Genomic DNA, 72089 nt, shown 5'->3' with positions numbered 1-72089 from the left:
TTTTTTCATCCCATCGCAGCCATTTAACGCCGGATATTTTCAAAGCTGTTTTCACGGTGGTGTGTTTCGTCCGCATTCTACAGCACGCTGCTTCCTCTGCAAAGCATTTTGGTGTTTTAGAAGGTACTGAGCAGGTTTATGGAGGTAAAGTCTTGTTGGTAATCGATGAATTAAAGGCACAGGCTTTTCGAATTACTGGTGTGATAAAAGGTTTTTATTTTATGAGTAGAAAGCTGTAACACGTGACAAATTTTTGTATTAGTCACTCTGTAATTGATTTTTTCTCTCTTCTTCCACAGGATAGATATTGCCTCACAAATCCCTAAGATAAGTATCCTAAACATCAACAGATTATCAAAATACGAAATAGAAAATTTTGTTTGTTCGTTTGTGCGTCTGCCTGCAAAAGTTGCATTCTTCGTTAACACATTCATGTAACTAAGAATATAAAGGAAATAATGCTTGGAAACGCCAACTGCATAGCTTAATATTGATTAGATACATAACCATAATGTAAACTTTCACTTAATCAAGAATGATACTGTCTCCTTCTGGTTCAAAACCTAATAAACTCTTGAGGGAATTTGTAACTACCATAAAATTTTGTCAAACTGTCCAACACCTGGTTATCACAATGTTGCTAATAAAGGCGAATTTTATATCAATGATGTTACAGTCGTCTGCTGTTTCTGTCTCTAGGCCATATTGTTACACTGACACACTTTACAGTCACTTCAGTTCCCTGTACTGGGACATCAGCACCAATTCCTTATTACTGGTGCTTCATACCAACTCGTTTGTATCGGGACATCAATACCAGTTCCTTAGTACTGGTGCATTCATACCAGCTCGTTTGTTTTGGGACATCCACACCAGTTCCTGGGTGCTGGGACATTGCCACTTAAACAATACCGCCAGACCATCACTGCAGACAACTTAATCTGCACTGTAAACACTGATTATCAGCATCATTATTAATAAAAAGGAGCAACACTCGTTTGGAAGAAGCCTAAACGGCCACTGACTTGCAAAGGACGCGTAAACAGCATTCGTTAAATATAACAATCATAAATTACCAAATGCAATAAATATAAATACACAAATCAGCGAACAGCTGAATATCTAAATATGTGATCAACTACAAAAGTTAGAAATCTGTGTGTGTGTGTGTGTGTGTGTGTGTGTGTGTGTGTGTGTGTGTGTGTGTGTGTGTGTGTGTGTACAATACGTAATGCATGAGAGCTTTTATTCGACTGGTCTGGCTTTTTTTTTTTTTTTTTTTTTTTTTAATTTTCCTATTAAAGACGCGAGTATAGCATTGCGTGAGAAGAATGCCTGAGTTTCCTATCCGTGAAGATCTCATTCCGACGATTCCAGAGATAGAAGTGGGTGCCACGCAACGTTCCAATTCATTAATCACCTCATGACGAAGGGAAAAACGATAACGGGGCGCGTGAACTACGAGGAAACACGATTCAGAGTTGCAACAGTCAAAGACTTGGTCACAAAAAAATACTTAAAAGTTGATCAGAAATTATAGGATGGTACGGAATTGAAGTTGTGAGGTGAAGCTGAGAACTGAAGTTTAGAACTAGGGCTGCGAATTTAAGTTATGAGTTGAAGTTGCCAAATGAAGTTGAGAGTTCTTTCCGAAATCATACGTGATTCAGAGTTGCAATGGTCAAAGAATTGGTCTCATAAAAACTTAAAAGTTGATCAGAAATGAGTATAAGACTGTAAGGAACTGACGTTGAGAGTTGAAGCTGAGAACTGAAGTTGAGGGCTAGAGCCGCGGATTGAAGTTAAAGAGTTGAAGTTGTCAATTGACGTTGAGTTCTTTCCACAAACATACGTGTATTATTCGCTCGAAAATTTATCATTTCTACTTCACTAGTCCCCTTGTGCCTGCTACAAGACCAGTTAAGAGTTGAAGGTTGCGGAGTACTGTTAGCTCTCTACTTTGCGAAAAAAAAGCTTCACTAAATTTTGCAACAAACTCCTTATGAAGTTTGTTGTGAGTGTCAACAGATCACGATGAAGCCCGAAAAGCCAAACGATTCAACTTTAAAAAATTGAAAATGTAATTTAGTATTTAACCCGTATTTCTCTTTGAAATATCAATAGTTGATAAAACAGATAAACTGCTAATAAAATGCACTGGCAAGTAAAGTGAATTCAATCTCTGTTGGTTGGCCAGGGCTGGGGGTCCACATCATACCTCTAACTCCCTTTTACACCTTACCAAACTTTTGGGCCCCATAGGGTAAAGACCCGTGCCGGCATAAGTCATCTTAATCTAAACCAATCAAGAGCTATATTGAATTATGAGGAGGGGAAAGATAAAAAGTTTGTCACTTGCATATTTTTCCAGTCAGTTATTTCTTTCCAGTTAATTATTTCCTGTCACTTATTTTTTCCAATCCTTTATTTGATAAGTCACTTACTTTTTTAAATTTTTTGTTTCTTCGGGTCATTTATTTCCTCAGTCACTTACTGTTTTAAGTCATTTATTTCCTCAGCCTCTTATTTCTTCACTATACTTTTCCCCCAGTTCATATATTTCTTCAGCCACTCATTTCTTCATTCATTTATTTCTCCAGGTCATTTATTTCTTCAATCGCTTATTTCTTCAGCCATTTATTTTTTCATATCAGTTATTCCTCTAGCCACTTATGCTTTCATTTTTTCCCGATCATTTATTCCTTCATTCATTTATTTCATTCACTTTTTCACAGGAACGTATAACATGTGAATAATAATAATAATAATAATAATAATAATAATAATAATAATAATAATAATAATGCGATCTGCAGCTCAAAATGGCATTTCAAACACCTTCAAGACCCCAAGAGCGTTTCGAAGACTCTTGGAACTTGGCCCTTGCCCATAGTAATACAGTTAACCGTGTGTAGTATAGTTCACTCAATAAAGTATTCTTTTCTAAATGGAGAGTCTCCATTTCGTACCACAAAGAATTACTATGTAGCCTCATTAACTGGCATCTAATTTTTTGCATATATTTTTTATTTACTTTTACCTTTCTTCCTATGTTGTTTCCGCTCTACTGCATGTTTTTACCTCCTCTTTTGGCCTATTATTTACAAATTCTTTTTCGCTGTCATAAGGAAAAAATTAAAATTTTTGTTGCAAAATCTTTCTGTTGGGTCGTTAGTGATGCAAATCGCATACGACTACTGTGCATTTCGGAGCCGTGTCTAATTGATTTTCGTCGATAAAATCTTTACAAAGCGTCGGATATGGATCGTATTTTGGAAATAGCTAATTGAAGCCACAGCCTAATTGGCAAAAATATGCAGCGATGTCTAATGTTGATAATTGAGGCACTTAGAGTAAATCAAAGAAATTTAAAAGGAAACTTAGCTAAATCTAGCAGGCTCGTAGATAGAGGCTAGTAAAACGTCATTACTGAAGGGTCTCGCACTCACTGATACTGCAGTATGACGCAAGACCAAGAGAGACAAGGTCTACCCAATTGGGGGGAGTCGCCTCCCACCTGGGGTACCTACGTAGGCGATGACGTATCTTAGCGGTACCTGCTCATTGCTGCAATTCACCTGCTGACGCAATAAGGAGGTAGGCAAAGCCCCGCCTACAAGGGAAATTTGGGGAGAAGTGAGCAGACCTTCTCTTTCTCTTGGCCTTGGTAAGACGTACTTTACTAGACACCCAGCCCATATACTTTATGAATGAACACTCAGATGTTGGTAGTAAGTAGTAGTAGTAGTAGTAGTAGTAGTAATAGTAGTAGTTTCTGGAATTCTTATATTATTTCACACACTCAAACACCTACCCTACATACACTCACTCTCTCTCTCTCTCTCTCTCTCATCTTTTCGACGAGTCATGTCTCTAAGTAGAGTGCAATAAGGGAATGGGCAACAAATGAAAATATTAATTGTGTGATATAGTTCCATGGAGCAATTCACGTTTCCTGTAACTTGAGATATGCACCAAGTCTTACAGTAACACTCTGTGTAAGCAACCATTGTTACCCTGGAGTTTCTATTGCTACATATTGTCTCAAAAGTTCTGGTTCACGTGTACCTGCTTAGTCCTACTAAATAAAGGTAACATAACGCAAGTATTCTAACCTTAACTTCCTTACTGTAATGATCAATCCCATAATAAATCCATAGTGCCTGGTATAACACACTATTCCCCTGTCACTATTTTATTTGTGCCTCTGTGTCAGTTTTGTTGTTTCTACACGCTTGATTTCATTTACTTGAAACTGACGCTAATGTTTGTTGTAGGGTTATTGAGTGGTTATCAGTGAGTCTATGTATTCCGGTTTTATCTATATATTTACTTTTTCATGGATTTGAAGGTACTCATTCTTTCAGTTTTCAGTTATTTCAATACGATTGTATTTCACCATTTCCAAAGGTTTTGTATAACTGATAGTGGTAGGGTAAAGAGAAATTGCGTTATAATTGCTATGTATTCCTATAGTCAACGTAAACTTGTACAATGAAAATAGTAATAATGCCACATGTATAGTTACCAAATTCCTTTGCTATAATATTGTCATATTTGTAGAATCTACTGGTCACTTTTACCAGATACATATGTAATTGTAATAGTCACAATGCCCTCTTAACTTCTCGGATTCTTCGCGCTTTTTTGGATACGCTTGTCACTGCATAGCCTTAAGATCCAAGTGCAAGAAATTGAAGTGGTCGTGATGTCCGGTCGCGGGAAACGAACCCGTGTCACCATAATCACAAGGAGGCCAGGTCGGCAACGTGACCTCCTTGTGATATGGTGAAACGGGTTCGTTTCCCGCGACCGGACATCACAACCACTTCAATTTCTTGCACTTGGATCTTAAAGCTTTGTAGTGACAAGCGTATCCAAAAAACCGCGAAGAATTCGAGAAGTTAAGAGGGCACTGTGACTATTACAAGTACATTGTCATGTGTATATATACCAAATTCTTATTCATTACCCGTGGTATTACCAATGGAAACCGTAATATTATCGTCATTCTCAACAATGATTTGCCTCCTAGCCTTTCCTTTAATGCTGGAATTTGATGCAGTCATGCCTCTGTTTTATCAACGACCTCGGTGCTATGAACGTAATAGTTACTGCTTTCAGTGAATGATAATGACACTTCCTATAGCAAACGTGGTATATATATATATATATATATATATATATATATATATATATATATATATATATATATATATATATATATTTTTTTTTTTCCGTGGTTTTAGGTTGAAATATTTCTGTGAACAGGTAGCAAAATTTAAGTTAATTTAGCCTTGTTTCTGACTTTCAAAACTAAAAAGAGGAAAACAAAGGAGAATTTCATATGAGCATAGGGCTCTGGTTACTGAGGGAAATTTACGTGAAACACGTGGGCACATTTAAAGTAGTGTATTTACAAAATGACATTAGTAGGGAAAGAGGAACTCAGTTTGAATGAAACTGTTCCAGCCACAAATTTTCCAAATGATTTTATACGCCAGTAATGAAAATTAATATTTACTTGAAAGGAGTTAAAGAATTAATACTGCCGATGCAAGATAACATAGACAAGGGAGATTTCTGGCTTTCTCCTTAAGAAAATATTACGAGACAAAAGCGTATGAAATGGGGCTTACAATTTAGGGCGCGTAGCGTGGATGACTTAATTTCCAGGGCGAGTTTCTTCCACGTGGTGAGATGCAATTATAAAGGGGCAAGGCGATGGGGACTCCTAAACTTAAGCAATGGCGTGTGGGCAAATACGGTCGAAGGGCACGAGGAGAAGTATACAAAGGGCCACGTGGTTATGCAAGGGCATCGATGGGGCCAGGTGTTGAGGACGTCTATGGTTCACTCCATATCTTCCAGCCCGCGAACCCTGGGCTTTCATTTTATCCTCCTATGGGACAGGGGTGCGCCCAACACAGATGCTTTGACTCATTGCCTGCTCTCTGGGGGAGGTTTTGGCCTGTAGAAACGCCCAAAGATTACTTTTGCTGAAGTTTTATCAAAAATGGGAGCGCCTTTAATCTTTAACCCTTTTTTAAGTCGATTTCTATCGATCGGCCGGCTGGCAGTTAAACACTGATAATTTGTGCCTTCTTTATCCATATATATATATATATATATATATATTTTTTTTTTTTTTTTTGTTTACTGTATGTGTTTTAACTCAAATCAGTGTTTCATATTTTTTCAACTGCCAATTAGGTGACTGCGCTAAACAAAGAAGTAGTAGTTTCAACTAGCTTTCTTGATTTATTTACCAATAAATATGTTATTTATAGAATATTATCCATAATTATCCGATGCTTATTGTAAAGAGGGTCAAATTTTATGTTCGACGAAAATGCTACTGGGAACCCTTAGTTTACGTCACAACTAGCCTCTCTCTGGGTGCTTACTAAATTTAGCTGAGTTTCCCTTTAAATTCTTTGATTAATTATCCACACTAGACATCACTGCATATTTTTGCCAATTAGGCTGCGGCTTCAAATAGCTATTTCCAAAATATGATCCATATCCGATGCTTTGTAAAGATTTTATCGACGAAAATCGATTAAAACAAAATTTATTTATTCCCACAAACAATCAGAAAACCAATGGCACCTAAACGGGAATAAAAACGTGTCACGCAGAATTCCCGAGAATTCTGGAATGACGCACGCATTTCTTTCTTCTCTCTAAAGCCATAGAACGACCCATTGTTTGTGGAGTTTCCTTTCAAGATGTCTGAATGGATGGAATAGACAACGATAGTTGTCTCGAAGCCAGAATTGACGATTCCTTCTGGTGGGGGCGGGATGGGGGTGGGGGTAATTGATGAGGTGCAATAAAGCTTTCGATCGGTTTACCGTCATCGTTTTCCCGTCATCGATACCCACAAAATACTTCACCTTCTTGACCCCCGATACTACTGATGAGGAGTCTCTCACACGCAGAATGCCGAGGCTCCATTTTGCCTCATCGCTTTCTTCTTCTTCTTCTTCTTGAGTTTTTTTACTCTTGTTCTTGCTCCTACGCATCTTTTCTTTATAACATCATGAGCATTATCATTATCGTAACCATCGCTACTGTTGCTGCTTCTGTTGTTATTCTTGCCTATCTTCTGTATGTTCTCCTTCCTTTTTTTAAGCTCAGTTTCCCTTCTTCTTCTTCTTGAGTTTTTTGACTCCTGTTCTTTCTCCTAAGCTTCTTTTCTTTAAAATATCATTAGCATTATCGCCTATCCTCTGTATCTTCTCCTTCTTCTTACTTTTTAAAACCTAGTTTGCCTTCTTGTTGTTCTTCTTCTTGAGTTTTTTGACGCCTGTTCTTTCTCCCACGCGTCTTTTCTTAATAACAGCATTGGCATTATCATTATCGTAACCATTTTTACTGTTGCTATTTCTGTTATCATTCTTGCCTGTCTTCTGTATCTTCTTTTTCTTCTCCTTTTTCTTCCTTTTTTCAGCTCATTTTGCCTTCTTCTTGTTCTTCTCCTTCTTGAGTTTCTTTGACTCCCGTCCTTTCTCCTATGCTTCTTTTCTTTATAATATCATTAGTTCTAACATCATTATAACCAACGTTACTTTTGCTACTTCTGTTGTTATTCTTGCCTAGCTTCTTCTTCTTACTTTTTTAAGCTCAGTTTACCTTTTTCTTGTCCTTCTTAATTTTTTGGCCCTTTGCCTCCTCCTCCTCCTCCTTCTTCTTCTTCTTCCTCTTCTTCTTCTTCGAGATGTCTCCAGGCCTCGACAGTCATTTGAGACTATAAAACCATTATGCAGTTAAAGGCCACCGCCGATCCCTGACACTTATAGTTTACTGCTTCGCGCCATTCAATAGTGCTTCAAAACCATTTGGTTTTTTCCGATCCGTTTCCTTCATCGTTATTGTTATTTTGTCTCTTGCGATTATCCTTCGGTTAAAAGGATCTAACTACATTTTTTAATAATGATGATTAGTGTTATGTTTTAGTTACAGTTTGCACAAGGTTCACTCAACTCTTCGCCAAGCCTGTGTTGACGAATTTTTCGACAAACTGAGCTTTCCCCTCCGCTTCTCTCTCTCTCTCTCTCTCTCTCTCTCTCTCTCTCTCTCTCTCTCTCTCTCTCTCTCTATAAATCAAGCATCGAAAACGTCCATCAACCAATTTCCCTAAACACTAGGAAAAATAATGAGAAAGTGACTCACTCTCTCTCTCTCTCTCTCGACACAGTTATTTTAGCATCTGAACTGCAGGAGGCACTTGAAATTTACACGTTGGCTTGAAGCCAAAATCCCTCGAAGGCACATGAAGTCAGAACGATCTCGATTATATTGAATTTATAAACGGAAAACTTTGAAATATATAACAATATATTTTTCCTCACTTATTAATTTGAACTTTCCCCGATTGGTGTAAAGTGTCCATTTACTGGAACAGGAAAGTCTGGAGAACACTAAAAAGCTTCAATTAAAATCTCTTTATTCATCCCAATACAAAGGTTTATTAGCCCTTAGAATAATTCCCCCGCCCCAAACAAATCGATCCCGTGACTAACGAATTTTATTATTAAAAATGAAAGGGCTGAGACAAGAAATCCTAACCCGAGAGTCATTACGTCCCACCCCAACTCGGACAAAGGTAGCTTCATTCTGTACACTGATATCAAGTCTGTTTCCTTGCAGGATGACGGCAAGTTTCAACTCTAGAGACAATGAGACCTGGTGTTGCCACACAGCAAAATATATGGATATACAATGCATTTTAAATAAATAAAATTATCAATTTTATTGTTGTTGCTGTTGTATAAACATTTCTACTGAAGAAGCCTAAAAGAGACGAGACTAACAATCAAATAAAGGCTGAACCGCAAAAAGCAAGAATATACAATCATAAACAGGCATGAAGTAAAGGAAATATGGACTCTATAAAAGATAATATTATTTAATAGTGAGGAAGAAACAAAGACAAGCAAAGTAACCACTAGGAAATTTGAGTAGCTGCAACGACAACAAAGACACACTCATTCTGAAGTTATTTAACACAAGCAATGACCGTCTTGCCATATCCTCCATATAATGATGTTATTTTCCCACAGCAGCAGGACTAGGCATTCTCTCCTTCCCTCCGTTTTTCCCGACTCGTAAGTAGGCTACTCTGGCGTGAGACCATAATCTTTTCTCATTCTATAATTACTCTTAATATGGGATGGGTAATGTTCTACGTCCATTAGAACATGTACACACACTCACACATTTACACATACATTATATATATATATATATATATATATATATATATATATATATATATATATATATATATATATATATATATATATATATATATATATAATATATATATATATATATATATATATATATATATATATATATAATGTGTGCACAGTATGGTTATATGTATATACGAATTTACATTCTTTTCTGAGGTTGATTAACCGTAAAAAAATTATTAATCTTTATATGAACTTTCTCTATTATCTCTATGTGCATATGAAGCCTAAATCTAAAAGAATATGTGTTTATATCAGAGAGAGAGAGAGAGAGAGAGAGAGAGAGAGAGAGAGAGAGAGAGAGAGAGAGAGAGAGAGAGAGAGAGAGGCCTCACCTCCATCTACGATACTTTCATCAGAGCTTTTATCAATAAGTGCGGCAGAACTTACGTGAATAGTTTCCGAGGGTCGTTTGCTAAGAACCAACAGTCATCCTTTATCTCCTATCAGTGAGTATATTACTCAAGTCATATGGTACGGAATGCTTCATGAATACTGCTATCAACTCCTTCGGAGGATATCTTTCGAAGAGGGGCGTAGCAAAGCACGTCCACATAGGGGTGCTGCTGCTTCTGCAGGGATCCCTTCGACCAAGCAAAGGATGAGGTCTTAAAAGAGCGTTCGGTAACTTCAGGTAACGTGCGGCCGAGATGGGCTAAAGAGATGCAAAACGAGTGTCTTAACACCGACGCCATATTGAGGCCGAGCGCCTCCGAGTGGGAGCCTTTTCCAATGGTAGCAGAGTAGTAGGGTAATGGTGGCTGGGCTTCCTCAACTGTTTTCCGCTTATTTCCCACGGGAGAGGGAAACAAGGGTAAAGGTGGGAAAATTCGTCATAAAATGCAAATTATTCCACGTCCACCGCGCCCTTTGTCCAAATAAAATGTTATGGCTCAAAGTTGAACGAGCGCCTAGCGACTCAAGGTGGGCCGCTGGCTGGCGCTCATTTCCGGTGCTGTGGTCTCCCTCCATAATGGCGGGAATGGCTAGGCCGCGGGACGGCAGAGGGGTCCCTTTGGCTCCATCCCCTTAACAAGGCCTCTCTCGTTGGTGTCTGGATTAAATGCAGCGCCTTGATGGCCCTAATACTTTAACCTGACACAAATTTTCAAAACAGTAATGTGGCATCGTCAGTCACGGCGTGAATTATCAAATCTACAAAATGGGCTGCTTGGGCGGCTCTTCGGGTCCTCTGGCGCAACCTTCGTGCGTGAGCCAAAGTTTAACGTCTTTTTACGTCTCGGCCAAATTGAATTAGCGCCATCATATACATCTTTAAACGTCTTCCTTTCTTAACTTTATCATAGCTGACGTTAATAATGCATATTCGGCCGAGGAGGAACAATGCAGGCCGGGTCCGCCCGCTTCCCCCCACAGGATGAAAGAGAATGAAACGGGTGAAACATTCTGCGATGCCTCAAGGAAACAAATTTCGGAAAGAGGTGCGGCCATGTCTCACTGTTTAGGAAATTGGATGCAAACCTCACGTCTGGCCGGACATGGAAGCTCAGAAATTCTCGACCTCGCTTCAAGTTGAGTGGCAATCTTGGAACCACCCACCCGGCATTCCAGGGACCCCAAAACAACGCCAGCTTTCACACACACAACTTCTGCTTTTATCTTATTACCGGGAAACCGCCCGGAATGCTTTTCGTTTTATGTACTCTGTCAATTCCGCTCTCCATTTCGCCTCGCGGATTTGACAAAGGGAACTTTAATTTCGGAACGTTTTGCCTTTAGCTTGGGAGGGCGAACGCGATGCTGCGCTTTTGCTTGTTGTTTGAGAGACATTCGGTGGATATAGTCCTTGGCTGTATTAGAGGAACCAATCACTACATATACTGTATATATATTGGTTCCTCTATTACAGACGAGGACTATATATATTGTGCGTATGTATGTGTATGGGTGTATGTACGTTGAGTACTTTCTTTTCTTAATTATATACTCTTTTCCTTTCTCTCTCTCTCTCTCTCTCTCTCTCTCTCTCTCTCTCTCTCTCTCTGTGTGTGTGTGTGTGTGTGTGTGTGTGTGTGTGTGTGTGTGTGTGTGTGTGTGTGTGTGATTTTCACAATCTGAAATGTTGATAATTAAATTCATAAGAAAGCAAATGAAGTGTAAAAACAAATAACTTTTAGTTCATCAGTTTTTGAGTTTGTATCTTAGACAGTGCGATAATTTCTTTTTTTTTTTTTTGTTTTTTTTTAATAGAGAAGAGAATCTGAAAAATAAGGAATGTTTAGACACTTTGATAAACAAGGAATATGGAGACAAAAACTGAAACAGCTGTCTATCATCACGGTTCCTTCAGGAACAGGAATGTTTCTTTACTTCTCTGATGTTATGCCCTTAGTTGATACTTTAATATTTCAGTTAGCATTTCAAATGATGGGTATAATCCGTTTTCAGCAGAGACTGGTCAGCTGCCTGTATGCATACCGTATATGGATACTGTATACATCACATTCATTTTCCTATTTTTCTTTCTGGTTTAGCAGCTGGCTGATAGAAGCCCTCGGGAACAGATATGAAATCTGTGAACTAATTCCCCTTTCGGCTTTAATTTTTATTTTTATTCATGTGGTTACTATTATCTCAGCTCAAGTGAATGACAGATCCATAAAAAGGAGAAATCCTAAGAGGCCTCGGCAACATTAATCACTTTTATGGCATTTTCATTGCCATTAAAGTACGACCTCGGACAGCAAAAACCAGCCAGAAGTGAGGGTCATCTCCTTTTCCATCAGCACTTTTTTTGTCTCTTTTGTATTTTGGTACCAGTTCTATTAGGCCTCTTTGGAGGAAAATTGAGTTCACTCTGTCTCACACAATGATGTGTATGGGTGCATGTGCGTATGTGTGCGTTTGTTTGTTTGTTCGGTGCCTTTTAGAAGACTCAATCGTCATGACATTGTTTCCTCCGACATCGTCGTCGGCAAACAATCCATAGATAGATATAAACTAGGTGTTTCTTCTGACTTCTTGTGGGTTACCTGATGAAATTTGGAGTTTTAATCTTGGCGCGGTAATATATAAAAAGCGACTAATGGAAAATAAACGAGCATAAAACGACGGTCGAAGAAACACAACAGTCTGTTTCTAATGATCAGAATCCATCGACTGTCTGAGTGGGGTCGAGTTACCGTCGGCGTCTTAATGCTCTGTTTGGACCCATATCAATTTCGACGATAAAACTATACAATAAATATTTTTTTGCGTTTTTTTTTCTCTTGATGACACTCCACTGTGTCTTTTGTTTATATTCTTTTTAATATAACTCATAAACAAACGAAGAGGGAAAAAAACCGTCGGCTCGTCTCCCGGAGATTATTCGGCGCCTCAAGATATGACGGACAAAAAACACAGCCAAGTTTATTTTCACGAATTTATCTGTATGTCTGAATCTACAGTCCTTTTTGGATGTAGAATAAATCTTCACCTAACGTCAACAGTTACTTTAAATTTCAAAGTATAATTACTGCCATTTTTAAACTTTACTCAGCATCAACATTTACTTTTTTAGAGTAAATCAACTGTCTTATACTACGTGCAAATTTAGACAGCCTTACAAAAAAAAAAAAAAACGATTCCTCTGCGTGTTTTGGTGTACATCAGTCGCTTATTCCAATTTTGAAAGATGACATCACACTAATCGAGCTCCGAACTCAAACGAACATTATCCGATATAAGGACCTACAACCATGAACTTTCTATTTTAATCATTAGTTCTTGGCTAAAGCGATAAATTACTGCTCTACAGGCTAACTTATTTCTGTTCACTTATCTTTTACTAAAGTAGCAAAACGTCCCCTAACGACAAAAGATGGCGGTACTTGCAATCGGCAATGAATTCGTAACTGAATTTAATTAGAATCAACTGAGAACTATGGTGCGTTACAGCGGCGGGCAGTTTCTGACACTGATAACTGAACTGAAATATTAAGTCGCAAATTCGCGCTTTTCAAAAGCGACATTACATTTTCTGTTTCTTGTAACTGAAGCATTCCCCAAGACATTCTACTCCGTACCACGTGGGCACATTTCTCCGTTGTTACACTAAAGGTTAGGTTAAGTTAGTATGCAACCGTAAAAAAGAACTTCTACAGGAACTTCTAGACCGTGGTTTACGGTCAAGCTTGTAGGTTTGGATGTCCGTCACGAGAAGCTTAGAGGAGGTCAAATATTTAGCACAATACCAATTCTCGTATCCAAAACCGATTTCTTCCTTTAGTCGTTTATTAATTTTTGAGATTTTCTGTTCTTTGTTTCAACGGATCTGTTAGTAGATTTAAGTTCGCGTTCATCAGCCAGGCTTGTCTATTACAACTGACAACATTTAACAACGAACGCACAAAGTCAACACGGCAGTGTGCATTGCACTGGCGTCAGATACACTGCCATACGCCTAATTTGTATGTTTGTTATGCAAGGTGGTAAAACGAACTCCTACTGTGCTCAGAAATATCAAATAAGGCTCTATTTTCTTGATGAACATCAACACAAAACACAACATCGAGGACGTTTTAGGCAAATCTACAGCGAGTGGCTGTTTGTGCACATATATCTCCAAGGTCCAGGGAATAGGCCTACATACTGTACTTCATAGACTCAAATAAGCAAATATTTGACGCAATTACTGCGTCTTTTTGGCTTTCGTGATGCACGTAAGAAACTATCCCTTTCCATATAAGAGCTATTCAATAAATGTGGGCTTAAATACCTTAGCATCTTTTTGCCTTTGCACGTTTGTATAAAGTATTTACTTAGTAAAGAAGCTGTTTTTCTTCTGAATTGTAGTTTGTCAGTTTCTGTGTTTGTTTATTTACCTTTATATGTATATATATATAAACTCCGTGCTCACTCCACTTGCAGCTTTTCTTGGCTCCCTCTCACCACACGAAGAACTTCAGATAACCTAATTTAGCGCGGATTAAGCCCCGGCAAGATAACTCCTGGGACGCGCTTTAACTTTAACTCGGACTTAATTTTCTTCCGGAAGATTAAAAGTTAGACAGAGAGCTAGAGCAACGTCGTTACACGGGCGTGTCGATCCCTGGAGGGGGAAGAGGACGAGAGGGCGAGAAGGGGGGAAAGGAAAGGGGGAAGGAGCCACCATAACCACCCGCGACGGTCTCCATTACTCCCTCAGAATCCCCCTCCCCAACTTCCCTTCTTCTCCCTAGGCCATTTCCCTTTGTTATATGATAAAATGAATCTTGCATTTGGGGAAATACAAGACTTCCCCCTCGAAGCTTCACCGGTAAGGAAAGGTCCGAGCCAACCGGAGCTTCGTTGCAAATGTAAGAGTAGGCCTAGGATCAAACCTTGGAGCCCAAATGTTGATTTCACTTTTTATCAGCTTTCTATCCTCGCGGAAATTTTATACGCCTCTTTAGACATTAGAGACTGGCTTTAAGAATCGAAAGATTTCCACATCTTGATAATGAAAAGAAAGAAGGAAGGCACGAACCAAAAGCCCAGGAGTTTGCTAACCTCCAAAGACTAAGAGTGGGATGTGGCGGCCAAGTTTAACTCGTACGACTAATTATCTAAAGGAAATCGAAACGTGCATAATGAATGTCGGACATCTTGAAAAACACACACACTTCATTATCTATAGAAATCTCACAATCACACGAGTCACTAAAATGATTCTTGAATAATAATAATAATAATAATAATAATAATAATAATAATAATAATAATTATTATTATTATTATTATTATTATTATCAGAATGAAGATTATTATTATTATTATTATTATTATTATTATTATTATTATTATTATTATTATTATTATCAGAATGAAGATGCATCTATATTCACATAGTACTTTTTCCCAACAAAATCAACCAAAGTTTAAACGTTAGTTGGGTGATAATGACTAACCTTGCCGAAGATGCTCAAATACTGAAACCCTTTTAAACTGAAAATTTTACTCTAAAAACATGCATATTACTCTTTAAAAACAAGAAAATTGGGTTATATGATTACTGGCTATAAACGTCTTTTATGTTTTTGAAATACCTGGCCAGCCAACTAGAGAAAATTTTCCAAGATTGAAGAACTATGTTAAACATTTTGAAATTGAAATAGAAACTGGTTATCTGGTAAGTGAAACAGATTAAAGAGTTAAATGTTTGGTTACAATTCGAAATTAATTTTCTAATATTCTGTTATTATTTTGAGGTCTATTTTCCTGTACTCTGTAACTACTATTACTCGTAAGTCCCCTACAAAATGATGATAAATGTGGGAATGCAGATGCAGTTTATGCGTATACATAAAACTAGAACAACGTATAGAGCCTCGGGAGTGATATAATTGTAATTTCTGCAATATCAGGGTAATTTTCAACAAAGGGTCTGAAGCAAACGCTTCAAATGAAATTTTAAATAAAGGATTAAAGGCCAGCAACATAAAAATAATTTATGGCAAATTTTCACATGCGAGTTTTCAGCTTCTCTTCTTTGATTAATGTAAGTCTGTCTATATGTCTCTTTGAATTGTATATTTCTTATATCTATATTATTCAACGACATTGTGTTCTGTTAATAGTTTTTGCTTTATAGTTATCTTCAAAGATGATTGTTATATCATGTAAGTAAATATTTTATTATTAACATAATAGCTATTTAGGAAAGTTTTTAGACTGAACAGTTTTCCGATTATACTTTCGTGCAATTAAAAATTAAGTTAAGTATACCTTAGTTTTACCAGACCAATTATACCTACAGTAAATATGTATGCACGTGAATATGTTCCAGTATAAAAACAATTGCATCTTGGTTCTCAGTTATGCACAGAAGGATTCACTGTAATATACCTGATCAGCAAAACGAAATGAATTTGTAAAAATGTATGAAAAGTTTATAGTTGTCGTCCATACTTCTGTGTTCAAGTCCACAGAAGGATGAGAAAAAGCTATAAGTTTTGTATTTATTTTCACAGATACATTTCGTTTTGCTAACCAAGCATACTAATGTGGTTTCTTCTGTACATATGCTAAGTAATTTTGCTGTTTGTCAGACGCAACCAATTCGATTACAAGTGACTACGAAAATACTAAGGTCTGTGAGTTTCCTATAATGCATATTTTCTGTAATGTGGGCCAAAAATTATAGGGTACGTTGAACTGCACTCACAATACCTTAAATACCCTGTGGCCATGAGGTTTTTGGAAATATCATTAATAGAGTAATTTGTTTACAGATTCATAAAGCGAATATTTTAAAAAACAAAGATTTTAAGCTAACTTCATGGTTATTAAAAACAATATTTTTATGAATAAAACTGAGGATGATCGCTCAAGAAATCATCTTGAGGAGGTAACAATAAAAGATGGCAATAAACATACAACTTATTCCTTATATTAAAAATATTCACAACGTTCTGCAGTCAAGTAGAATCGAGACTACTGGAATAAGCCAGTTAAACTGAACTAACCAACTCAAGGTACAGTAAATTACTCTTTAGACACCGAATCATCCAATTTTCAAATACCTAGATGACAACAACTGTGATACTATTTAGAGAAAGAACGGTTGGTTGGTTTAAATTAAGCTGGTCTCACGTCAAAACCAGGAGTGGGTCCTGGTTAGCACGGACCCTTGCTAAAAGGCTATTTTAAGTGTGGTAAGGAGTCGAAGTATAGAGGAAGCTTGAAGTGGGCCCCTGGATATGACTCAGACGAGATCATGAACAAGTATGCTGTAAGTGTTAAACTGTAACTTTCGTGAATAAGGATATAGCAAATGTTTTGTTGCCTTGCTCAGAGTACTGGAGAGAGAAAAATGAAATATTTTCATTATAACCTTATGAATAAGTCAGAAAAGTAGTTGATAAAATTGTTCATTTAATCATACAAATATTTTGAATAAAAAAAAAACATTATACTACACGGGGAAAAGAGGAAACATCGTAAAATAACAGCCAAAACTTATGAAAAACACCAGACAAGTATTAGAGGAGCCGCTACATAGGAAACGCCTTAAACTTGAACTGTTTTAGATTTACAACTTAAATGTCTGTCATTTGTAATAAAAAAAAAATAAACATTCTAAGGTTATGCCTTGCTCTGGTGTGAAATTGTTTTTCTTAAGTCACACATACGGTTAGCATTGGTTACCGATAAATCATGAAAGAAAAAGAAAGCGGAGAAGTTGACTTCCATCAAAGAAAACGTATTTCATTGATCAGCTGATACGAGGTAAACAATCGCGGGTGATATTGGATGGAAAACCTCGTACACTTCTCTTCCCTATTCTGTGTTGTGTGTTTCCGCCGTGTTCAAAATTGAAAGCAAAGCAGACACCGGCAAGGTAATTACCTGTCTTTTCAGAGGTGATGCTGCTTTGAGAGGAAATGACTGTAAGTTAATGTGACTGTAGTTCAGTCACAGGTCTTTCTATTTACAGATCTCCGGGAAGTTTTGACATATGGTGCACCGCGTATGGGTATCCTGTGGTAAAATCTACTGTAGCCGCGTACATAGTTTTAGTCAAATTATACATTACGTATTTTATTATGTATTTTAAACCATTATGGGATTTAGACCTGAAAATATAATTTTCCTCTGTTATAATGCGTGCTTTGAACATTTCTGATCTTCGTACCTTAGCAATTGACCTAACCTTACCTAGGATACCAGGTCCTTACTCTAGTGAATAATAATAGTTTGAAAATGTTCCATAACTTACTTTAATCTAATGAGAACTGTCAATGGGATTAGTCTTTCTGTTCACTCATTTTGCGGTTTTCCCCAAACTCCAAAAAACCCTGCTTTCCCTCTGTGGTCCCCTGAATTGTAGGATGTAAGGATGGGTCCACTACATGTAAAAGTATTCATTTGCTGACGAAACGAGTGTCAAAAATGTAAAAAAAAAAAACATAACATGAAAATTATACTTCAGAATCCAAAATGCTGTAACTGTTTTAGGTACAATAATACCGTTTATCCCCCTTAATGTTTTAAAGTAAAATACTGTTATTTACCTCAAGTACCAATTTTTGCAAAATAGGCAGAAGGTTAATAATACAGTAAATTAATTAGGCCTAATTTATTGCCAAACAGACGAGGCTTACATAAACCAAGAACATGTCAGAGTGAATTATTTTAGCTTAGGTTCCTTCCAAATTTGTGAACCATAAAGTTTTACAATTGCTTAGCTTATCTTGTGTTTGATGCATTTTTACCATTATGGTTGCAGCTCACCACTTTTTTTTATCTTACCCCTGTATTTAACATTCATGAGGGACCCCACTGAGAAACCTGGGTTCTGGGTGGAGAAAAACAAAAATAATTAGCTTAGCATCAGCAGGAATGGTGAAGTATGCTAAAATTTTAAGAGAAGCTATTGGAAAAATACATGGTCCAGATGTGTAACTGCATAAAATCATAAATAATAAAATCAAAGATAGGGCCTACAAAGAAGTAGGTAGCAGTTAATACAGGGATGTGCAGGAATATAACCTAACCTAACCAGAGAAGTTTGTTATGCATTTGGGGGTAAGTTTTATTTTGTGAGGAAGAGGTATCTGAAACAATATCCTTTGTGTATTAGCAAATATAAACTGATAAAGCTTTTAATCTGATATTTTAAATTTTTGTACATTTTCACTAACAGTCCTGTAATGGCAGCTGATCTTTTACTAAATGCCAGGGAAGAAAAAGTGGGATGAGCCTGAAAATATACATAAACTTGAAAGTATGAAAAATCAAAAGTTTTATGTGACTAAAAAAGTGACAAAGCTACTGTCTAGCATACATGAAATCCTAGTGCATGTGGAGAACATATAGTTAAGAGACTTTGAGCAAATTTTTTCCTAAGAGTTCAAAAGTGCTCAGAGACATGTAAAGGAATAGTGGGGAACTTAGAAACTGTATAAATCCTTAAGCATTTAGTAAATTGCTCTGGTTCCAGTGAGAAACTGATTAGTTATAGATACTGTACTGTACTATTACCAAACAAGAAAAAAAAAAAAGTTTTTCCCTTAGATTTATTCATGCTTGATTCTGCAATGCTGAGGGATTCATAGTCATAAATAGACTAATATTGGTGAATTACTAGACTATCACTGAAGTTGATAGTTATATGTGGATCCCATACCATACTTCTCATTCACATCAAACATAGACTGCATATTGTTGCATTTATAAAAAGGAGCAATAGGTTTAACCAGTCCGAATTTTAATATTTTCCACGTTTTTCAACAGGTTTGGATGTGGCCAGCAGCAGTTGGAGGACTGTTGACTGCATGGTGTATTGGTGCTGTTTGGGGATGGGGAAGCAACAGTGGGAGTTTGGGAGTGGTGCTCCCCCTCTCTCTTATTGTAGGTGGTATCTCAGCTATGATCTTAGGTGCCACACTTACCATTGCTGCCTATGTGAAGCTTTCGGCTAAGCATCAGGTTACCATCAGGGTGCCAGAGGAAATTCATGCCCTCCACGCACTAACCTCCGTAAGCTTTGGTTTTGTTTGGATTTTTGTAAATATGTTCTGACAACTTATATTGAATTGCTAATATACCAAGTGCCACACCATAAAATGTGTCAGAAGTGCAGTATATATTTGCCGTGTTTTATAATTACAGTGCTCTGTACTTTATATGTCCTTCTAATTGTTTTATTTTGTAATGTCTATTTTTCTTGTAATGATATGTATCATGGAATGTAATGACTCTGAATTCTCAAAAACTTTTGCAGAGTGTACGATGTGATCTGGAAAGCACATTACCATCGAGGCATGGTGTGGTCATTACACGAAAGATAGATAGTGCAGTCAATGAACTCATTGATAGCTTCATTGAAAACAATGTCACACCATGGTACTCTCATCTAGTCAGTGATAGTATGCCAAGCATTGAGGCATTAAGGTAAGTGTGTATATGCTTCTTATGGACAATCTGTCATTTTATTCATTTGCTGCATTTTTCTGGATAAGATTATTTGGTATTTTCAGTTACAAAGTAATAAAAATTGATCCATTGCCACTAACCATTGTTTATTGACTTGCACCAGTCATAATTTTTGTTGCAGTAACAGTTTTCTTTTCCTCATCACCTCAATTATGGTGTCAGATAAAAGGTAGCCATTACCATGGCATAGTAAAAGGACTGGATTTAAATAAAATTAAATTAAAAGGTATCTCAGTTTAAGGGACAGGCATTTAGAATCTCTGTGCTCTCATGTACTCATGCTATTATGTGAATTTTACTTTGAACACATACAACTTACCTGTTAGTTACATATAGCTTTAGTCTTGACGTCACGGCAAAATTTCAAAACACGCGGCAGCGCCAGTCAGAATATCGGGTGATCCCCCTTACCCGCCCTCTGTCGGGGTACCAGGAACCATTCCAACATCCTTCAGAATAATTTTGCCGTCACGCCGGCGACATTGTTGTCGGTACTCGAGCGAAATTTCATTGTTTCTGCCTACATCGAGCTGTTTTCACTTGAAGTACTCTCTTGTTGGTTTGCGGCTTTGCCAGTTTATTTTTGTCACCTATTTAGTCAGGTTTTCTGATAATTATGTCAGATTCTGGGTCTTATACCTTTAGGGTATGCAGCAAAGGCTGTAAGACTAGGTTGGTCAAGGCTAGTCTTGATCCTCATTCAATTTGTGTGGCTTGTAGAGGTCAGGAATGTTCATATGAGAGGAAGTGTGATGAATGTGTCAGTATGACTGAAAAAGATTGGAAGGCTCTATCTAAGTATGTAAAGAAACTTGAGAAAGATAGAACCAGGAAAGCTTTAGCTAGAAGTTCATCTTCTGTCTCTCAGAAACCGGAATCTCCCTTAGCTATTCAGGAAACTTCTATTAATATCCCTGTGGCTACTAATTTTCCTATTCCTGACTCTGATATCCCTGAACCCGTTACCGTGTCTGAGTATCAAGTCCAGATGGACGCCAGATTTAACCTTATTGTGGGCGCCATGGAGGATATTGGCGTTAATGTGAAATCCCTTCATGAGCGTATGGATTCTTTCCAAAATATTGTGAATAATTTAAGTGCAGTGCAAAGTGTTAGTGTGGTGGAGGAGGTGGTTGCTCGGCCTACTCGTTCTCCTAGACCTAAGCCTCTGTCAAGCTCCCCTGCTCCTGGGAGAAGACATGCTGAAAGTCCAAGGGAGGCGAGTGGGGTCTGCTCACGAGCAGCCGCCCCTCTAACAGTCCTGTTGTTTCCCAGGCTGTTTCGGAGCGCCGTTGGAAAGGCGACTCAAGGAAGTGTCTTTCTTCAAGCTCCAGTGAATCGCCTCGCAGAGGCTGGAGATTTCCCGACGAGTCTAGACCATTGAAGAGGTCCAGGAATCTTTCGCCTTCAGCGGTTCAGAAGAAGAAGCCCTTTCGCTTATCAGAGCCTTCCTATAGTTTTGGGGAGAGTCCAGAGAGATTTTTGTCGTCAGAAGAGCCTTCTCCCAGGCACAAGGCTCATGTGCGTAAGAGGTATAAGACTTCCCATTCGGTATTGCCCAGCGTTCCCGGTGTTTCTCCTTTGATTTTACGTAAACCTATTGTGGCTTCTGCGCCTCTTCCTCATCAGGATCCTGGCTCTGCTGATCATCGTTCCCCAGTTGGATCCTCGTCTACTCATGACTTTCTTCGAGTGATGCACAAGAAACTTGGAAGCATTCTTCGCGGGCTCGGAAGGCCTGGTTCTTCTCCAGCAAAGCCTTCTGAAGCGTATTTGATGCCTCCTTCTTCGTCTCGAGCTCTCGGAGCGCCCAGTACGAAAGCTCCTCCTCGATCTGTGTCTCTTGATCCTCCTTTTGTTCAGGCTCAGGATCAGGCTTGTACGCCTAGTCAGGCTCAGGCGCTCCCTCAAGATTTAGCGCTCTCTCAGGCTCAAGCGCCTCGGGTAGCACCAGGTGAGGCGCCATCCCAGGCTCCTTTTGTGCCGCCAGTTCAGGCTCCTCTTGTGGCGCCAGTTCAGGCTCCTCTTGTGGCGCCTACTCAGGCTCAGGCTCCTCCTCAAGCTCTTATTCAGGCTCCTACTCCTCCTCCACAAGTTGTGTATGTGCAAGCGGAAGGTCTTTCTCCTATTTCGTCAGAGGAAGAAGTTGTGGAAGAGTTTCCTGAAGACGAAGCAGACTCCTCTCGCTCGGATTATAAGCTTCTTCGCTTCTTTATTGATAATTTTCCTGAGGATTTTGCACCTGCGGCACCGGCTTCCCCGCTCTCTCAATACGCAAGAGACTCGAAGCCTTCTACCTCTTCCTTTATGAAGTTAGTGCTTTCTATTTCAGCCAAGAAGGCATTGAAGAAAATGAACTCCTGGTTGGAAGACAAACGTGATCAGGGGAAAACTACTTTCTGCTTCCCTCCTTCCAAGCTTTCTACTAAGACGAAGGCTTGCTACGACACTGGGGAAGTTTTCTCTCTGGGAGCTTCTGCCTCCTCTCAGGGAGACTTCTCCAGTCTCGTTGATTCTACTCGTCGTTCTCGATGAACTCGGCTCGAATTTTCTTCTCTCCTTCAGAGTTGGACCACCTTTTGAAGAACGTTTTCCGAGTTTTGGAAGTCATCAGTTTTATGGACTGGACTATTGGCGCTTTGGGTAGGAAGGTAAAGTCTTTTGGTCTTTCCGAAGCGCATTTCGATGATTTCTCTTCTGTTATGTCCTGCTTAGATAAAGGGATTCGTGACGGTGCGTCTGAGTTAGCCTCCATCTTCACGTTAGGAGTTCTTATGAAGCAACAACTTTGGTGCTCTTTTGTCGCTCGTGGAGTTTCTAGGACTCAAAGATCGGCTCTTCTTTTCGCACCTCTGGATAAGAAGTACCTTTTCCCTCAAGAACTTGTGGCCGAAGTGTCGAATTCCCTTACTCAGAAGTCCACACAGGACCTTTTGGCGCAATCCACTCGTAAACCAAAAGCTCCTCAACCTTCTCTGCCAGCGCAAACTCGTACTCAAGTTAGTCAGGATAGGCCCTTTCGTGGCAGGCCCTTCAACCGTACAGGATCTCGTTTCCGGGGCAAAACAAGATTTGTCTCCAAGGCAATCAAACCCTCAACTAAAAAGTGATCTGCATGTCCTCCATGCACTAGTAGGAGCCAGACTTCAGCAGTTCTGGCAAATTTGGGAGGAGATCGGAGCGGACCAGTGGACCACGTCCGTACTAAAGGAAGGATATTCTATCCCCTTCCTCAAGAGGCCCCCTCTTGCAACAGAACCTTTAGCTTTGACAGCATACTCCAGCAACTTAGAAAAATGCTCGGTTCTGAGTGCGGAAGTAGACTCCATGCTTTTAAAAGGAGCGATAGAGATCGTGGAAGAAGTCAACTCTCCAGGCTTTTACAACCGCCTTTTTCTTGTTCCAAAGGCCTCAGGCGGGTGGAGACCAGTCCTGGACGTAAGTTCTCTCAACTTTTCGTGGAGAAAACCAGTTTCTCGATGGAGACGACGCAATCCGTCCTCAATTCTCTTCGTCCGGGGGATTGGATGGTCTCAATAGATCTGCAGGACGCTTACTTTCACATTCCGATCCATCCTGCGTCCAGGAAGTTTCTTCGCTTCGTTTTCCAGGAGAGGACTTATCAGTTCAGGACTCTGTGCTTCGGTCTGTCCACAGCCCCTCAAGTATTCACAAGAGTTATGTCCACTGTTGCCAAAGCTCTTCATCTCAGAGGAATAAAGATCTCTCTCTATCTAGATGATTGGCTCCTTCGTTCCCAGTCTCAGTCTCAGTGCTTGGAGGATTTAAAAGTAACTCTCGACTTGACACAGAAGCTAGGACTTCTAATCAATTGGAAGAAGTCTCACCTATCTCCCTCACAATCCAGAATCTATTTAGGAGTGAGACTGGAGACAGTTCCTTTTCTGGCTTTTCCATCAGATCAAAGAATCTCGGACTGTCTCAAAAGTCCAGAACTTTCTGGATATGGATACCTGTTCAAAGGCTTGGATGAGCCTCCTGGGAACTCTGGCGTCAATAGAAAAGTTTGTCTCCCTGGGGAGACTTCACATGAGGCCTCTTCAATTCTACCTCAGGGAGCAATGGACCAGGAAAACGCTTCCAGACTCCTTTTCCTTTCCAATCTCGGACCTTATCAAGGAGGATGTAAGGTGGTGGTTAGATCGAAGAAAATTAGAGAAAGGTCTCTCTCTATTTCCGTCGAACCCGAACCACGAACTGTTTGCAGACTCGTCAGAAGTAGGATGGGGAGCGACGATGGGTGTAAAAGAAATGTGTAAAAGAAATATCAGGTTTGTGTAATGCGACAGAAAAAGAATGGCACATCAACAAGGAGGAGTTGAAAGCAATCCACCTGAGTCTCGTGCACTTCCTACCATTCATACAGGGACAAACAGTTCTGGTTCATTCAGACAACACCACAGCGTTGTCTTACATCAAAAACAGGGGCACTCATTCTTACTCCCCTCTGCGAGGTAGCAAGAGACCTCCTTTTGTGGGTAGAGAAGCACAAGATTCTGCTCCTAACGAGATTCATTCAAGGAGCCCTCAACGTGAGAGCGGACTCCTTGAGCAGGAAGCATCAGGTTCTGTCCACAGAGTGGATTTTGCACAAAGAAGTGTGCAAGTCGCTGTGGAGGCTTTGGGGTCAACCTCTGGTAGACCTATTCGCGACGAACAAGTCGAACAGGCTCCCAATCTTCTGTTCTCCTGTCCCGGACCAAGCAGCTTTCCAGACGGACGCAATGCTACTGAATTGGTCGGGTCTGGATCTTTACGCCTTCCCGCCGTTCAAGATGATAGGTGCGGTGTTGAGGAAATTTCAGCACCACTCCAACACCAGAATGACATTGATAGCCCCCTTCTGGCCTTCCAGGGATTGGTTCCCAGTTCTCATGGATCTCTTGATCGACTTCCCGAGGAGCCTTCCAAACAGAGTAGATTTACTCAGACAGCCCCACTTCAGGAGATTTCATGAAAACCTGTCAAGTCTGCGGCTAACTGCGTTCAGACTATCGAACGTCTACTCAGAAGCAAAGGATTTTCGAAGAAAGCTGCTCAATCCATCGCTGGAGCCAGAAGACCATCTTCGATCAAGGTCTATGAGTCCAAGTGGAATATATTTCGTTCATGGTGCAAAGATCATGACATTTCCTCTTCCAGAACCTCGGTGACGCAGATTGCAGATTTTCTTTTGTTCCTCGGGAATAAGAACCTTTCTGTATCCACACTTAAAGGTTATCGTAGCATGCTGGCTACTGTTTTTCGTCACAGAGGTTTGGATATCTCTAATAACCAAGATATAACGGACCTTATTAAATCCTTCGGTACCTCTAAGAGGTCAGATGCTAAAGTTGTTTCGTGGAATCTTGATGTAGTCCTGAAGTGGCTTATGTCTGAGAAATTTGAACCTATGGATTCTTCTTCTTTAAGAGATCTTACGAGGAAAACCCTCTTTTTAGTTTTGTTAGCTACAGCTAAGAGAATCAGTGAGATCCACGCCTTGGATAAGAGAGTAGGATTCTCTGCTTTAAAAGCAATTTGTTCTTTTAAACTGTTTTTTATGGCCAAGAACGAGACCCCTTCGCACCCGTGGCCTCGCTCTTTTGAGATTCCGAGCCTGTCGGAATTGGTAGGTAAGGAGCAGGAGAGGTTCCTCTGCCCAGTCAGAGCCTTGAAATATTATTTGCAAAGGACTAAAGATATTAGAGGTACTTCGGATTCCTTATGGTGTTCGGTCAGGAACCCTCTTAGACCGATGTCCAAGAATGCCATGTCCTTTTTTATTAGAGATCTGATTTCTGAAGCTCACTCCAATATTTCAGAGAATGATTTGAAAATGTGTAAAGTGAAGGCTCACGAAGTGAGGGCTATCTCTACTTCTCTCGCTTATAAAAGGAACCTCTCCCTTCAAGATATTGTGCAAGCAACCTACTGGAGATGTAAGTCTGTATTTGCTTTGCATTATCTCTCGCAAGTGCAGACAGTGTTTGATGAGTGCAGCACGTTAGGGCCCTTTGTTGTATCTGGCACGGTAATGGGTAAAGGGGTAAAAGAGGATTAACCTACCTTTACTTACTTGTTTTTTGGAGTGTGAAGGTTTTTATGGTTGTCTGTGAGGGTAAGTGTTGGATAGTTTTACCCCACAGTTGGTTTTGGTTTTTATGGTTATGCTATTTTCTTTGGTGTTGGGTGACCCCTTTTGTAATTCATTATGTTTGTGCTGCGCCCTGAGCAGGGGCATACTTGTGGTATTGTCACGGCCATGTCCTAGGTGACTGATACCCAGCTTAAGCAATCTGCGACCAGGTCATTATACCCCGCGGTTGCTCTAAGGATAGCAGGTTACTGAGGCAGTAACTGTGAAATCAGCTACCTTAGCAGGTGAGAAACTAAGGAATTTTCTACATTAATAACCTTAATGTTTCCAACAACTTTTTAGCTGTCATTGCCCCACCTCCTAAAGGTGTCAATCAGCTATATGTAACTAACAGGTAATTTGTGTGTTAAAATGACATTTTTATTCTAAAATAATGTTTAACACATACTTACCTGTTAGTTACATATACGAAAGCCCACCCTCCTCCCCACGGGGACAGGTAGGCAAATTATTCTGAAGCATGTTGGAATGGTTCCTGGTACCCCGACAGAGGGCGGGTAAGGGGGATCACCCGATATTCTGACTGGCGCTGCTGCGCGTTTTGAAATTTTGCCGTGACGTCAAGACTAAAGCTATATGTAACTAACAGGTAAGTATGTGTTAAACATTATTTTAGAATAAAAATGTCATTTTTCTTTCAAAACTGAATTTCTCCTGGCCCAGTCAGTGTAATGTATGAAGATGAACTCTTGTTACATGTTTGTTATATTGTCCTATTTCTCATCTTTGGTAGAAAGTAGTTATTGTACATGTCAGTACATACACCACCCTACTTACAAAAGTGTTGTGTTCCAGGCAGCCATTTCTATGTTGAGTTGTTTGTAAGTTGGTTACTGTGCTCTTCATGCCTATTTAAGTACAGTATGATATAAATTCAATACAGTACCGATGTTTTTTCATCCTTAAACACAATACACCGTACAAACAGTACTGTATGTACAGAATAGGCGTAAAACAAAATTTGAACTTACGGGTAGAAAAGAGGAGCACTCTGAACACAGTTTTAATTTCCAATCCTGTTTGTTTGTATCTCCAAATGTTTGTAAGTGGGGTGGTGTCTGTATATTCAAAGGATACTGACATAAACCCTTTTTGTGAGACAGCATTTAAAACCATCAGATGAGATTTCAGTTACAGTCCTGCATTTGTTTTGCATTCCACATTTTCAGGAGTGTTCTGTGGTATAGTGTTGTGATGATAAACGAGAGATTGACCCGTATGGATCATGTTCGTTTCTTCACTGGAGGTGTAGCTACATGTCTTACCCGTCACCTGGAACACATCAGAATTGCACAAGCAGCTGGGTAAGCTTTTAAGTGATTATCACCATTTTGTACACCTAAAAACTAGTATTTTATAAAGACTAAACTAATTTCAAGTTTGGGAAGAGACACCAAAGTAAAAATGATCTGGAAGGGGTGCTAGCAAACATACTTTCTGTTGCTCTTTCATGCTAAAAATTATCATGCATTTTTATATTTTGTTGACTTTGCTGCATTGTCTTTCATAATGTAAGTTTTAATCTGTTTGTCATAGACTATATTTCTTTATCTCAGTTTAGTGAAAGTTTCCCATTTATTAACATTAACGATGGAAGGTTTGTTTTTTCTGTAAAGAGCCAATTAAAGATGCAACCAGGTGCCCTTTTTTGATGTATTACTATTATTGTATTATGTAAAATGAACAAATATTCATTTGGGACAAACCTGTAAGACTGTTGAATTGCAAAACCACTTCCACAGAATAAAATATAAAAGTAGTAAACATGAATTAACACAAAATATTTGCATAAAAATGTGTAGACATTAAGAAACAAAAATTATGGGGGTTGAAGAAATGGGTCTTCCATAGGTTCTGCATCCTGACTTCAAAAATTGGATGTTGTAATTTTATATCAGAAAAGGAACCATTTGGTGAACTAGAAACTCCCTTCAGAGGAATCTTCTCACCCATGATTCTACAACAGGGACACTTCTATACTGTACTAACTTTGTCAGATTTGTATATCATTGCTCAGGACTGGCTTTTTCAAAGAAAATATCATCTTTCCTATTGAGCAGACAATTTAGTATTGAAGGACTGCTATCTTTGTCCATTGGAATACTTATGCACAGACTCTTGCCATTTAGGTGGTCTAAGACTACGTTTACCAAACCATTACAGTCATACTCTGAACTTACGCGAGGTTAGGTTCCAGAACCCCTCGCGCAGGGTGAATTTTCGCGTAAGTTTGGCATGGTCTCTAAAAAGGCTAATAAATGCTTATCTCTAAAGTTTAAACACTAAATATGACCCTAATCATGCTCCCAAATTATTAAGTTAACTTTTAAATGAAATTAAAGTTACTTTAATTTCACTTAAAAGTTAGCTTAATACATTACCCTTAAAAAAGATAAATAAATGGTTGACATAAAAACAGATTTGGAAGAGAATTTCTCTCTCTCTCTCTCTCTCTCTCTCTCTCTCTCTCTCTCTCTCTCTCTCTCTCTCTCTCTCTCCCAACTGATCTATTTTTAGAATCGTCTCAACCTCTTTTTAACAACTTTATTCTGAGTCTCTTTCTCTTTGTTCTGAAATGCTTTTTCATGAACAATCAGTGTTTTACATTTTCACTAATACAACTCTTAGTTATTATGTCTATGTTTTAGAACATATTTGCAACACTAGCACATTTACACTTCGTAGACGATACAGGTCAAATTAGATCAATTTAAACTATCTACTGTACAGGTAAAGACGTACAGAGAATTAATAAGTTGTAAAAATGTGTGAGCGCTAACTATGAACGAGAGAGAGAGAGAGAGAGAGAGAGAGAGAGAGAGAGAGAGAGAGAGAGAGAGAGATAAGGGTTGTCCTTACTTAAGAGAGTGAAATTATTTATCAATTACGGAGACTGAGAGAATAACGCACTAGAGAGAGAGAGAGAAATTATCCTTACTTGAAATATCAAGTTATATTATTTATGAATTATTACGGGGAGAGAGAGAGAGAGAATTACTCTTACGTTAGACATCAAAAGATGGAAATTCAGTATTAAACGAACTATTAAATGAAATTAAAGTTACCATATTTTCATTTAAAAGTTAGCTTAAAACATTACCCTTAAAAAAAGAAATAAATGGTGTGACTCTCTCCCCCATTCTGCCGATCTATTTTTAGAAGCCTTCTCAACCTCGTTTGTAAAAAATTCTTTATTCTGTCGCTTTCTCTTCATTCTAAAATGCTCTATGAGCTGGTTGAACCAGCACATATTGTTGGGGATGAGCTTTTGAGGTGGAGGGCTGTGCCACTGCCGAGACCGGGACGGCTTGGACTACCGCCTGATGGTGGGGTCTCTTATGCCTCCTGAAACGTTTGCCTCCTCTCGCCTGGGGGCCGCCAGATTCTGGGGTCTTGCGCTTGTAGGCAGAAATGCCCCAGCGAGAGCACAGACTCTGGTTGGCCCTTGTAGCCTCAGTCATGACATTCGTAACCTCTTCTTCCGGGAAGAGGTTAGGCCCCCAGATCGAGCTCTTTACGAGCTTGTTAGGCTCGTGACGGATGGTAGCATCGGCAAAAATAAACTTTCTGCATTCCAGTCTGGCCATGATGAATTCAAAAAGGTCAGACTGAAAGCCAGCTAGCAGGGACTTAGCCAAAACTTGAAAGAATGGCTCGTCCGCGCAGGAGACGGCAGTGGCTTCCGTAAGGCAGACGGAGTTCAGGGACCGGGCTAGCTTAGTCCGGGCATCAAACTCCGCCTTTAGCAAGGATTCCGGCAGCTTGGGGAGCTGCTCACTGAACTGTGAGGAAGCACAAAAGGGGTCCAACTTCCCAACAGTGAAAGTGGACGGTGCATCCGTCCAGAACTCGTCACCTCCCGGGAACACCAGGGAAGTGGAGTCTGTTTCCCTCAGCTGCGGTAATGGGCTGCCTTCGAAACACGCTCGGGCCGTAGCCAGAGCGACTTTGTTCAAACAGGGGGTGGGCAAGTTGTCCCCCAAGGCGAACATGGTGAAGCTGCCCTTGAAAGGTGTCAACTTTGTATTGTCTGCCTGCCACTCCATCAGAGTGCGCAGGAGAGCCGACTGAGCTTGGTCCCTAGGGACGATCACAGTCTCCCTAGGAACCTTATCTGAACGTACCCATGCTTCCTCTGTTAGCCTCACGAAGCCTGGGTAGGGGGGCAAGAGATGGGCGGGGAAGAACTCTAGTTCCTCCAACCGTCTCGTGCCAAGACCTTCGACTGTCAAATTGCCATCATGTTGGATGGCCCGGAGGGCGAAACGCCAAGGGTTCCCGACATCGAAAGGCGGGAGGTCCGCTGTATCGGGGATGACGTACTGGGGTTCGGCTGCGGGTGGGCTAGCCATTCCCGCCAGTATATTGTCATGACTGGCCAACTTTTCTGAAATTTTCGTGAATTTGGAGTCGACCTCCTCCGAGAATCGTTTGAAGAGCTGGTTCGCGAAGGCCTCCGCGTCAAAGGCAGGCTGGCGAGGAGGGCTTGGTTTTGCTGCCCTCTTACTCGCGCCTTTGCCGGAGGAACCAGACTTGCTCCCGGAGGCTACAGGTGCTGAGACCTTAGCCTTCGACGGGGGGAAAGGCAATGCTTTCTTGGAAGACGAGGACTTATAGCCCTTCGCCTTCCATGAAGTCTTCAACTTCAACTTGGGGATAGCTGATGGAGCTCTATCACCCAAGGAGGAAGACTTTACAAAACCTGCAAAAGATGAGACAGAAGAAACTGGGGAGTCAAAAAGGGGGCCCGCCCCCAGAACCTCACCTACCTCGCTACTTACCACCTGGTCCTGTTCAGTATTCATTGGTTCCAGGTCCAAGTCTAAAGCGGCGACGTCCTCCGAAACCTCGGCATAAAGAATATCTACTTGGGGTGGCTGGGTCGCATCCCGGATCTGCTGGATGATGGGGGTGGCAAGATCTTCTGGCACTGCGGCCGCCACCCGTGCACCGGGGTAAAGCAGGTCCCTCAACTTCGCGTCAAGGACATAAGGCTTCCCCGACGGAATGTTCCTTCCAAACCCAGCCACCCAAGCACGGAGGGATTCCAAGGCAGACTTCTTGGAGGACTCGTCCGCCTGTAAGAAAACCAACAATTAGCCAAGAACGAAAGAACAGTCCGGGAATCATGTAAACAGTATTCGATATGAGGAGCGCAAAACGGAGGAAGACTGTCACTTACCGACTCGTCCTGGACGGTTGCGCACAAGGCGAAGCAAACCTCACAACCATCAGGGTGCCAGACTACAAGGTCGTCGAGCCGGACCGCACAACCAGCGTGGGTCCGCACACTAAGTGTCCGTAAGGTTGTTGCAGCGGCCAGTGCACCCCGCTCCTCACAGCGAACAGTCTGTAAGTGTAAAAAGTACATGAACCTACCACTCTAAGCAATCTAAAGCCGGCAAGGCCGGGAATTTCGACTACAACCGAATACTCCGCGGAGAAGAAATCCTCGTCATAAACTAGGCCAATAAGCTCTAAAATACAGAGTGGAAGGTAAAAAACTTCCAGACCCCGGAATACTCCGGGGAATGAAAGGTATGAGACAACAAGAACTCACCGCAAGGGTTGCCAGTAAAAACAACGGCGGAACCCCCGGGTGTAGAACCGGACTCATGTATATATAAAAATGTGGTGTGTACTCCGTTGGATAAACACACTTATCTAAATATGTATATACATAAACAATAAGATTAAACAAGTGATGGTACAAAGGTGCAAACTACTCCGGAGACCGGAGGGATCCGCCCCCCTTATATATATATATATCTCTTCCTCTCTTACTTCCCCGCCAGAGAAACAAGGTGGGCAAGATGCTCGTAGATACATAACATAAGCCGGAGCAAGTATAATAACCCAACCAAGTAACCCGACGGGGAGAAAAGAAGTGTGGGATAGAGTGTTCGAACACGTTCGAGCTACGAGTAAACGAACCACCAACACCAACGCAGCGATGCTAGGGACTGTATGGGAGGGAGCGAATCCCTCTACCAAATGGAGGAGTCCCTGAACTCGGAGAAAACGCCATCTAGCGTCACCCGCACGAGTAGAGCAAGGCTGGAGAGGGAGGAGGGGGGAGGGGTGGAGTAGGGGAGAGTGGTAGGCTACGAAAATGAGAACAGGAGACGGGGAAATATATCACCCGCTCAACTGCACACATACACCACTCCAAATATAATGAAACTTAGGAGGGTGGCCTACTACTAGGGGAGGGATGCGACCGAGCCTCAATGCCCGACTCCTGACTAGGCGAAGCCTAATAAAGGACCTAACCCAGTATAGGCTAGGAAAACGGAAGGAGTGCGGAAGGGAGGAGGAAGCAAACAGGGAGAGAAATTTTGTGCCGAGAACCAACCGGGGCCGAGAAGAGGGGGCAAGAAGGCGACTAGCCTAGAGGAGACACATCAAAGAACTCTATTCCCCAAAGGAAGGAAGAGAACTAAGGGCTCACTCTGCCCACCAAAAAACGACCCTGGAGGAAACAGCAACCAAAACTCCCTCAACCTGATGGATCTCCACGCCAAGGGCAAGGGGAGGGAAGCAAAACAAGCCTACTCCACTAAATAACCATCACACATAAACATGGGGAAATAAAAATGTGCTCAACAGGGTGCGTAGCCTACCTCGGGGAAGCGGTTAGATCTGAGGCTGCTGCCACCTCGAGGAGGTAAACAATGAATAAAAATAAAAGAGCACCATCGCCAAGAATAAAACAAATAGCCTAATGCAGACTAAGAAATAACAAGGAACCCAACCTGTGGGGGGGGACCTGGACGGGGCATCACCCTAACTTAGGCCGACAGGCCAATAATATGTAAAACTCGAAAAAGGGGGCCACTGCAGGAACCCGCCAGGAGGAGAACCATGGGGCAAAAATAACATCTATAACGACAAGGAGACAACCCCAACAGAAAAGAACTGATGGGGTCGCCTGGGATCGACATGGCTGGCGGAGGGACGCCGTGGCGTCATAATAAGATCTCAATAATTGTGAAAAAACGAGACCATTACAGCCAAAATCTAGAACAAAACCCCACAATAAGATGGTACTTAACTTGGAGATGGTAAAGCTGCTCGATGACATGGTGAAAGATGAAAATAAATCCAAAAAGACACGAGCACACAAAAGGAAATGGTAGCAATCACGTGCTAGAAAATGGAATGAGGTAGGTGGCACTGGTGTCGCCGAGCTGGTGGGTGTTTGGGTGTGGGGGGCTGTAACGGCTCACCGCTCTCTTCTGGGGGTTTTGACAGGGAGAGATCTTTCGAGTAGGACTCCGTGGTAGTGATCTTTCACTCACCCTTCGTTATACCAACGTCTTCCTTGGAGAAGACGCTCGATCTGGGGGTAGTAACCCCAGCTTTCCTGAAAGCTCTTTTTTCTCTGGTATATCTAGCATTTTATACCTAGAAATTCGTGCTACAATGGAATTTCACCGGGTGACACGGGACCTTCCTCAGAAATAGATTTTTCCTTTGTCAAAATCCCTTTATTCTGTCGCTTTCTCTTCATTCTGAAATGCTCTATGTCTCTGTTTTAGAACGGCGCATTTACAGTTTGTAAGCGGTACAAGTAAAAGTAGATCAATTCAAAATTATCTACTGTACAGTTAAAGTGCTGTAATACGTAGGTTGGCTAACTTCGAACGAGAGAGAGAGAGAGGAGAATTACAAGAAAAATTTTACCACTGATTAGTAACACTCCCCTCCTTTTCAAGTTAAATGACATGTCTGACAACTTTTGCCTTCACCTCCTCACAAAAGATGAGGGAAGAATTTGTTTGTTCAAAATAATACAAATTTTGTAATTACAATTTTTATTATTATTATTATTATTATTATTATTATTATTATTATTATTATTATTATTATTATTATTATTATTATTATCTGAAAATTAGTACTTATTATTAGGTAAAAAGTTTATCATACAATGAACATACTTGTATACATGTACCATAAAAATTCATCTTACTAAAGGAGAGAGAGAGAAATTATTACTTTAATAATATTTAATGTTATTTAATTTACACATAAAAGCTTGAAAACTTATTAATTACATAAAAAATTAAACAAACACTTTTGCTGGGTTTCTCAGTGTTCGCAAATGTTCGCGTGTCCGTGAAAAACTCGTGTATGACCATTAGTTAGGTTCCAATGAAAAATTCGTGTGTGTGTGAATTCGTGCAACTCGAATCGTGCAAGTTCGAGGTATTACTGTAGATGTGTTATGTCTGATTTCAAATTTCTTAACTGTAGTCATTGCATGGTAGATAAATACTTGAGCCCTTGGTGTGCAATGTGAGAGATTAGATGCCAGGCAGAGTGGATTGGGCCATTGCTTCATAGTCTGTCAGTGAAGTGGGGCATCAGATGGTGCTTTAATGGGCTGTTTTCATGGCTTTGGTATACAATGACAAGGAATTCATATCAGTGCCAGTAATATGTATTTTTATTTTGAAGGTCATTGCCTTGACCTTATAGCCAATGAACGGAATGTTTATGTATGTAATTATCAAATGATTTCAGGGAAGCTAGAGGTGAGAGAGGAATATTTCACTTGGTACCACAGCTGAGTTCACCTGAACGAGAGAGGAACTTCCTGCGCTTAGTGGCAGAACTTTTAATATCCAGGTGCCTTCCCCCTGAATACTCAAAATGCACACCATTGCGGACCCTCTTGAAAGAACTTCTTGCTTGCAAAGGTATGTTCATCAGAATTTCCCTTGGGTCTCGTCACATTTTAAAAGTTGGTATCTTTAACAAGCTGTTTATGTGAAGCAATGGAAAAAATGGTAAACTCAAGTTTAGCATGGTACTTATTTTGTAAGTGGCAGTGGTCTTCATCCTCATTGCCTACTTGTTCCATATGTGGAGGAGGAAGAGGAGGAAAAGGAGTGGCTGGTCTTATTGTCTCTAGGGGTGGTAGGAATGGTAGAGGTGGAAGGGGGAGGGAGGGGAAGGTTACTTTGTTTGGCTGTGGCAAATACTTTGTAATTGTATATTTTTTGCCATTTCATTTGTTGCAGTGATATTGAAATTATAACCTAAGTCTGTACAGAGCATTTTTGAAAAGTTTCTCTTATTTTTTCACAACCTAGTGGAAATCAGAACTAACCTATGTAGTGCAGTATTTTTTAATATTTCTATCCCATTTTTATTACTTTTAACATTACGTGTATAGGAAATATCTGAAATTTCTACATTCACTGTAAATGAATGAAGCCACAGCTTCTAGTTTTCATTTGCAATACATTTATATGACATAGCATCATTTTCTCTGATTTTTTTGTTAAGTGATTGTATGTCCTATGTATTTTTTATTACAGTCTTTGAGCCAATGATTGATAGAGTGTGTGACCCTGATTGGATTAATCAGCGCTTGGTGTCGTATTTACGACAGCAGCATGCAGCAGAAGAACTGCATAGACGGACTTACATGTATGCTGCCAGCTATGAAGATTTCATCACTTTAATCCATGAATCAACTGAGATTCATGACCTTGAGCACCTTAGGTAATGTATGTCTTCAATTGAAGGTTTATTCTTTTGTAATTGCATTTACTTATGTAATTTAGTAATGTATGTATTAGCTCTTTTATTTAAGTTTATCCCTATAAATACTGTATTTTCTATACCATTTTGCATTATCATGTAGTATTTTTATTTTATTTTTTGCACATATGAATGATTGAGAAAGGACTTTTTATCATGCCAGTTGACCTTTGTAACTGCCGTAGGGTTCGAAAACTTCCCCCGTTAGCTTAAAATTACTGTCAAGTCTTGTTATATGTGCACCAAGTTATAAGAAAAAAGTCTGTGACTCATATTACAATTTATCCCTTTCTGCATTTTTAATATCTTGAGAAAACTGATTTAGAAGGTAACTGTATGGTAATGACAGTGAAAAAGTTCTGGAGTGTTTTTTGGCCTAAGTTATAATAGGTGCCAGTTTTATTAATTAAAAGGATATACCTATACAGTATATGATTATTGCATCAGTTCCTCTAGGTACTTGAAAAAATGAATAAGTACAGCATTTGGAAATTTGTTGAGATCATGTATGTTGTTTTCCTTGTCATCTAGTTAAGAAACTTGAGTTAACATTTTTATTGATCAGTGACTGCAGAGGCAGTAAAATTGTCAGGTATGTGAAAATAATTTGCTTTCTTCCTAAAGAACTGAATTGTTAAAACTGACAAGTATATTTTGCAGTGATTTGCCGTAGAAGGTAATGGATCTATCATATACACTCACATATACAGACCTCTTTTACTCATGCTAAACTGTTAGAATGATGAAGTATTTACATAGATTGAAGTCATCAACTGAGGAATGCTGTTTTTGACTTAGCAGGATGAAGCCAAGTAGGAAGCTTCAAGAAAACATGGAAAAACAGAACTAAACCTGATGGAACTTCAGGTAAAGAATGCACAGGACAGAAGAGAGTAGAGAGAAATCATTTTACATCCAATCCTATAAGGAAAAAGCTGACAAAAATATTTGATGGTGATAATTGGTGTTTAGTCCATACAATCAGTAATCATACATGGATAAACCTCTTATATAGTATTGTATAATCTAGGATTATACAATACTGGATTCAATCTAGGAAGAAGCATTAGATGATATTCTGAAGTGAAAAAGGATCTATATGTTTTTGTTGACTATGAAAAGGCTTTTGATTGGGTTAGACATGTAGAATTGGAGCAGATAAATATCAATGGGAAAGATCTAAGATTGATAAAGAATTTATATTGGAATCAAGAGGCATCAGTGAAAGTAGAAAATGATGAGTCAGAGACTCGGCACATCAAGAGAGTTGTAAGACAGGGTTGTGTGTTATCTCCTGATCTCTTCAATTTGTACAGTGAAATGATAATGAGAGATCTCAGAGATATGGAAGGAATTAAGGTTGGAGGAGTCAATATTAATATCAGATATGCTGATGATACAGCACTTGTTGCAGACTCTCATGATAAACTTAAAGCTTTAATCAGTACTTTACACCAGTCAAGCGGAGAAAGGGGTCTGTCAATAAATATTAAGAAAACAGAAGTTATGGTTATCTCCAAAGATGAAATCCCCCCAAGAACAGATTTAAGAATTAATGCTGAAACAGTTAAACAAACCGATAGTTTTAATTATTTAGGATGCACTGTCACAAGTGATGGAAAATGCAAAAAAGAGATCAAGAAGAGAATATCCATGGCAAAAGATGCATTTGGTAAGATCAAGAAATTAGTCACTAACTCGAAAATATCTATGAATCTAAGGAGGAGGTTTGTGAAATGTTTTGTTTGGTCTGTATTGTTGTACGGCTGTGAAACTTGGACCTTGAGGAAGGCAGACGAGGAGAGGTTACAGGCTGCAAAAATGTGGTTTTGGAAAAGGATGCTGAAAATATCATGGACAGAAAGGAAATCTAATGCGGAGGTATTAGAGAGAGTAGGCGTTGAGAGGTAGACAAATGCGGTTTGTGGGTCACATAGTGAGAAGACAAGAACTAGAACATCTCTCACTGGTAAAATCAATGGAAGGAGGCTGAGAGGAAGACCTAGACAAAAATATATGGATGGATTGGTGAGAATGACTGGAGGAAGAAGTCTGCAGCTCAGTTGCTGCAGAGAGCCGGAAATAGAGAGGAGTGGCAAGCCATGATTGCCGACATCCTTGGGGATATGGCACCTGGATGATGATGATTCTATTATTAGGGGAGCCTTACCAGACATCAGCTTGGACCCAGCAGTCTTGTTAGGGAGGCAAAAATTCAGTCCCTGTGTGACTTGGCCCTTAGGTTTACTGTTCTAGGCAGAGAAGAGGAACACTAACCTGATTTCCAAATCCTCCTAGTGAAAAATGTTTTTTTCCAACAGTTTCAAGAGGAGAAACTGAGTGGTACCACCAGATTAGTACATCCAATTATATGCAAATAGCTATGGAAATTGTGACATGTCCCAATTGTGCTTATTTACAATGTTGCTCAGTGACTGTGATAGAAAGATATACAGTACTTCCAATTCTTGAAGCCTCAAGCCTGGAGAACAGGTCCTAATGCACAGCTGGAAAGACACTATTCTGGTTCCTACAAACACTTTTCAGTAGGATTCTTAATCAGACCCCTTAACTAGCAATTGTGCACAAGTAAAACATGAGGAGGTTTATTCAAGCTTGAACACAGGAAAATTCTAAAGCAATTTTTGTTTGATAAAATTTTACCTCTTTTACTGACAACATCCTAGCCGTAAAGTCACTGACTAAGGAGAAACGTCATTATCAGTCCACCAAGGATTGATATGACAGGTGGAGATGTTCAGTAAGGGGGTTTACTATTTAGCAATGGAAAACAAAACTGGAGGATGGAGCACACTCTACAAGAATCACTCAATATCTCAGCCATTAAATGGCATGCATAAGTCAAATATGAATTCTGTACCTAAGAAACATTAGGGTCAAAATAATGTGTGAGATGTGCAACTGAAGTCCATGGCAGAGGTGAATGGAGTCAATGCCAACCTCCTTTGGCATGCCTAGCATGTTGAAGTCTGTGTATTTGGTGAGTAGATGTATTACCTAGTCCTAATTATGGGAGTCTTCAAAAGTTGAAAGCTTTTCCAAATTCAAATAACATTTTTCATATAAAAAGCAAGTTGAAAATTTACTATATATTTGTTTTCACATACTGTACTGAATTGCATTACTGTATAGGTATTAAATTGTATTAGTAGAAAGTGACGGATAAAGTCATTTCTCAATCATCTGTTTTTAGATATTTTTCTATTTGTTTCAGTACTGTAGTTATTATGCTCTACAAGAGACATAGCAGTAAAGCTCTTGATTATTTTTACATAATTATGCTCTGCTGCTTATTTTTCATATTTGATATGCTTTGCCATAATGCTGTCTCAGTAGAAGCTGTTGGAAATTATATACTGTACTATACATTCAATCCTGAATGTTAAATGTTGAAAAGAATTTTTTATTTGTCAGCTTTGAAAACTTCTTAGAGTTGGTTTTAACCACTGAAAGCACAGAAGACTGTGAAAGAATAAGGTGAGAAGGCAATTTATTCATTGCTTTGCTTTACATATGTGCTTTGTAAATGCTTCCAAATCCAGTTGCTATAGTTAAGCAGGTGATGTTTGTTGTAAGTATCGAATGAATGTTAATGTTGAATTCTTTAATAGAACGTTAACTAATACATTGGCCCAACCTCTGTGCACATATGTGTAATTTTGTGTATGATTGATAGGTAATGTAATTTTGAAAGTTAAAACATTAATCTGATACTTTTAAGATACATTGTTGTTGTAGATATGTCTGAAGGAAATGATAAGTGTCAAAACTGAATGATAAACATTTTACTCTTAGTAGGAGTCCATATTAGTAATTAGAGTTGGTTTGAAGAATAGTATTTCACAACTCAGATAAGATATTCTAGAAAAGTCCAGTTTAAATAATATAAGCTTGAATAAATTGTGTACTTTGATTTACAGATAGACTAGTGATGCAAATGGCAAATTTAAATGATAATAGCATTGTTGTAACAACAAAGTTGTAAGTGAACAAGAAACATGTAAGTGAACAAGAAACACTACGTTTTACAAGAATTAAAGGAAAGTTTGGCAGTTTAAGGTACAGTACTGCATTCAGAATGTGGGAACATTTATGCTTAGGAATGGTTAGATACTGGCTTAAACCAAAAGAGCAGGCAGTTTTTGCAAATGTCTGCAAGGCAACCACAGTTTAACCACTAATGTTTAGCCGTTTTCAACCCAGCTGCTCTGTACATATTTCATAAAAAGTTAATTTGGATTAATGTTTTGATTTGATATGAAGTGGCAACAGTGTTTGTGAAAATCTTACTAACCATTGTGAGCACATACTTTATTTCATGCTTGTTTGCATCTTTTATTAACCAAATATCCTAAGAACAATTGAGCTGATTTTGGGTAACTAGAAATATTCATCAGTTGCCTGCATCCAGATGATGCCTTGTTGATGGATACTGATGAGGGGATTTCTATGGCTTTTATAGTTGTGATACTTCATGCCATTGGAAATTTAGCATTTGGGGGTATCACAAAATTGTTTTCACCAAATTTCATCAAATCAGTTCAGTAGTTTTCATGCAATAATGCAAACACACCAACAGAACTAAAAATATAATATATACACCATGCTTAAATTTGACATTTTTGCAATATTGGCAGTTTTAAAATAAAGTAGCAGCTTTATTATTTTTCAAAAATTGGAATAAAAGGGCAGGTAATTATATAAGCTAGTGTGAAATGTAAATATATCCGTTATCAAAATATCTAACACAAGTCTGTAAAGCATTCAATATTTAAAAGGAGGTTTGGGACCAAGAAGCATGGGACAGTTGTGTAGGTTTAAGTTCAGTAAGAATGAGTCAGGAGAAAAGGTTTTATTTGAGAAGCATGGAACATAATAAAATTTTTAGGTTGTGGGAGCTCCAAGGGAAGAAAAGTATTTTTTATAAAACACGGAACGGAGAGAAAGGTTTATGATTAGTGTGGGACAGAAAGAAATGCTTGTGCTCAGGAAGCATGGAAAGGTGGAAGGTTATGGTTCAAGAAGCATGTTACAGGGGGAAAGGTTTTCATTAAGTTAGCATGAAACGAGGCCTGTCTATATGAAATTGCAGCCCTTCAGTTTTACATGTGTCTTAATCTCTTAATACAGTACAGCAAACAATAATGGAGTATAAAAAATCAGTTTAATGTCCTTGAGTAGCATAGGTGAGAAACTTCATTTACTCTGTATGCATTGTGTGCTGTATCCTTTCTCATCTTGCATTTTTCCAAGAACACTGCATGATCAGATTATTGGTATGAAAATATTACAGAAAAATACTCCGTAACTGGCAAGTCATGCAAGAGGCCAATTTTACTCGAAATTGAGACTTAGCTTTGAAAAAGATTCAAGTTCATTAAACTAACAGGATCTGCACGAAGATTGCAGCATTTGTTGAGGTGGAAGAAAGGACTCCTCAAGTGGGATGTGATAATAGTCCATAAAATTTTATTTGACATTTGATCAGTCAATTTGTCATTGTGCTTTTATTTGTTGACTTCATGACTGACATGATTTTTCTTTCAGAGGTGTTCTAATCTGCCTCTCAGCTGAAGTATTTATCATGACATTTAATACTTACAGGAAATTAAACTCCATTAGGAATAGTAGGCATTTATTGGACTCCACTGGTGAATTAACATGCACTGACCATGCAAATGATGATCATCAATCTTTTAGCTTTGAAAAGCATTGTCATGGCAAAAGAGCTGGTTTGCTAAAGGTCCCTTCGATTTTGATTTTTTTTTTTTTTTTTTTTTTTTTTTTTACAAGGGACAAAGTCCCTCAGATTGCTTCAAATTGGTGTGGAGACATGGAACTTGTGCTTGTGAATAAATCTGCTTGTCTGCAGACTCATTCTGGAATGGATAGGCAAAATATTGCTGAAGAAGTCAATCATTTATCTTAATCAAGGAAGAAACACTGTAGTGGAAGGGAGATATGGAACTCTTAAAATATCGAGATAATGCATGTTATACTGAATCTCTTTTTTTTTTTTTTTTTTTATATTACATCAGGATGTTGTTCAGACACAGATATTTCTTGATGAGGTCCATGTCACTCCTTTCATAGCCAAAACTATCGTTATATCTCATTTCACCAATTTAACTATCATGCATACTAAGTTAAGAGCCTTTGGCATTTCTGGCTCCATTTATGTCACTGTTTCAGCTCTGTACATAAGGCAGTAATGCATAATCATCATCCTTACATATTACTGTTATATACAGTACTTACATAGTTTATTTGGAGGTGGTTAGACACCACCAAGCCTAGTGGACCATAGAAGGATTGCTTGTGAATGTAGTTACCACCAGTTTTAGCTGCTAACATCTCTTTTAAACCTAAATTCAGCTATTTTACATGTATGTTAAACTTGAATATCTCAACTTTTGGGGTTCAAGTTTCCTTAAATAATCTTAAGGCTGGACATGTTCATTATCTCTCTTCCTTGACAGTGCAAGTCACTTATTATTTATATGAATTATGATGGTTTGTGTTTTAGTATAAAATACTATTTTTATAAAAGAAATCTCTTTATAGCACAAAAATTTGATTTTCCATTTTTTTCCTCAGCCAATGGTAATGACATGAATTATTACTGTATTGAAAAGTGGTTCACTACTGGTAGGAGAGTAATAGTTCGTCACTACTTGGCTACTCTCACCTCTGCTAAAGCTGAACAGGGCAGTGTAACCCTGTGTCAGGTGCATTGGTTTAGAAAAGTCTGTTGTCCTTAGTACTTCGAGATTAAAGCACCTGTAATATTTGGGTTTGCATAATTAAGAAAAATTGCTAGAGTATTCAAGTCACTGTATTAAGTTTTAAATGCACTGTCTTAGGAATTACGTACTTACTATTATTAATTTCTAAGATTGCATATTTTATTGAGGCTTAATATTGTAATCAATAAGATCTGAAATTATTTCAAATGAAGGGACCAACTAGAGTACCCATTTTCTATAAGTAGGGAAATGAAAGTGGCAAATTGTATGCTTCTGTATTACCTGTACAGCAGGTAGTAATATAGACAGCAAATTTAAAAAATAAGGACTCACGACATATGAAGACATTCTAGTTTTATAAAGGTAATGGTAAGTGAAACTTGATTGAAGTGGATACATTTGCACTGCTTTAACTTGTAAATAAAATGACAATACTTTAAGTTCTGCAATTGTTTTTGAGAATCTATAATATTGTATGTTGTAGGCTAGGGTGACTGAATACACAGAAAATTTATTTTTGAGGATGCAGCACTGTGACATCTTGTTATTGCTGTATCTCAAAGACTGTATTTCTCTTTTCATTCACTGTATAATCAGAACTAGGTGTGTTTAGAACATTTGAAATTTTACTATATAAAAATTATGGGAAAACCACGAACATTTTAGATTGCAAATTTAAGATGTAGATACCTTCTAGACATCATGGTTGGAATTCCAGTTGGAGTTTTGGCAGTATTCCATCACCCACTTTGAAATTGTCTTGATTTCTGTCATCATTATAAAATTTGCATTATTTTGATAATAAGAACAATCTTTTTGCTTCTAGTGTTTTGTATGATTTAATGACTGGCATTCTACATTACTAAATTGTTCTTGTTGTCTGAAAAGTAACACTTAAGAAGTGGGCCTGTTCTTGCCATAAAAAAAATGGTAGATGAGGAAATATAAATATTGTATGTTTTATTCCTGGCACTTGCCAGTGCTGTGCATCAGTAAGTGAAAGCACACTTCCAGTAAATTCTGTGTAAATGCAACAGGATGAGTTTAAGGGTCAACACCATCATTTATAGGTTCTGATGGTCTTGTCAGAAAGAGAAAGAATGAAATCCATACTAGGTGGCTTCAGTCTGTTGTTCAGCTTTGTTGTGTTACTTAAAATGCCTGTTATGGTCACCCTTTTCACATATAAAGACTTGAGAAATTATCTAAGCAGTCTTTTTTTAATTAATGAAATCTACCATTATATAAGGGGTCACTGTTCTAGACAGTGTATGGTATTCCTACATGGTATATGTGCAGGCAGGTGTTCTAAATTTCCTTTCATTTGTCCCTAAAGGATAAATTACCGAAAACAGTAATTAAAAGATGTCACAGTTAGCTCTCCTATTATGTACTGATTCCTGGTACAAAAATTATTTTAAAGAGTCATTTTCACGAGAAAAAAATACAGAGCAATATGTAAATTTGTGATACTTACAATACTCTTTTGCACCGAGCTTATCCATTACTAAGTGTCACACATGTTCAGTGTTACAAAGCATAGTTTTCTTAGGTTCATATTTTAATGGCTGAAGCTCATTGCCTTCATATAACCTGTTTGTTTTATTGTGTTTGAATGCTCTGTTCAGTGGTTGATGTATAAAATGTTAATGAAGAAAATTTTAACCGATCTCTTAGCTAGTATAGGTAGTACTTTGAATGGTAACATGTGGGATCAAAGACATCAATAAACGAAAGAAAAATAGGTATATTGTGGTTTTAGATGATTTGCCTTGATATATTTTATCCTAACTGTTTCCTAACTAAAAATAATTAGAAATTGGTGGTCTGGTATTACTGATAAATAATTATCATTGCTGGCTTCTCTTAACAGAAATGGCTCTGCAGTCTGCTTTTTTGCATGATTGACAACTATTTCAATAACTTGTAGCATTAGTTTTAGTTTTAGTGAAATTTAATGTTTTATCTGTCACTGTACTTTAAACTTAATTGATCCTATACTGTATATTATATGGTGTTTCTGCATTTTATATTGTTGTTTTAGAATGATCTGTTGTCAAGTTGTTTTCAAACATTGTTTTTTAGGAACAAAATTAATTTTTTCACCACAAACCCCATACTTGAAGATGGTCTATTTTATGCATTGCATAAAATCCCAGATACATTATTCAATAATAAAAATAAAAGAAGATAAATTGGCTCTGGTAGGTTAGTGCAAGCATTTAAGGCCTGTCAGGTACCATGGTTAACTTAATCAATTCTTGTTTAGTTTGATATAGCTGCAAAAGAGAGTGTGAATGGGAGGCAAGGAATTTTGGTTAAAATAATGGGCTTGCTTTTAAAATACTATACAGGCTCATTACAGTACTTAGGTGGAGGGAATTTAAGCTGATGGTACTATGACAAGGAGGAAAAGACCAGAAGAGACCTAGAGAACTTCAAAGAATCAGAGGAACAGTGAAAAAGTTCCTAATGAAACGGGCTCAAGAGCTGTAGTGGAACCCTGGAAGTGGCCAAACATTATGAGGTGTTTGGTCACTTGAGCTTGTTCCAAAAAGTAAAGGCAGAAAACTTTGGAACCATTCCTACATTTAGCAGGAAGCTATTTGCAGTGATTAAGGAGCAAAGGAAGATCCTCCATAGCTAAAACATGTCTTGTCATAACTGCAGGCATAAGAAGTTGAAGAAAACATACCCAATCAGTAAATGTCTCATGAAAACAAGAAAAATCTAGAACTTCAAAGAGTCAAACTCAAGACTTGGTCAGGTTAACCTTTGAGGTATAATCAGCAATGTGGCTGATCCAGAGGGAGAGAGGATAAATGTTAAAGTCCATGGTGATCTGTGGATAGTAACAAGCTAGAAGAGTTTCTCATGGGGGCTTGTAAAGCGAAGCAACAACTAATTGACCAGAGATCTGGGAAGATGGTCTTTCTTGTACTTAACAAACTAGAAATAACCTGTATTGATTATTTGAAGATCTAGGTAAAAAGGTTGACCTGAATTGTGAAGTGAAGATGGACAATCCTCTTGGGTAATAAAGTAGTGAGAGAAAACTACTTCAGAAAGTTTCTAAAACTAATATGCAACCTAGACACAAACATAAGATAAAAGAAAAAAATTATATTATGAGACCTAACATGAAAGGAAATGACACTTAGACACAAACATAAAACTCTGGGAGACTCAGGTGTGTTCAAAGTATGTTGTTATTGTAAAAATGGTAAAAACCTACATACTTCTGTGCTCCCATCGCAATAGGATAGTTTAGGTCTTTATTAAGTTGAGTCTTCTGTTTTACCATTAGGATTCAGAACAATCAAAGCTCTTGTTGGGCAGTTAGTCCTTGAACCAATATAAATTTTAATTCTGAATTGCTGTCAAAATTTGTTAGTATATGTGTATATATGAAATTTATTGGGAATCGAGATGATCTAAACCACTTCATGATTAGGTAAAGTTGGCATAGGGAAACAATGCAAATATGTACAGGTTATAATTCATATCCTTAACTAGAAAAAAGCCAAGACTGCTAATTGTGTCTTGGCTGGAACTGGTAGCTAATTGCGTCTTGCCTGGAACTGGTGTTCCACGGACTTTGATACTGTGTTCCACCCTTCTAATGATTAATCTACTAGTGTTCCCCAATTTGCTGAATTTTTACTGACTGTCCTCCTGGCACTGCCCTTCCCCTTGCTGCTGACTGCCCTATTTATTTTTAGTAACATTTCTCTATTCTAATATTACTTAAGATAATGGTTTTGTACAGTATATGCAGTACAAAAAAAATATGTAATTGAAAAAATTCACTGTTCTCATCACTTGCATTTATTTTTTGTTTGCTGTCCTCTTTGACTATGTGTATTACTACTGTACATAATACAACTGTGAATAAGTTTAGAAGAGGAGTTTTTCCGTTTTAATGAGGAAACTGTGGTTTAGAACAGGAACTTTTCAGTTTTAATGAGGAACTTGTAAAAGATGTCAAAGTGAAGCAATGTTTAAATTTTCCTGTGAGAGTATGGGAAGTAAAGGTTCGCATTAAATCTCCAAGAGTTATGCCCTTTTAGTGGCAGACATACATTTGGGATAGCAGAGTTTACTGTATAGGGAAATTTTGATTAAGTTAAATAATTCATTTATTATGAAGCTGTCAGTTTTTAGAGTAAAAGAGAGGCATAGGTCAAAGAACTCTTCAGGGACCTAGATCTGGAAAATCTATCCCCCTTGTCATTTTCTGCAGAACATTATTTTAATAGCAATAACCTTAACATAAATACAAGAAGTTTACTGCCATGCAACAAATTGTTTGGACAGTAAGTCATTGTCTCTTTTTTTTCATATCTAAACTATTAAAGGAATTATTTTGGATCAAATTATTTGCATTGTCATCACGATCTTTACTTTCAAACAGACGCAATATCATCAATGAGATAATGCAGGCAACAGCCATCAACAACTTGAAAAAGGCCAAAGGTGTTGATCAGAGTCGAGAGAGCACTCCACAAGGATCTGGTAAAGGCGATTTACTTCAGGTATGGTTTAGTACTGTACTCAGCCTTACTTTTCCTCATGCCCATTTTTGCTTTGATTCCAATTTATGTAAACACCCTTCAGTAAAGTTACTGAGTTTAAACGTAAAAAAAATTCTATAGATATTATGCCAACTGATTATGAGCTGCTAAATTTAGAAATGTTTGAAGTGTCAAAATCCTCTTGGTGCTTATTATTTTTCTTTTATCACATGTATCCTAAAGCCAAGCTGGTCATTTTTTTTTTTAACTCAATCACCTCACTTGCTAGTTCCCGTGTCATAATTTTTGAAAAGATCTTTGATGTGTAACTTCTCAAGGGTTTTCCAAGTTTCAGATATTAAGTTGCTCAGTTTTTTTTTTTTTTTTTTTTTTTTTGGAATAGTTATCTACTACTTCTTGGGTTACTCCTTAAAAACTTCATTTCTGTTGTTATATTACAATCTCGATATTTTTCTTGAGTATGTCCAGTTTCATGAAATCCTATGAAATTCTCATACTTTGAGGATTATGGCAGAGTTCATAAATCATGACCAGGTTTGCGATCATCTGTCCATTCAAGATAACACTATCTACAACATACATTGCTTCAAGTGTTTTATGTTTGTTACAGATGCTATGCAGATTTCATTGTTATATATTGGAATTATCAATGAATGATTTAGATACAGTATTCACTAGTAAAATCAGTAAAATCCATCACAATCACAAGACACTTGTTTCCCTCCGATTCGTTTAACAATGTAAAGTCAGTCTCTCTCTCTCTCTCTCTCTCTCTCTCTCTCTCTCTCTCTCTCTCTCTCTCTCTCTCTCTCTCTCTCTCTCAGTACTGTACATATCCTGTAATGAAAAATGAATGACAAACATAAAATTAAGAAAACTCCAAGAAGTTCTCGATGCCTTCGAATGAGTGTGTGCATACGTAAGTACATGTTAGTTTTTTTTTTTTTACTTTGCTTGATTTACTGTACCATTTTTATTACAAATTTAGTTTATCCTAAGTATGATTAGCTCCCATAACAGTAAATGTGAATATTTCATCTTTAATCACTATAAAAATATTTAAAGTGCTTATTTCAAATGTAGGCAAGACAAAGCCCAACAGGCTGTATCAAGTTCACCAACGGCATGGAACTGAGTGTGTCATACTTACGTACCCTACGAACTTCATTGCATTTATAATTTGGTATATAAAACAAAAAATGAGTAAATGCAGTCAAAATATAAATGTGAATACTATCGCATAAAATATAAACAAAATAATGTGTGTGTTTGTGTTACTGTATTAGGCTTTAATGTAAACATGCCCCAGCTCTCTCTCTCTCTCTCTCTCTCTCTCTCTCTCTCTCTCTCTCTCTCTCTCTCTCTCTCTCTCTCTCTCTCTCTCTCTCTCTCTCTCTCTCAGTACTGTACATACATATCCTTTGATGAAATATGAATTACTGTATCATAAACATAAAATATGAATTATTGTATCATAAACATTTAACGCCATGATGCTATCGTATGCTGCTGCCTATGCCCGTCGTGTGTGAAATTTAAAATATTTTCAGTATTGTCGTATCAGTATTGCTTCGTAACTTTGAAACTCGATTTATCGTAAAGTGAAACCTCGTAAATCGAGAAATACCTGTACCTATGGGCTATGGTAAGTTTGTTATTAAGGGTTAGACCAGGTAATAAGCTGTTATATTCACTAAGAAAACTCACCATATTTACAGGCTCGTAACCTCACACGGTACATTAACCAGCTAACATATGCTAAAGCACAGTGTGAGCGCCGAATAAATGTGCTGAATAGTGGAAAGACTTCATCAGAAGGTACTTCACCTAGACATTGTATGAATGCATCAAATATCATGGATGAGCAAGCTGATGCATTTAGCCATTCATTGCAGAATTTGCCAGGGAGAAAGGTAAATACTGTACCTCATTGTTCTGGTATGTTTTCATCTGCCATAAGGCTACTTTTACTTAAAATCATGAGACTATAATATTGAAAAAATTGTCATATTAGTTAAGGATATACTGTATGTTGAAAGCACTGTTATACTGTACAAGTCAGTTTTGGGAAATAAATTTTGATCTTTGTACAAATCTTGTCTAAATATACATTTAGTACAGGGTGGCTTTTGAACTTAAAGTACTAATTTTATTTAATGTAAGCATGGTAGTAATAATTCATTTTGCCATTTTACAAAATATTAAGTAGACTTGTATGGTACTGTTTAGTGACCAACATAACGTATGGTCAGTTTGCTTAGTGTAATTGTATTAAAGTGATATGTAATGTACTTGGATGTCTTGGATTAACCAGTGAATTCAAGTAACATTTTATTCAATGAATTAAGTTGTATATTTTGTAATTTAAAACTTCAGTTTCAGTCTCCCGACAGTCGTACGATATCTTCCGGGTTCAGTTGCATCCAATTTTGCTTTAGAATTGTATCTTGGTTAATTAGTGTCTTGTTTTTTATCTATTTAAAAATGTTTTAAGTACAAGTCTAAGCAGTAAAGTATTGCTTAACAAGTTAGTATTTTATTCATGATATACTTTGGACACATTATGCCTGCTTTAACAGAAACATCTTTTCAGTGAAGTTTCAGACATGAATTTTCAGTGGATGTTTTATTGTACCTTTTGAGTAATATGCTAATATTGAAAGAATTATTTTGTGGGAAGATGTTGATGCTGAGGTAACTGTTGTGTGATGTTACTTTCCAAGTACTGTACTGTACTGTATACACTGTACATAGGTAATATATAAGCAAAGTGCTTTTCTTTTAGATTCTGATGTTCCAAGCTCTCCTTGAGTCTGCCTTTGCACGGAGATATTTTTCCATCTACCTCGATGAAATTGGCCAAGGAGCACTCCTAAGTTTCTGGTCAGCTGTTCAAGAGATCAGGCATTCTGATAAGAAACTTCATCATCAGCTAGGGACAGAAATTTACTACACGTACCTGAGTCCTCACCCTCCTCCCGTTAAAGTTGATAAGGTATTACAGTAAGCTACAGCTTTATACAGTATTGCAATTTTTCAGTTTTTCAAATTATTCTTGTGAGACTAACTTCCTGTTTGGTAAGCATTATATGTTACATGAAGTTAAAAATGCAAGAGTTTTGAATTCTCTATTTCATATATGTTCTGTTTGAAGTTATTCATGTAGAGATTGTGGTGTTTTATTATTTTTTATATAAAGTTAATATACAGTATATATTTTATTTACACTAAAGTTACTAAGTATTATTTTTTATAGCATAGCCGCTGTTCGTCCTCAAAGGAGTTAATTTCATGGGTCCATATAGAGGCTCCTTAAGACAGACCAACCAATTTCAAAGATTTCTCTTTTAGTTGGTCTCAGCCAGTACTGTATATAGTGCACATTGACACTGATAGAGTATAGAACTCAAGGCAAGAGGACTCTCTCTTGTCTACAGCAACTACCTAGATTCAATTCCTAATCTTAACCTGCAGAAAATGGCAACAGCGCATTGTACATCATCCACTATTGTGGCAACCACATACCCTGCACGAGACCAAATACTCGTTACTCTCTGGTCTTGGGTTATATACACGTTGTTTTATTTGTTACAGACTACAGGCTCCAAGTTTTGGTCATCATGGAAGTACCAAACTTAGAAGAAAGTCAAATACAGTACTGTACATAGCTTAAGTTCTAGTGAAAACTTTAGTTTTAAGAAATTTATTAGCTGGTAGCTTAATTCATGAAAGCTGGAAACCAGCGCAGACAGTGACGTTTGGTTTTCCACAAGGTGAGAATTAGGTTTGGTTTGATTGTTACAGTGCACTGGTAGTTAGCCAACAAACAATGTTTAATTATATTACTGTGCACTCTTAGTTAGCCGACAAACAACAATGTTTAATTATATTGAAGTAATAATTTTTAAAAAAGTGTTGTTCCTGAAGATCATTTGTTTATGATCTTGTATGATAATACAGTAGTTATCATGGGCTACTTAGTAAATATGCTAGGATACTTCAATTTTGTTTTGATTAAAAAGTAGCCTAACTGCTCATGTGCGCTACCGCCAATGGTAGCGTCTGGTGACTCACGCATAGCAGTAACCGGCATTTGACAGTGCTCAACTTCCAAACCTTGGTATTAAGTAAACCTGTTGGTTAATTTTACTGTAGTACTTAATTACCGAACTGAATAGCTTTTGTAATAATGTTCCCTATTATTATTAATATCAGAGAACTTGTATCAGATTATACGAGGTTTTCCTTCACAGAACTACTTTTAACAGGTATTGTTCCACTGATAGCGGCTTCTTTAGGAAAACGTTTACTGTATGATGTCTGTTTGCGTATGTGATCATAAAAATTTTTACATTTTTCATATAACTGGCATTGAAATTATACTTAATTTATGTACCTAGCTTATTGAAAATATTTTGGCAAAAATATTTTATTGCAGTACTTTCTTATGTAGCCTACATTCTTAAATGTGACTTGTGAATAGCCTAGGCCTGGTAAATAAATTAGATTTACAATATCCAGTGGGCTTGAGTGACGTACCATTCAAGAATTTACTTTTAAAGCAAGACTTGTATAATGATTTATGTAATTTAATACAGCTACTATCTTAGAAGTAAAAACCTGTGAGTATCAGGGCTAACAGTATACAGCAGTATGGCTACATACTTGTGACCTAATTTGTTAGTTGTGTTTAAATTAATACAAATATTTAGCACGTCTAACATTTTGTGAGAATAAATCATTTTCATGACATTATATTACAGCTACACACTTGTCATCAGGTTAGCCTGTAGTGCTGAGTGTATGATCTGTAGATGGTTAGTACCAAGTAGTTTCTGATAAAATTGTTCCTTACATCACTACAAGACCACTATTATGCAAGATCCACAGATTAAGTGTGCCCCAGCAAATTGCTCAGTTCACTTTTCACCAGTGGGTACGGCCCATACCACCTGCCATGAACATAGCCTTTGTAGAAATCAAGGGGAATATGGTTGGTCGTCAGGCATGTGTGAGATTTGTAACATGCTCTTGGCAACAAGTTTTAAGAATGAAACAGCTCGATTTAAGCTGTCTCATTTGGTCCTAGGTTTCAGTGGGGTAAGGAAGGATAATACATCTTTCCGGCAAAACTCTGGCAGAGTAAATTTCCCTCCAATTCCAAGCAGAGCCTATGTTTGAGCCAAAACTGGAAAGCACCAGTTCCTTGTACCTCCCAGGTCAACTCCGCTGATGGAGAAGAGGAGTCTTTACTTGGGGGGGAGATGTCCCCTCTATAAGACATCAAGTGGATATTACCACTGAAACTGCCCAGCTGAACCTGGAAGGACCAGGGACACAGCTTTCAGCTGTACATGAGAGAGATACCTCAAAAGGAAATATATCTCCCATGCAGCTATCAGATACTGATCTTCATAGGATCCACCTAACCCCGACTGAAGTGTCTGTATCTTCTGAGGGGTATATTAACCCTTAAACGCCTATAGGACATATCATACGTCGACTAAAATTGTCTGTTGGGTGCCGAGTGGATTATGAATGTCACGTCAACTACAAAAAATTTCAACCTTCGGTCAACTTTGACTCAACCGAAATGGTCGAAAAACACAATTGTAAGCTAAAACTCTTACATTCTAGTAATATTCAATCATGTACCTTCATTTTTTGCAACAAATTGGAAGTCTCTAGCACAATACAATATTTCGATTTATGGTGAATTTTTGAAAAACTTTTTCTTACGCACTGGCGGTAACTCAGCCGAAAATTTCATAAATTCTGTCGTCATTTTGTCGTAATTTTTGCACTGTTCTATATTAGCCGTTACATAAAGTTTTATATATGAAAATGTGTGCAATTTCATGTACAATACAGCAAAATACAACCCATGGTTGTTGCTTTTATCAGTTTGGAAATATTTTCATATAAACCACAATAAATGCCAAAATTTCAACCTTCGGTCAACTTTGACTCGACCGAAATGGTCAAAAACTGCAATTTTAAACTAAAACTCTTACGATCTAGTAATATTCAATCATTTACCTTCATTTTGCAACCAATTGGAAGTCGCTAGCACAATATTTCGATTTATGGTGAATTTTTGAAAAAACTTTTTCCTTACGTCCGCGCCAGAAATTCTTTAAACACGTTGTCGTAATGTTTGCACTGTTTTATATTAGTCGTTACATAAAGTTTTATATATGGAAATGTGCACAATTTCATGTAGAATACAACAGAAAATAACTCATGGTTGTAGCTTTTATCAGTTTTGAAATATTTTCATATAAATCACGATAACTGCCAAAATTTCAAGCTTGGACATCAACTTTAACTCGACCGAAATGGTAAAAACGCAATTATAAGCTAAAACTCTTACATTCTAGTAATATTCAATCATGTACCTTCATTTTGCAACAAACTGGAAGTCGCTAGCACAATCTTTCGATTTATGGTGAATTTCTGAAAAAAAAATTTTTTCCTTACGCTCTTGCAGGACAACTCGCCGAACATCTCAGAAATTCTTTCGTCATGTTGTCGTAATGTTTGCATCGTTTTACATTATTCGTTACATAAACTTTTTTATATGAAAATGTGCGCAATTTCATGTAGAATACAACAGAAAATAGCTCATGGTTGTAGCTTTTATCAGTTTTGAAATATTTTCACATAAATCACGATAACTGCCAAAATTTCAACCTTCGGTCAACTTTAACTCGACCGAAATGGTAAAAAAATGCAATTGTAAGCTAAAACTCTTACATTCTAGTAATATTCAATCGTTTGACTTCATTTTGCAATAAATTGGAAGTCTCTAGCACAATATGTCGATTTATGGTGAATTTTTAAAAAAACATTTTCCTTACGCTCTGCTGTGGTAACTCGGCCAACGAACATCTCGGAAATTCTTTCGTCTCGTTGTCGTAATATTTGCACCGCTTTATATTAGTCGTTACATAAATTTTTATATATGAAAATGTGCGCAATTTCATGTACAATACAACAAAAAATAACTCATGGTTGTAGCTTTTATCAGTTTTGAAATATTTCCATATAAATCACAATAAATAGAAAAAATTCGACTTTCGGTCAACTTTAACTCGACCGAAATGGTTGAAAACTGCAATTGTAAGCTAAAACACTTACAGTCTAGTAATATTCAATCAATTAGCTTCATTTTACAACAAACAGGAAGTCTCTAGCACAATATTTCGATTTATGGTGAATTTTTGAAAAAACATTTTTACGTCCGCACATTACGAATTCATGCGTCATTTTGTGATAATATTTTCTCTGTGTTGCTTTGATCGTTTTAAAATTTGTTATATACCAAAATCATCGCAATTTAGTGTACAATACAACTAAAAAAAATTAACTCGTGAGCTTTAACCATTTTGCTTACAGCGCGATTTGTATACAATTATATACGAGTTTTTTTTCGCTGTCATATATTCCAATATTTATATATGATAATGATATTTTTTTCATTTCTGATGGTTGCATACTAAACTTCAGGCAATGACAAAAAAATGAGCCAAAAATAAACTCTTAATCTTAAAAACTAAGCGTGCTGTGATTTTTTGAAAAAACTTTTTTCCGCCACATGAGGCTAACTCACCAAACGCTGCCAGCATACGGGAGACATTTTTGTAAACAGGGCTTCGGCGTTAAAGGGTTAATTCACTCAGGACTTCGATTTTTTGGTTGCTGGGCAGTCGCAGTACGGCTGCCAAGCGCAATCAGATTGCGCAAGCTCCCCTAATAGGGAAATACCATTTGTTGCATTTGCCGACTTCCGCAAGGAAATTATGAGCAGTATCAAAGATGTCATTGCTACAGAACATCAGTATATCAGGGACATTATCCATGATTCCAATGAGGAAATCAGGTTAGTCCTGGACACCGAATTAGATACAAGGTGTAAGAATATCTTAACCTTTGACTGAAAGAATAAAGTAGCTGCACAGTCTGCCCGGGCAGAGTTTGGTGTTAGAGCTCTGACTGGCTGTAATAATATGGCCAGTTCAGGCTACAAAACTTCAAATCAAAAGTAGCAGTTATTTCTTAGGTAACACTTTTTTATTCAAAGACCCTCAGTTAATCTGGTGAAAAGTAGAGCTTTATGAATGCTAGTTACATGAAATAAATGCAAGACCTACACTTCTGCTAAGTGAGGAAGTTAATAAAAATAGTGGTTTGAGCTGAAGTGATAATGATGCATTATACATATAGAATCTATTGTGTGTGGGTAGTTAGTTAGTTATAAATGATTTGTTTAACCAGACCTCTGAACTCTTTTAGGGTTCTTCTCGGGCTGAGAAAAAGAGGGGGGGAAAAGAGTACATAAAAAATTAAGTAGTTAAATAAATAAATAAATAATAAAAAAAAAGGGGGAATAAAAAATTTTTAAAAAATCAAGAGGGAAAGAGAAAAAAAAGGAGGGAAAAAAGGGGGAAGATTATATTTTACTTATCAATTTAATTTTGTTTAAGAAGAGAATATTATTAATTGAAAAATTATTACCTGCTAGAACATCCTTTATTGATTTATTTTGTAAATAAGTATTTCTTTCATGATGCCATCTGGGACAGTCAATCAAGATATGTTTGATTGTTATTGGGATGTTACATTTTTCACAAGTTATTGGGTTTGTGTGCGGAGTTGACATCAGATGACCATGTGTGAGTCTGGAGTGTCCTATTCTGAGTCTTGTTAAAATAACCTCATTAATTCTTTGCTTTTGGGTAGAAGAATGCCACTTTTAACTTCGTTCTTAATTTGTTTTAGTTTGTTTTGAGGGGGTATATTTGTCCAATCATTTTGCCAATCCCTATAAATTAAGGGTTTAACTGATGCTAGCCAGTCTGATATGGGGGCTTTCGTAGTAATTGGGGGGGATTGTACAAGCCAATTTAGCAGCTTTATCTGCTTTCTCATTACCCTCAATGCCTACATGGGCTGGGATCCAACAAATTTGAATTGAAGGCTGTTTGTAATTAACTGATGTATTTCCCGTTGGATATTTTGGACAAGGTGATTATTTGATTTAAATGATCCTATTGCTTCAATTGCACTTCTTGAGTCGCTCAATATGAGTGTTGAAGGAATTCCTTTTTTTGTTATAATCTTGAGAGCCAATTGTATGGCTGTTAATTCAGCTGTAAATACTGATGATATTAGAGGAAGGCCTATTTGGATAGTTTTATCACTTGAATGTAACTGACTTACAGCACTGATCTGCATGACACTTAAAATTTTTACATTGCTGATGCAGGATATCTTTCAACCACAGGAATAAGTGATGGTTAACTTAGTGTAGCATATAAAAGGAATTTTAATCCATTGGTTTGTGTGCTGTGAGAACTGAAATATATAGGTTGTATTTTGGAAAGTGAAAAATATGATTATACTGGAGAAATACTTTCATGCTAACTAGCAGTACTTAGACACTATAAACACACTCTTTTTCAGCCTACACTGCGTGGAGTAGAGGCCTTTTTGTTGGGTAACAGAGGACCTGAAGTGCTATATGAAATTGGCGAGGAAGTTGAACGCACCTTAGAAGAGAGGCACTACACTGGATTTCTTGTTTCAACTACCTACCATGCTATGCTTCACCAAGCATCTTTACAGGGTGTGGACTTCATGACAGAATGTGTAGGTCAGTAGAACATATAATTATGATTGAATTCTCAAACAAACATTATTGAATATGATTTTTTTGAAGTGCATTCGTTAATAATTTGTTGTTAGTACAATTAACTGACATGTATTGGCACTGTTTGGTTTATGGCACAATTAACAACTCCAATTATACTTGATGCTTTGCATATTCTCCAGTTGCTTTATCTTTTTCATTCCTCTGTAGTGGCAATTCATCATTCAAGTCAGGTTACAAAATATTAATTACACTTGTATAGTACTGTGTGATGATCAACCCAATTTACACTCAGTTTGCATAGTTTGCTTAATTACCTCCTACACTGTAATTTGTGCAGCGCACTATGGATTGTATTAGGGGTCTTTTGCAATGTCCCTTTTCCCTTTTCGACATTACTGTTTACCTTTTTCTTTCATCTACTGCCTTAAATCTTTTCCCATCTAGTTATTTCATGGTAAAACTGACTTGGATAAGAGCAGGCATGGTGCTACTCAACTGTGCCACACTCGGTACTGCATAGTTCAAGAGAATCTCTATTAGGGATTATATGCTGGTGGCATCTGGCATTTCTTGATGGTCACCCATGTTAGCCCTGACCAGACCCATTATTATTATACCATACTCTAAGTTAACGTTATAGTTGAGATTTACGTATGGATAAAAATGAAAAGGAAAAATTTGGTTGGTTACTTAGAACTCTTGAATGCCAGAGAAGAGATCCAGCTAACTGGAGGACCATTATTTGTAAACACAATTTACTATTGGTTATCCATTGACCTGATAAGCCCTGGTTACTTCATTACTTTAACTCAAAAAGCTTTCAGAAACAGTCCAACAGGAGGTCAGTGTTTTATTGGAAGCCATTTTGCTAGAGAAGCTAATGCTTACAAAATAATCATCATCATCTTAACTAAAATAACCCAATGCATGACTTTATGTATTTTGCTTAATTATGTTTATACTTAGTTTTCTTGCAGCTATTTTGTGCTCAAGTGCTGTTATAAATGACAGGGATATACAGTAATGTCACAGAGAAGTTTATCCAGCAAACTAGATGTCTGGCTTGGAAATCACTGTACCATTTCAGAACGGATTAGATCAAATTTCTGTCCTTAGAGATCTGTGTGGGTTAAAAGTTTAAAACTATTAGGTGAAAGAGATGTATCCTTATCACATACAAGTTGGCATACGTGTATTGCAGAGGAAGGTGGACCAGGAAGCTCAGATGGAGGTAGCACAGAATCAATAGAGCAAGTACAAATGCAACTATCTGATCACTCTACTTATGCAAGGAACAAGTTAGCTCATCTCCAAGAAAGATTGACAAACAAACTCTTGGTTAGTTTCGTATGTGTCCATCCTTAGGAGGGCTTACTTCAGAATAAGATCATTGCTGTATTTGTAAAAACTGTGTTACATATAAGTTATTGGTCCTTTTTATATTGTATAAGTAGTGATGAATACAATAGATACACTAATTGGGTAGTATTTGGCTGTTTTATTACATGTTTCACACTGTTCCAGAAATACAGTAGTAGCACATTTCCAAGTAGATGTAGATTTAATTCAGTGTACTGTATGTGATAAAGGTATGTTTTTTAGGCAATGCAAGCACTGAGGCAGAGTGGCAAGGTTGATAGCAAGGTTATCACCCACTTGGAAGGAGAAATCAGCCAGCTCCGTAGTGACCATAAAATGTTGGAGACACATGTGGAAAGAACAGCCCTCTGGAGCGACAATATCGGAAATTGGCGTGTTAGCGTTCAGAGTGTTCAGGTAAGTGGCAGGACATTTTTATCAAGCCATTTTATCACCATTTTTATCAACATTTTTAGTAGTGTAAATTAGCAGTAAAGGGAAGCTTCCTTTAAACTGTGTACTACTTTAGGTTGTTCCTAAAGAGCTGAATATGTAGTAGTTTAATTGTTTTAATTGTGTACTACTTAAGGTTGCTCCCAAAGAGCTGAATATGTAGTAGTTTAATTGTTCCTAATTTGTTTCATGTATGTAATTAATTTCAAATTTCACTTTTCAGTTAGTGGATGAGAAAGACATTCCTCATCTTGTGGTTTTGGTACATTTAAACACTGAGGAAGTAAAAACATCAGCTTGCCAAGATATTTCATCATCTTCAGTTCTTGCATCGTCATCCTCTTCATCGCTAAGCTCATCCTTAGAAAGCTTAGATTCTACAGGTGCCAGTTCAATTCCCGCACATGGCTGGGTTGTTGTCAGGAAGCTTTCACAGCTTGTAGATGTGCACAGGAAGCTTTGGTAAGAGGAGTTAATGATTTTGTCTATCACTGACTCACTTCTGCAGATTTATAATGTTTTGCAGTGTAAAAAAAAAAAAAAAAATGAAAGTTCAAGTGTGGTGGGAATGTTACATTATCAGTTAGAAGGTGACAAGGGGCTGTGTTGTTCAGCAACTGTAAAAGTGACTGAGCTCATTACATGTCTAATTCAATAAGGGTAAAAAAAAAAAGAGACAAAAATGTTGATGAGGACATATAGAAATGTCACAATACAGAGGTCATTTCTGCAGTGTAAAAATAGGAATCGTCAAAAAAATATCAAACAATCCAGACAATTGCATAGTGATTAATTGATGTTTTTCCTTTTATTTCAGCCAGATTGCTCCATGGATGAAAGCTGTAGAATTACCAACAGTGCCAAATAAAATTTTATTTGGTAAAGTAGCTGATAAGGCTCATCTAGAAAAAGTGCGAGGTGTGGCACAAAACTACTTTGATGCAGTTTTGGCTGATGAGAAACTCTCAGGGTCTGAGCTTATCTACGCATTTTTGTCTCCCTCTCCTGAGCATCTAAAACAAGCTGAAATCCAGCGTAAAAAATCAAAATTTTCCTTTTCAACTCTGTTTAGGGGGTAATTAGTCCATGTGATAACTGTTGTTTAACAACAGTGTATTCTTTAAGTAACTGAAATGTATATGAAATAGCTATGTCAAGAATGAAAAAAACTTGTAGTATTAGTTTATTTCAGATTTTTACATGATGCTTAGTTTTTACAGAAGATATAAAATTGCACTGACTGATTATATGTAATGTTTGGGACTGTTTATATGGTTAAACTGTAGTCAAAATGTTGTATATATGCATCATTTGGATGACTGTAGTTTCAAATGAGTTTACTTGCAAAGTAAAATTTCTCTTAATTTTTCTATAGCAGCTCCAGGTTGAAAAATATGAAAATTAAGCTCCTTTTGTTATTTTAGAGGAGATGGAAAAAGCGATAGTGATGAAGAGGAACTTGGTCTGATAATAGATGGGGGTGAGGCATCAGGTGATGGTGGTGTTGGGGGTGAGGGTGGTCGTGATTCTGTTGCAGAGCCTCTGTTTTCGTTTCTGGAAGAACTGTGTGAGCTACGAGGTGTGAGTAAATGGCTCAGGAAAACCTTAATTTCCTTTGTCCAAATCACTTATGGAAAGACTATTAACAAGTAAGTTTTATTAATGTTTGCAGTTTATATTTTTGAACTTTGTTCTTATTAAAATGTCTGTTTAGGATAAAACTGGTTAAGCACTTTAATGGTAGACTATCGTGTATTAAAAAAATCTGTGCTCCTGCATCTGGAATACTGTCTTAAATTTCAAACATATCAGGCACCTCTACTGTACAGAACCTGGATAAATCTCACAGAACTAAACAAAAATCTTTGTAATTATATTATGAAAAATTTGGGATTGGTTTCCCTTTCTCTTCCATCATCGCGGGAAGAAAGAGAAAGCTCACTAACACTCGGGTGTGGGGGAAAAAAAAAGACAGGCTCAAGTGCAATCATGTGGGTACTGAAGAAGCACTTTCCCTGAACCTGGAAAGATCTCACAGAACAACACAAAAATGTTTAATTACATTGTGAAAAACTTGGGATAGAATCCCCCCTTACAAAGAAAACAACGCTAATGCACACTGTAAACTGTCACGTATTTCGAGAGGAAGAACGCATGTGGGAGACACTCTCTCCTTCACTCCTTTGTCTTGCACTCAGGAACGAAAACGCAAGCCTGACTCTCAACAAATGCAATAATCACCACAGAATTGAAGATATCAACACTAAAAACAGTAAACAGGGTCAGGCTAGGAACTGGGAGTACTACCTTCCAATCACACAGAATAGAAGGAAACTAATATGAATGCAAAACTAGAGAGATTAATCTGAAAGTGTACAAACACAAGTTCGGCTACGAAGACAATGGCAGAAGAGGTGGGTATCAAGCTAAAGTAAGCATGGAGTGCTCCATATATGAAAATGAAGGTTCGTAAGTTAGGAAAAATATGAATGTCTTTTAATTTGGTATATTTTAATTGGTAGACATCCATTATAAGTACATTAAAAAATCCCCACAAACTTAGCCATGTGCACACTACCAGTAATTAGGTTTTTACTTTTACTATTAGTATATACTAGAGCAGGGGTGGCTGACCAGTCAATGCGATCGACTGGTCGATCGCAAGCCCTTCTCAAGTTGATCACATGACTTGGCAGCATTATTTTAAATTATTTATGATTGTAACAGAAAAAATTATCTTCAGTATATAAGAATTATTTTATGTTATAATGGTATAGTATGAATAAATAATCTTCATGGAAATATCTGAAGCAAAAAAATTCATAATAATAAATACAAATCATACAGGGCCTCCCAAGTTCTGTACAGGACGGAACCTGACAGAAACCATATTCGTCCGTTCGAAATTGGTACCGTATGAGCTATGAGTGTTCAGTGATGAACAGGTCTGCACTCTGCTTCAGTTCTCTGCTGTAATCTGAATAAGAAATATTTGTTTCACTGGAACTGCAAAAGTCATGATTAATGAAAATTATTGGCACTACCTTAGCAACACTTCTCACTGCCATTGAGTGAATAGAACAGTGGTGAACAATTTCACTGTTGCCTAATTAATAGGCTCTTACTTACATAAGTGGTGTGGACTGGACTAAAGTCTACTCATATTCATGTTTTAATTTGTTTTTTCAATGGTACTGAGTGAATAGAATAGTAGAAAAGTACAGTAGTGAACAATATTTTCCTGTTACATAATTAATAGACTCTTATTTGCACAATAGTGTGGACTGAAGGGCTACTCATAAGTTTTATTTTCTTAATGGCAAATAATGAATAGAGTAGTAGAAAAGTACATTGGTGAACATTATTTTTCTGTTACATGATTAATAGACTCTTATTTACATAATTACTGTGGAAAAAAGTGCTAATCATACACGTTTTATTTTTTTTAACGGCAGTGAATGGGAGGAAGACTATTTCTTTACCAAGAACAGGTGTGTGTGCCTGATATGTTATACATCTCTGACTCTAACAAAGAAAGGAAATCTTGAAAGACATTTTCAACAGTTGTCACAAGAAGTGTGATACTGACTATCCACCAAAAAGTGAGTTAAGAAAGAGGAAGGTTAATGAACTGAAATCACAGTTTTCTTCAACACAAAATATTTTAACCAGTGCCAGATCTAAATCAGAGACAGCTACCATTGCATCTTGGCATTTCAAGATGGAGAAATAATCAAAGCGGCATTTCGTTTCTTCCACCAAGGATCTTCAGCTGTCAAGAAAAACTGTTATGAGGCGCTGTGAATGTACGGCTGAGGAGTTGAGTGAACAGCTGGATAAAGAAATACATGAGTGTGTGTATTTTTCATTACAATCTGATGAATTTACTGATGTGGTTGATAAATCACAGATATGCATCTTCATTCGGATGGTATTTAAAGACATGAGAACCAAAGTGGAACTGCTGAAAATCCTACCATTAAGAGGTAAAACTAGAGGTGAAGACATATTTCAGACTTTCAGTGAGATTGTTCAACGAAGACAATTATCTCTGAGTAAACTTGCATGAATAACAACTGATGGGGCACCTGCAATGGCTGGCCATGTCTGGATTCATTGCTCTCTGCAGGCGTGATGATGTTTTCGGTTATAATTGTATTATTCATCAAGAAGTACTTCATGGCAAAATGTTGAATATGAAAGAAGTTATGGATATTGCCTTTAAAGTTGTGAATTTAGTTTGAGCCAAGAGTCTTTAGAGACAACTGTTCTGAGCTGAATAATTGGAAGTGCATGAGGCTGAACACGCAGACCTTTTGTTGCATACTGATGTCAGGTGGTCAAGTAGAGGAAAATTCCTTCAGAGATTTAGAGATCTGCTGTCAGAAATAAGATTTTTTGGCCTCAAGAAGCCAATCTTCTGTTCTCATGCAGTTAGAAAACAAAGTATGGCTGTTAGCTTTTTTAGTCGACTTTGCTGCTATGCTTAATGAACTAAACTTAGATCTTCAAGGAAAAGAAAAATCTATAGTAGACATGATTAGTGCTGCGACAGCTTTCACACAGAAACTAAAGCTGTTGTCCTCTTCAGCTGCAAAAATTTCAGCTACGAAGCTTCAGAAATACGGAATCTGAACTAGAAAATCAGAGAAAAGACCGTAACCAGTTTTATAGTGCTCGATATATTGAACAAGTGACAAATGTAGCTTCAGATTTTGACAGTTTTCAAGATATAGTGGCAATAGAACCTGGTGCAACACACATGTGTTTTCCATTTGGTAAAGATACAAATATTGAAGAAATTGTATGTATAATGGCATCAAGGTTTCACATGGCTGTATCTGAAGTAGGGAATGAGCTTCTTAAACTTCAAAATGACATTCAAATAAAATCCATGGCAGCAGAGGGAAGTTTCTGGAACCTTCTCAATGAAGAAAAATATCCCAATATCAGAAAATGTGCTTTGTACCTAAAGTAACTGCTTTTTTGGATCTACATACCTATGTGAATCAGCATTCTCACATATGAAACACACAATGACCAAACAATACTCAACAATGACAGATGACCACTTGGATGTTTGTTTACAGATAGCAGTATCCACCTACAATGTCAGTCATCTTATTAGTAATGTAATTTTCTGTTTTGCTATTCTAATTTTAAATATATCCATCACCTAAGTGAACATTTTTTCAGTCTATTACTGTACTACTGTGTCTATTATTCAATATAGCCTTAAACTTATTGAATATTTTTTCAGTATTATTTTACTACTATGTCTGTTCCTGTAGTAGACTTATTTTTTTAGTTGATGACGGCATAAACAAGTCTAGCCGATTTGCGTATGGAAACTCTAGCAGAAGTAGATCCCGATCACCAAAAGGTTGGCTGTCCCTGTACTAGAGTATATAAACATCAAAAGGGTTGGCTACCCCTATATTGTCTTGTGCATGGCACAAGACAATATAGGGCCTCCATCTGCATTACTATTCCATTTGGGATAATCACACATAGCTGTCAGACTTCCCCAACTTTACCCATTTCTAGTGTTTCCATCTCATTTAAGAAAAATCTTCAGACAAGCCTGTGAAATTCTTGAAATATTACTCAGTGACCTTTTGAAAGTGCTTCATAATAATAAAATAATAAGACCAGAAAACTAGGAAACACGTGACAACACACAAAGCACTACACCCAAGAGCAAATACAGACAGACTATACTTAACACAAAAGGAAAGGGGGAGAGGGCTACTAAGCATGAAGGACTGCATCAACATTGAGAGCAGAGCACTGGGGCAATATCTAAAAACCAGTGAAGACAAGTGGCTAAGGAGTGCATGGGAAGAATGACTGATAAAAGTAGACGAAGATCCAGAAATATACAGACAGGAGAATGAAAAACAGAACAGAGGAATGGCACAACAAACCAATGCACAGACAGTACATGGGACAGACTAAAGAACTGGCCAGCGATGAAACATGGCAATGGCTACAGAGGGAAGAACTCAAGAAGGGAACAGAAGGAATGCTAACAGCAGCACAAGATCAGGCCCTAAGAACCAGACATGTTCAAAGAATAATAGATGGAAATAACATCTCACCCATATGCAGGAAGTGCAATATGAAAGAAGAGACCATAAACCACATAGAAAGCGAATGCCCGGCACTTGCACAGAACAAGTACAAAAAGAGGCATGATTCAGTAACAGAAGCCCTCCACTGAAGCCTGTGCAAGATACACTAGCTAGCTTGCAGTAATAAGTGGTACGAACACCAACCTGATGGAAAGATCCTCTGGGACTATGGTATCAGAATAGATAGGGTGATCCGTGCCGATAGACCAGACGTGACGTTGATTGACAAAGTTAAGAAGAAAGTGTCACTCATTGATGTCGCAATACCATGGGACACCAGAGTAAATGAGAAAGAAAGAAAAAAATTGATAAGTATCAAGACCTGAAAACAGAAATAAGGAGGATATGGGATATGCCAATAGAAAATGTAACCATAATCACAGGAACACTAGGCATAATCCCAAGATCCCTGAAACAGAATCTGGAAAAACTAGATGCTGAAGTAGCTCAAGGACTTATGAAGAGAGTGCTACTAGAAACAGCGCACATAGAAAAGTGATGGACTCCTAAGGAGGTAGGATGCAACCTAGAACCCCACACTATGAAAACCACCCAGTCGAATAGGACAACTGTGATAGACCAAAAAAAAAATAAATAAATAAATGAATAAATAAATAAATAAGATTACTATTATCACACATTTGTGACCTAAATAATAATTTAGTATTAAAATCATTCCTAACTACAGTTAGCAGTGATTTAAATGTTACAACTGAATTTTGTATGCTGTGAGATGCTGATAGTTTTCTAAAACTGCATATTTAAAAAAGTTCAGATGAAACAAACAGCCCACTGAGCTTATCTGCAACTGTATATGGAAAAAAAGTTTGGTTTAACTTTAAAGTTCTTTATCCTTTCCTTTGTAACTATGTGTGATCCATTTATATTAGGAAATCTCAAGAAATAAGTTAGTGTTTGTTTCAAGAGGAGCTGAAAAAGCATATGATTGTAGATATGATGCTTTTAACCAAAAATGACATTTATTCCCCCAGACATATCCGTGAAACCGTATCGAACATGCTAAGTGAATCGATGGTGTTGTATTATATTCACACTGTGAAAGACAATCTTTGGCCAGTAAATGAAGAAATTTCCACAAGTGAGCAGCCTCGAACAGAAGATGACAAACTTAGAACAAGGTGTGTACTATGATCAGTATTTTGGGATCCCATTCATATAATTGCATCAGCATGGACTTATATTCTGACGTAGACACTGTGGTGTGCTCAAGTCTTATAAAAAAATGATAGGTTTTGTCAAGATTTTTAGTTATAATGTGGTAGTTCAATAGAAAGAAACAATAGTATTTCAGTGGTTTTTAATATTTTTCGTATTGCAGATATGAAGCACGTGAACAGTTTGTTAACAACTTGCCTGTGCTCCTTTGTACTCTGGTTGGCCAACAAAATGCAAGAAGGGGAGCCACAAAACTCTTCACAACATTGCAGCATCATGCTCTGAACAAAAATCTGTTTTACGTAAGTCATAGAAAGTTTTTCCCCTCTATATTATTTACATATGAAAATCACTGTCTTTTTACATGTTAATCTGTTTTTGTATTAATGGTATATGCTGTCGAGAGCTCTTGACCCATGGGCATACATTCTTAGATCATTTAGATAGTCCTGCTGTTTCAGTACATTAACCGTGCAAAGGGAGAAATTCACATGATGTTTGGCCAGATACAAAATCATCAAAATAAGGAGAAAGGATGGCTCTGGAGGAGTCGGTGTAGATGTCAGTTTTTTTTTTTTTTGTGTGTAAAAACTTTTCAAATATTAAGAGGACTTCAAATGTCATGCATGTCCTCCATAAGATTATGTAACATTTCAAGGCAGCTTAAGGAACTTAACAAGGTAACGTTTGCAAATCATCATAGGAGTGATTTTTCTTGTAAAAACGGTTGCATAAAAATCTCCCATAACATGAAGTAAAATATTAATTGTTTCTTTTCAGACTGTTTTGGAAGTGCTGTTGAAGGAATTGTTCCCAGAACTGCAAGAACATCTGGAGAAAAAGTCTTGAACCAACTGCACAGCAGGGAATACTGTAGTCATAATTGATACTTAATATTCAAATATACTTTTGTACTTAAACAAAAATTTATTTTTATTGACGAGTGTTTATAAGATTCTTTTGTAGATAAATATTTTAAAATGTAGCCTTAAATTATTGATTTCTATATTTTATGCTTTTTAACTTTACAAAAGATACAGGTTGTGTCAAGAATGCATTTATATTTTTATTTGAAGCTGTGTTAATGTGATCTTTGTAAGTATAAATAGCAAAACTCTTCTTAATATTTTTTTTTTTTCAAATTATTATTACTAAGAGAAGACACGCTTGTTATACTGGAAATACTAACTCAGATCGTGATAGCATAGTATATTAGTATTGTACTGTATATGATAATTAGCTCAATAGAATGCTCTTTGAGAAGTGTTATTGTTGTCTGTGCCAACTGCTTTTTCAACCCTAAGTGTTAGGGTCCCTTAACCCACTTTTATTCACAGTATTGCCACAACCAATGGATTTATTGTTTGTAAAAGTTTGGCAAATTCAATCAAATACAGTATCTTACATTTACTGCTCTACTCCGTTCCATTTTTTCTGGTGGTGTAATCTGAATTCCATCATGTATTTTGGTCTCATTTATTTTCATGACGAGATATAAAAGTACAATAATTCCATGTCTACAATACTGAAGCTATTAATATGAAGGGACCATGTAAGCAAATTAGATAGCTCTAAAGTGCTTTAGATGGAGAATGTATTTTACTCAAATGAAATCATTTGAGAATGAATGTTCACTAGAAATGACAATGACTTTGCTCACAAATAAAATTATGAGTTAATCAGGTCTTTTATCTTTCATGTTCACAAAGAATACTTTTTGAGTAATCAGGTATATGATCTGTATACCTGTGATCATCCTTCTAGTAGTTTTTCTGCTGAGGGTCTCTAGTCATTCTCTTGTGTTGGTATTCTGGTATCACCAAGGGCAGGGTAAAGCTCTTGCTTGAAGTGTTGCATAAGGTTATGTACACACAAGACTCAATACATATGAAATGTCTTTATGGAAAATTTTGCTTTAGTTGTCTCATGTTCGATGTATGATTTGTCTCACTGCCTTTGGTGTCTCAAAAAAGTAAGATTAGTAATTGACCACAGTTTACAACTGTGGTTGGCTAATACAAAATAGCATCTGGGATTATTCTGGGCTACTTGACGAAGATGTCTTGGGACATGCTACATAACAATGTCAGTCACAACGGGTTCTGTGTCAGATTCCCTATCTGTCTCCTGATTCATTTTGTTGGAGATATTTATTTTCATGTCTATTTAAACATGTGAACAATGTTATGTGACATACAAACCATGAATATTCACCTTCTATTCTCTCATTGTCACAGATTTTTATGTAAATTGGTACCAAATAAGAGTAATAACTTATGGAAAAGCAGTTCCCCAACTGATCTGCAACCAGTGTTAAATATGATACTTACATTGCAGTTAGGACATGTCTAATGACAATACTAAACATCTTTTAAGGATGAAACAGCAGTGTCCCCACTATAAAATATAAAGTTATGAAACTAATTCTGTTTCACATCCAGTTTAGCAGGTTTTTACCATATGATTGCTTAAATTCTAGTGCATGATTTTGAGGTCAGAGGTCTCTTTGAAAGTGGCTTGAATGAATCAAGGACATGTCAGAAACTCCCTCACAGACACAATCTTTTCTTATTCAAAAGGATGATCATGAAATTTGTGTTAAGAAGCTATTCACTTGACACTTGCAGCCATTCAGCACTGAGGACAATGAAAAGAGGGAGTTGGAGTGGTAGGACGATAAGATAAACTGATCCAGAAAGTAAGTGGGAAGAAGTAGAAAGCTCTAAAGGTGAAAATTATAAAAAAAACTCCAACTGCACTAAGAAGTAATAGAGAGGTCGGACAGCAAGATGGAAGGTGAAAATTTGAAAAAACTCCACAACTGCACTAAGAAGTAATAGAGAGGTCGGACAACAAGATGGAGGAAATGATGGGTTCGCATTTCCTTTTATAGCAATCGTATTTTGCTTTAAATGGTTTTCCATAAAAACAAAATATACTTATAATAACTGTTTTTTTTCAGGTTTTTAAATAACTGTATATTACAAACACATTCAAACGGTATAAACAAATAACTTGAAGAAATTAAATCTTTTTCTCTACTGCTGAAACAGACATACTAACTTGGAGGAACTCACTCCACAAATTAAACACAGAAGCTTACTTTTAATAGGCTGCCAATTATGGATGTTAATTTTATTGGATTTTAGTAATAAAGATACATAAACATCTAGCTTAAGATGGCATTGGACAGAGACAGTGAATTACAAGCTGGAGTGTCCAGCTTAAAGCAGGAAGTCTGATCACTACACTGAGCATGTGCCATATTCCCGGATTTTTTAATGAGAAATTCAATGTTAAAACTAGCTTCCTGAGACATGTCACAGATGTGGAATCAGGTTACACTTGAAAGCTTAATGCTAAAGGCCAAAGGAAATGTTGTAAGACCTCGAAATGTGAAGAGTACTATGCCTTATATTTAAAGCAAAGAAGTCATGCAATAAACCATGATATAATTATTCAACACTAAGTGAACAAAGAAAACTAGCAAATATGAGAGCAGCAAGAATTCGAAAGGGCCGTATAAGGGAGACAGAATTCTGGAAGTAAGCATGTCAACATGGTTGAACAAATACATCATTAAAAAAAAAAAAGGACTCCAAAGATGAATTTGAAATTTAAGTATGAAAGCTAAGAGTGAAGGAATGTTCCCCATATATTTTGACTTTTGACACCCTCCTTGAAACAATGCTGATGAATATTAAGTTGGCCTTATGCCAGCATGGTCTCTAGCTCTTGGAGCAGCCTATATGTAGCATGAAATAACTGTCAGAGGCAATTTGTCTATCATAGAGCTATACCTAACTACTACTACAAGTCTTGCTAACCTCCCCCTATAAGGCTGCATCTGTGTCTAGGTTTTCTATCGGTATTACTTCAGCCAATGTTTCATTACCCTCAAAACATTTTTCCTCCATTACTCCAGTGGTCTCTTTTCACCCATCTAACCACCACTTCCCAAATTTACTGAATGGAAATCACCAATCATCGACTGCACTGTTCCGTGATTACTTTTCCCTTCTACTGCCAAGCTTTGGAATTCTCTTCTGCTTCTGTTTTCCTTAACTCATAAGCTTCCAGTCTTTACGAGAAAGGTCAGTCTATTCCGTTAGGGTTAAACCCAACTCTTTATATTTCTCATTTTTTTTTTTTTGTCTTTTTTTTTTGTTTCCTTTGGGTCCAGGTTTGATAGGGTCACGGAGGTCCTATATAGTAGTCTCTGCATCTAATGATAATTATTGTTTTAATTATTAATGTTTTGTGTTTTTGTTTCTATCACTTGAACTGATGTAAAAAAAAAAAAAACTTTCGCACACGGATTTCGTTATTATCCTGGCATAAAAAAACCTATAAATTTTGAATAAACATTACCTTGTTTTTTGTTGCTGGACACTTTCATTTCTTTTTTTTTTTTCTTGAAGAATGTTCTTCCACATAAAATCTTCCGCCTTCTTTCCCCTCATTTTTTTTTTATTTTTCCAACTTTTATTTATTCATTTCTGTCTCTGGAAGACAGGTCTCGGATGTCCCTAGCTGACTCCGCTCCTATTCATCTTAGGATTCCACATTCCATCCCATTGGTAGTAATCTGTCTGCTTTAAATCACTGCTTTCATGCACTCTTCCACCTACTCACCCAAAAACATACACACACATACATGCACACACGAACGCACACGCACAAATGTCGCTGTCTATCTCTCTCTCTCTCTCTCTCTCTCTCTCTCTCTCTCTCTCTCTCTCTCTCTCTCTCTCCCTGCTTCCTTGCCTTTCTCCTTCGGCTCCCCTCATCTCCCCTTGTCGCCATCTCGAACTTCCTCTTCTCCTCCTCCACCATCCTCACCTCCCACCCCCTCCCCGCCCGTCTCGGTGACTCTTTATTCCTCATAACAACCATCTGCTCTTCCCATCCATCCCCAGCTATCATCTGACACCTACTCTATCTCCCTAACCCCAGGTGTGTGTGTGTGTGTGTGTGTGTGCGTGTGTGTATGCGTGGACAGAGAGAGAGAGAGAGAGAGAGAGAGAGAGAGAGAGAGAGAGAGAGAGAGAGAGAGCTGGCCTCCCCCTACCTGCGTTTCCCCCTAGACAACTTGTAGCGCGTGGTGCGAGAGACTCTGTCTCCTCCTCGCCAGTTTGCGAACGGCTGTGACACCGTTGGTTGGCCTTTGTGTGTTTGTGCGTGCGTCTGTCGTCGGGACTGGCGATCTCTCGCCTCCTCGGAGAACGATGCCATACTGCCGATGGCAGAGGAGAGAAAAATAAAAGCGGTGTAAATTACGAGGTAAAACAGCAAAACGCTGCTGGGAACGGAAATGCTTCTAAACAATTAATAAGAGTTTTAATTACAAAACAGCACTCGGGGTATTCGGTCTAAATATTTCTCAAGAAGGGGAGAAAGAGAGAGAGAGAGAGAGACAGAGAAAGACACAGATAGGGAGATAGAAAGAGGGGGAGAACGAGAGACACAACACTTGTTCACAGGACAAGCAGAATCCGTACGAAGCAACAGGTGCGGCGGCTATGATGATGATGATGATGATGATTATTATTATTCGAGAAGCAAGTATTGCACAGGGTTATCCCTTAGCGATTCTCAAGTGATTCTTTCGATCACCGCGTTGCTGAGAGATGATCTCACATGTTGTGACATGATGACGAGAAGGATAAGATTTTAAATTGAGCTATTATAAATGGCTGAAGTTCCTCGGTCACTGTAATGACTTGTATTACAACTGCGCTCCGTAGAAAACTCGACTCTTAATACCTCAGTTATTGTTATAAAGTAACCCTGCCTTTAAGATTTATTTTTTAAGTTATATATATCTGAAAATCATCAAAAATAAACAATAAAAACAGTGGCATTTACAAATTTAGACATTTACCTTAATATGTAATTCAAAGCATATTAACTGGATAATGCTATCATGATACACGAGATAATGAAAAAATAACAAAATGGATTATAAACAGGTCTGGTTAACGATTGCGTGTTATATCCTGGCGTCACAACAGCACAGGTCACTGACGCTCCATTAACAATGATGACCTGTAATAAGTATTTCTAACGTAATAACAACAGCTTTGGGAAAATAGGGATGACTAACAGCTCG

The 72089-nt window shown here is 37.6% G+C and overlaps 2 protein-coding genes across 7 annotated transcripts in view; both read left to right on the top strand.

Moving 5' to 3' along the window:
• The first annotated feature begins 16807 nt into the window (after positions 1–16807).
• LOC136839507 (sorting nexin-25-like) lies at positions 16808–67656 on the top strand. 6 transcript variants are annotated; one of them, XM_067105676.1, is made up of 19 exons: positions 16828–16977; positions 19482–19727; positions 19972–20141; positions 27513–27647; positions 34873–35048; positions 35673–35859; positions 39334–39396; positions 47080–47200; positions 48919–49113; positions 49986–50195; positions 56666–56855; positions 58057–58193; positions 58458–58631; positions 58891–59129; positions 59485–59742; positions 60092–60316; positions 65794–65940; positions 66141–66279; positions 66758–67656. In XM_067105676.1, the coding sequence occupies exons 1-19, from the start codon at positions 16963–16965 to the stop codon at positions 66824–66826; spliced, it is 3096 nt and encodes a 1031-aa protein (XP_066961777.1). In that variant the 5' UTR covers positions 16828–16962; the 3' UTR covers positions 66827–67656. The 6 variants fall into 6 exon arrangements, with proteins under 6 accessions (XP_066961780.1, XP_066961777.1, XP_066961782.1 ...); XM_067105678.1 differs by lacking the exon at positions 16828–16977 and adding an exon at positions 17450–17586; XM_067105677.1 differs by lacking the exon at positions 16828–16977 and adding an exon at positions 17506–17635.
• A 3360-nt stretch (positions 67657–71016) lies between these two features.
• Positions 71017–72089, top strand: part of LOC136839508 (uncharacterized) — a 71356-nt gene continuing 70283 nt past the window's right edge. The window contains exon 1 of the mRNA XM_067105682.1: positions 71017–72089. This exon is cut by the window's right edge and continues 2110 nt beyond it. The gene's annotated coding sequence lies outside the window, so the exon portion shown is untranslated.

Source organism: Macrobrachium rosenbergii, chromosome 6 (genome assembly GCF_040412425.1).
Source record: "Macrobrachium rosenbergii isolate ZJJX-2024 chromosome 6, ASM4041242v1, whole genome shotgun sequence".
NCBI lineage: Eukaryota > Metazoa > Arthropoda > Malacostraca > Decapoda > Palaemonidae > Macrobrachium > Macrobrachium rosenbergii.
Note: the sequence above shows the minus strand (reverse complement) of the source record. Positions and strands in the feature narration are given on the sequence as shown.

Excerpts from the sequence above, each read along its gene's own strand:
- LOC136839507 (XM_067105676.1), top strand. Across the intron at positions 39,397-47,079 it reads GAAGACTGTGAAAGAATAAG|ACGCAATATCATCAATGAGA; the intron begins GTGAGAAGGCAA and ends ACTTTCAAACAG. Across the intron at positions 58,632-58,890 it reads TTAGCGTTCAGAGTGTTCAG|TTAGTGGATGAGAAAGACAT; the intron begins GTAAGTGGCAGG and ends TTCACTTTTCAG.